The following is a 61,015-nucleotide window of genomic DNA, read 5'->3' as shown; positions in this document are numbered from 1 at the left end:
CAAGACTGTTTCAAACAGCTCCAGCTTTAGGATTTTTAATTATTAAAATCATGTCACTGAATCAAAAGAGGTCACTAAACCCAAGGTTCTGTATTCCGCTTCAGCTATAATTATGAAGCAGGAGGGCTGTAGAGGAAGCGTGTTTGATATGCTCAGTGTCAACTAACCTGGCACAGAGTCATTTAGAAATTATTACAGATTAAAAGTAAGTGGGTGATTCTTTAGCAGTTCTCTTTCCAGTCACTTCGTGCTCTATCTTCTCAGTCATATCTTGTTTTGACTTAAAAGAAAAGATCAGGGCATAGTTCCATTTATATGACTCATCAGGTGTTCTTCTGGGAGCTAGAAAGAAAAATAAATTTGATTACTATTATACAGTACTGCAGGCAACTTTCAGGCTGAATTATAATCAAATGCCATTTGGAAACGTATGGCTTAATATGAGATTGGCTTAACTCCATTATCTCAACATGAGAAACACAGCCCAAATATTGAAAGCCTTCATGAAGGCACCTACCTTTGGCCAATAATTCCTTTCAGAAGAGCCCAGTTACTTCTCCTGACACTGGATCCAAGTCTATATCATAGAAACAGGGTCTTGTAGGAAGTCCTGGCATAGTGCTCATCTGGACAACAAGAGACAAGATGTTAAAATGGAAGCAGCATAGGTTCATGCAGAAGATAGAACACTAAATCACTGCTGAAGACTACTGCTCAGTAGGCAGATCTTTGTTTTGTTTTGCTCGTTAGTGGTTTTGTTTTGTTACGATGAGGATTTAGTTTGGCTTCTGCCTCTGTCAGTGACCGAACCCAAGCTTTGGCAAAGTATTTAGATATCTAGCTGACCAGCTAACTGTTAGAGGAATGTTCATGGACTTTGCTGTGGTGAGACAACAATTACTTGTGGCAGTGTCCTGGTTATTAAAATGAGGATACATGTTTTAATACAGCTTTGCCAACTGTAAAGTCTCAATTGATTACCATTCTTTAAGAGTCTAGAACTAGAAGTGTTAAATAATTAGGAATAATTATTGTTGAGAAGAAAGTTTGAACAGTTTGTGGCTTTTTTTTTTTTTTAAAAACTGAGATAAAACTTAAATAGCAATGGAGAGGTCAGGTCTCCTGACTGGAACATTTCTGAGGCATTCACAGAATCACAGAATGTCAGGGATTCGAAGGGACCTCAAAAGCTCATCCAGTCCAATACTCTGCCAGAGCAGGAACACCCAGATAAGGTTATACAGGAATGTGTCCAGGCAGGTTCTGAACGTCTCCAGAGAAGGAGACTCCACAAGCTCCCTGGGCAGCCTGTTCCAGTGCTCTGTTATCCTCACTGAGAAGTTTCTTCTCATATTTAAGCGGACCCTCCTGTGTTCCAGTTTGGACTCACTGCCCCTTATCATTGGTTGTCACCGAGAAGAGCCTGGCTCCATCCCCGTGACACTCACCCTTTACATATTTATAAACATGAATGAGGTCACCCCACAGTCTCCTGTTCTCCAAGCTAAAGAGCTCCAGCTCCCTCAGCCTTTCCTCATAAGGGCGATGCTCCACTCCCTTCAGCATCTTCGTTGCTCTGCACTGGACTCTCTCCAGCAGTTCCCTGTCCTTCTGGAACTGAGGGGCCCAGAACTGGACACAATATTCCAGATGCGGCCTCACCAGGGCAGAGTAGAGCGGAAGGAGAACCTCTCTGACCTACTAACCACCCTCCTTCTAATACACCCCAGGTACCATGGGCCTTCCTGGCCACAAGGGCACAGTGCTGGCTCAGCAAGGGCGCAGTGCTTCAAGTCGGAAGGGCTGAGCAGTGGCAGAACTGAGGCCAGCGAAACAGCTGCCAGCGCCCCGCCTGCCTCAGGCCAGTCCTCTGCAGTTGTCCCACTGCTCAGTTCCCAGTTTCAGAGCTGCAGAACACAAGGCTGGCGGGTTCCACACTTGGCTTGATTTACTAATGCAGCTGACAGGATTTCCCCTTCCCTAACTCAGCGTTCAGCCCAGCAGCACGTGTAGGTTAAACACGGATGCCCTACAGACCGGGGCAACTCGTGACCACGCTTTGTTTGTGCCACTGGTCATTAACCCCTTTAATAAAAAAAATTCAAGGTCTCATTTTCTATCTGCATCATCTAGGCCCACTTTTCACAATCAAGTATTGTTATGTTTGTCTCCATTAGATTAAAGATCTCTTTGGCAACCCGTTGTTTTCCCTCCGAGCAAGTATTCTGCACACTAACCAAATTACCTCCCAATCTTCATTTTTGCTAATAAGCTAAGCAGCAAGGAGGCAAAGCTCTATGGGTTAGGTGCTTTCTGCACTTCTCAAAACTGTTCGGGGAGCTCCTGGAGTCCCAGCCCATTTTCCTGAGCCAATCCCATATGTATCATACCACTGCAGGTCTTGCATGGCTTATGTGGAGCTAAAAATCACTTCAAGTCTGCTCTTTGTAATGAATTCTTTGTCAGAGCTGCTGGTTTCTGAGACCAAGAATAGGGGGACTATAAAGAAGACCCTCATCCCTTGTCTTTGTGTTTAGCTGTATGAATATTTTGCTCTAAAGAGCCAAGGTATTAAGAGGGGTTTTCCTGTTCTCACCATAGTCCCAATCTCCAGTCATGGAGAGCAAGAAACCTCCTATTTATTTCTGTAACACTGAAGAATCACAGAGAATTACAGACCTCCACCTGCAGATTCAGATGGTCACAGCAGGAGCTGAGACAGTGACAATAGAGCAGAAGGTCCCAAACTGCCAAACACTGGCCTGACTTCACTATTTCTTGCACTTTCTCTTTTGAAATAAATGGTCAATCTTCCTCCTTTCCCATCCACATGGCAGCCCACAGTGGCCACTCTGCTATCCGTTATTTAAAGGCAGTCTGCTTAAACCTTCTATTTCTATGTAGTACAGGATAATTTCCAACCAGGCTACTAATTTTCTGTACAAGTGTCTACAATGCTTAATGCACTCAATTATTTTCAGAGCCGAAGAAATGAACTTTTCCTCCATTATCCTCCTCCCCTGCAATACCGCATGTGCTGAAAAAGAACACAGGGCAATTCACACTGTTTATTTGGATGAAAAAATTAGACCACATGGATATCATCAATCTAAGAAATCAAATCTAAGAAAACAAATACCAACTAAGAATGTATTATTTATTGCGCTTGTGGAACTTACAAAAATTGCCATCTAGGAATGAAAAATACAGAGCTGAATAAATAATTTATTTTCAATTCATCGGCAGCACTAGAAAATAAAACCAACCAATTTCAGCCCAATTATTCATTTCACGTCCATTATCTTCCATGCTCAAAGTTAAATCTAGATAATAATTGAAATGATATTTCCTTTAAAATCTCAAAGTATTCCATTGAAGTACAACAGCTTCAACTCTGAGCCAGAAAGGGAAAAAGCAAAAGCTCAGAAGCTGAGAAAAAAATCAAGTGTGTCATACCTCTGTGATTAACTTCAGATAATAACAATATGCATGCACTGGTGATTAATTTCACCTCCAATTTCTCATAAAAGCTTGTGCATAGAGCTACATATTTACTGCATTTTCAGCTCACAGTTCAACGGCTGCTGCCAAAAAATTATTCTGAGGCTAATACAGCTCCTGCTGAATGGGTTTAAAATAGTGATCTGATTCAAAATGCCCTGGATTGCTTCTCCAAAGGACATCCCTGCCCTGGCTGGGCAGACACCACAGAAGAGTGATCTTCATGTCTCTAAGCAAAACGGTTAATTCTGGCAGAACCAACATCATGATTTACTACATGTCCAAGAAACCATTAGGAATCCGGGAAGGGAGTGGAAAGAGCCCAACTCCACAGAAAATGAAGACATCAGAAAAAGAGCCAAAACGTTAGTTTTAATGTCTGAAAACATCCTTGTCTCGTGTAGCTCGTTAATGCTGTGTATCCTTTCCTTCTCCAGTGCTTATAAAAAAAGCCAAAACACATTGTTTGGACTAAAACTTGGCTTGCAAAAAAATGTCATTAATAACAGAAACAAGCATACTGTCTTTCAATTTACCCCAAAACATGCATTACTCTTTAAAAAGATGGATGAGCCAGACTGTGGTTACTTTATTTATGCTGGGTAATCTGGAAACCCTTACTTTAATTAAAAGAAAAAAAGATATCCAATATTTGGCTCTAGCTAGCATTTGAAAAAAGAAGGGACCCAACTCTTAAATCAGCAAATTTCGTCATTGGAGCCATGCACCCCTAATGCTTTTGAAGACTTATTGAAAGAAATATGTTGCCATGAAGACTTCAGAAAAAGGTTCCCATCCAAAACAAGAAGAAAAAGACAGAGATGCTTGCTCCAACTGCTCCATCCCTTTAAATAATCTAACGAGTTACTTGACAGAAGAGATCCCTCAGGTAAGATTTCCAGTGGAACCTTCCACCCTAACATTCTTGCTTTGGATGCAGACCTGAACATTAGTCTATTTTGCAGGTAGCTCCTCTTTCTGCCCGGCAATTTGTATCAAAGCTATTCCAGGATCCTGTTTGCATTGTAGCTTCTCTCTCGTTTCTCAGCTGACATTATGCCAATAATGTCAAAGAACAGAAACTAAAAACTCAAGGGCATAGTAAAATGAATTCTTGGAACGGACGTAGGCTGAACAGCAAACAGATGGTCAGCAAAACCACAAGAGCCAAACAGGAGGGGAGACTGACAAATGATTAACAGTACAGGTCAGCTTTACTTCAGAGGTATCTCATGAGAAGCTGTTGGCTTTGTAAGCTTTGGAGGAGTTGTCTGGTTCTACCCTGATCTGCAGGTGTACAGACGTCACCTGCAACCCCGCAAAGTGCTTTCATTGGGAATGCAAAGTCACAACGGTGATTAGGTGGGCCAAGGATTTCTCCCATCCTCTCCACCAGACCGCAGTGCCCAGAATTCGTTAGCTACAGAGCTCACCCTTTCCTCAAAATCCAGCAAGACAGAGATGTGGGACCCGAGGAGTATGCTGGGGGCTTGCTAAGTATTCCAATGGTCAGACGGTCTATTTTAGCTTCCCTCTTCCCCCTGAATAAAAACTATTAAGGGCATCTAACACACTAGGCTATTAAAACACCAACTGTAAACGACACGGACTCTCCTAATTTAAGGTACCTTGTAAGTGCTTACTAGAACGCACATGAAGCTTTTCCTCACCCTGCAGTAGAGGGTTTCATTCAATCACATACCGTTCCTACTAGTGGATACAGGAATCCAGCACCAACACTGGCCCGAATGTCTCGGATTGGCAGAATAAAACCCGTAGGTGCTCCTTTTTGTTCAGGGTCATGAGACAATGATAAGTGAGTTTTAGCCATGCAGATTGGCAGGTTTCCAAATCCCTGGGAAGGCAAAGAAAAGAGAGAAAGAGGAGAGAAATAAGTGCAAAACCAGTAACTTTTCCTGTATGCAAAAGTAATTGCTCTGCTCTGCTGTTCTCTGCAGCCATTTTCTCAGTGTGTTTTACTCCTCACCAACTACTCCATCCACAGCTTGTCACATCTGTTGACCATTCTGCATCCCCATTCCTTCTCTCTCAAACTCTCTCCTTGCTCCTTGCTAAATATCAAAGAACAAACCACCATGGACCCCAGCACATCCAACTGAGGGAAAAAATTAATGATATGGAAGTGTTAGATATACAACCTTGATAGCCCACTTACTTTTTACTCTCTCTTCACAAAACATTAATCTAAACAGCTCTGAACTAAAGTTCTTGTTCAGCTGAGGTCAGTTAATTAAAAATGTTGATCAATATCATTTCAGCTCATGAGGAAGTGACAGTTACAGGCCTACAGTATTTTGATAGACTTGTAGAGAAACATACAAGAAACAAGAAAGCAAGAAACTACATATGCTGTAGTAAATGGACTGTAAAAGCAAAATTATTTGAGCACACTATAGAAAGAATGGCTAGTTCTCCCATTGCTCTTCTCTTCAAAGCCCTCAACAGACCTTCATTAATACAGAAGCACAAGAGCACCATGCTAGAGAAAAGTAACACAACAACCAGAAAGCATCTAATTCAACAACCAGATGCCAGGTTCAAAACTTTTAAAATAGACTTTTTTTCCCCACAGGAAATACTGTGGAACTCTTTCCCCAACATAGCTGTGACTGACAAAAATCCATATGGGTTCAAAAACTGATTAGATAGCTCAATGGAACAACGTCTAAAAAAATCACCAGAGACTATTTAGCACCAGTCTGACCACTTGTAGTTCCCTAAGTCCCAAATATCTGAAGGACTGGAGAATACAGTAGAGAAGGATCACTGAATCCCCCTGCTCTTCTCTGCCCCCACACACACTGTTACAGACGTGCTACTGGGCCAGATGAGTTCTGTCTTCACTAGAAGCCAGGGCCCGTTTCTCCCTGCCCATATCACCTCCTCGTCCTCCTCTGCCACAGCAGCATCCAGCGAGTCCTGGACAAGGACACGATTTGCGTGACGATTCCCTTCACACACAACTTGAACACCACTGTTCAATACAGAAGTTTTCAATGAAAAGCACCACTGGCATCAGGCGATGTGGAAAACTCACCTGCTTAGTGTGCAAGGTGACTTTCTCCTGTGCTTCTGGAAGTAGCTCGATGTCACTTGCCCCGTAGACCTGCTGTGCAATAAGCCTGATCTTCTCTACAATAGGCAGCTAGAGAAAAAAGACAGGCAAGTCAGTGTGGTCAAACCACAAAGAGCCGTAACACCACAGCAGCCTCACAGTCCTTCATATGTGTTGTGCAATGTCCACCTGCAGATACCAGAGCTGTTTCCAATTGCTATAGCATAAAGCTAGATGGTAATGTGAGGGTTTTCAGAACAGGTTTCATTTATCTTTGTTGCGGTTGTTTCTCTTGGTAAGAGGGCAAAACTAGTTTACTACAGTCAGAAACAAAAATATACGCAATAGTATTTCTTAAAAGCTGTGCCTGCGTGTTAATTACCCTTGCTGCAAAAGAGATGTCTTTATTCTTTCTCAAGTCTAAGTCAAAAAGCAAGTAAAAATAATTTGAGGGAACACAAGTTAATAGTTAAATAAAAGTACAAATGAAACAGGTTAAAGAAGGAAACTGAAAGCATCTGTTAAAGAGCTAAAATGGATATAATGACGGAGCTCTGTACCTCATTAGGTTCTTGAATAGGTCCTTGCTAATAAAGGAGGATTCAGGCCATAACCTGGGAACTAACAGTGATGACTTCATTACCTTCAAGTCATCTGTCAAATTTGCTTAAGTACAAAGTAATTAGAAACACACACATACACACTCTCTTCCACCCTGACCTGTAGTGCGACTCCATAAGCCTTATTTGCAGAGAAAAAAAAAGTTAAAAAGGACAAATTCTGTGCCATAGCCTGTTGTATAGATTTCCACCATGAGCAAAAATTGCACCCAGAATCTCTGCAGGTAACAGGTTTGGTCAGGCCTGTTCCAGTCCATGCTCTGAGAGGAATGCACAGCTCAAGTTCAAAACAATAAGAACTGATCAACTAGGTCTTTGAGACCAGAGGAATAAATGTTATGTTCTAAAACCAAGTTTCTCCTCAGTTTCTCAGAGCAGCCTTTCAGACAGCATTTAGCAGCTTAAGCCAGTGAAACCAACCTCCTTGAAAACAAAGTACCCCATAGCACTGCAAATTCCTACCTCCACATTATAGAGGAACTTGAAGTTGCTGGGTGTCTGCGATGCTCTCTGAACAGCCTGGGCCAGCGCGAGTGCTCCTTTACCTCCCTCTGCCCAGTGCGTGCACTCCACAGCATCGAACGCTCCCGCTGCCTTTGCCTGTTGTACTACAAGGGCCAGTTCAGCCTTTGTGTCTGTTCTGTAAAGAGAAAAGTTTGCGCATTTGTACCAGAATGCAGATATGGTAACTTTAACCCTTTGTTCTAACCATTTTTCACTCTTTATTATTGCTGATTTAGAGGTGCCAAATCGTATGCACATAGCAAGCTAAAAAAACATAATTTCTCTAAATCAGCCAATATGCATTTACGTCAGACGAAGAATCCTTAGCTGGCTACTCCACTCCAACTGGCATCAGCTTTAATGCATCGGGTCAAAGCCTTCCTGCTTGCATAAAAAGACCACACAGAGATTGGATTTCCTGTGCAGTACAGCACGCAGAGCCCAAAATGGTTCTTAGCGGGGCATAATTACTGCATACAGCAGACCACGGAACACAGCGTGGTCCACAGCACATGCAACTCACCATCTATTATGAGCTTAGACTCCACATCATCACAGGCATCTTTTGTCCAGAGTAATTTGGCCACTCAAGGTGCAAGTGATGGCAGATAGTAGTCACAGATCATGAAATCCTAAGCTAATTTAAACTAAGGAATGCAATAGAAATGACTAAGCAGAGCTCCCTTATTTATTCACCATCTTCCAACAATGCAAAATGCTGCAAATAATACATCAACAGTACTGAAAAGAAGAATGTGTGTTAGACATAGCACATAAAGTGCCACAATTTTATCCCCATGCATCACTCCCATGTCCCAGCCCACTTACTTGAAAGCATTCACAGCCACTACTACTGGGACACCGAACATTCGTGCATTTTGGATTTGCTTGTTTAGGTTACTACAGCCCTTTGCCAACAGCTGAAGATTCTGTTAAGAAGACAGCAAGCAGGAAGCACATTTTATTTGGGGGAGTGAAACTTTTGTTCCAAAGCCACTATGTCTACAGCTATTGATAAAAATGTCAAAATGGGAATGAAACCACAAAGACAAATCCCCAGTGTTGCTTTCTGAACAGTCCAGACCAGTGCACGGGTTTGGATGGAAGATAGGAAAAAGAATGACTGCTTCTTATGATCACTGGTTTCAGCTGTCAAGGCAAGGTAAGATAAATCACTTTTTGCAGGATTTTTTTGTTATTCTTAGTAAGTTAATACCGTGCTCATTAACTTCCTACAGCAAAGCCTCTTTTTCCTCTCTGACACATTCCTCTTTATGTATTAAATATCATTAGCAGCGAATTTCATGACACTTGTTTGAAGTCTGTGGCAACAGCTTTCGGTTTACACATATTTACATTTTGCAACATCAGAGACTATTCACGGAAATCCAGACATTTCATCCCCTTCTAAGCAAAGAATAATCCATACAGAAGCTCCACAAGTGAAAAAGCTGTCGCACTGTATAGAGAGCCAGACCAATTATCCAAGTGTACACAACCATTCCAAGCACAAGGACAGAAGCTGAGACTTCAGTTCACATTCTGCTTGCAAAGGAAGGGGGGAAATGAAAACAGAAACCGCTGCTGCTGCTAAGAAGAGAATAATTAGAGAGGCACTCTGATTTTCAAAGACAATATTTCAGCAAGAAATTACTCTATACTGAGAGGGTCAGGAGACACAGAGTAGAAATTACTATGAAAAACTGAGCACACAGACAACTGCATGAGCTCAGGAGAAACGAAAAGGCTCTGAATAATGGCAAGGTCACGTACAATAAATGCTTGAAAGAGCAGCGCCAAAATAACATCATTAAAAATAATAATAAAAAAAGAACAACATTACAGCTTCTATGAGGAAGCATTTCCTTGGCAGCTAAAGGAATGACACACACTAGCTATCCAGGCATGCACTGCATGAAAATATCATGTCATGACCACAGTTAGTTGGTCAAGTGTCACAACAGCTATAGAAAGTTACCTCTTCCATGTACTCCTTTGGTAAAGGTACCCCAGCAGTGACCTGGGAAAAAAAGGAAAAAGATAGAACCCCATAAGATTTTTATCCACAACAGCAAATCGTGTTTGACACTTATTAAATGGCATCAAGATACAACAATCTACTGCAGACTGATATTTTTTCTAAGAAAAAAATAAAAGGAAAAATAAAAAGACTGCAAGATGGGCTCACAATACAACAAATGACTGACTACACTAATATCACAAGTGCCCCGGCACACAAGCACTTCCTTAGGGCAATAAAACAAGCAAGTACGTCCCTGTAACACACTTACAATGAGGTAGCTTAGGAGCAACAAGGACATATGGATTCCCTTTACAACTGCAAATCTCAAGGCCAATGACAAGCAGATCAAATCCTACAGGGCTTTAAGTGACTGGATCAGAAGAACTGTAACAGCCCCTCAGGCTTAAAGAAAACCTTGCCTAGTACTTACTGCAGGTCCTCCTCCGTGCATTTTCAGAGCTCGGATAGTAGCAACCAACACCACCACATGAGGTCGGAGACCGGAGTAGCGGCACTTAATATTGAAGAACTTCTCCATGCCTATGTCTGCACCAAATCCTGCTTCTGTAACTAGAATAGGAATTAAGAGAAAATAAGCTTGCGAGAGGCTGCTGGGTGGAGAACTCATGCTCTGATAATATAAATCAGAAGCTGCTTCTTAGACAAAAACAAATGAAGACGGTCACAATAAAAGAAAAAAAAATAGGTAGATCCCCCCCTGCACAACAAGCAAAAAAACCACCTCACACACTTACCAACAAATCCCTCTTTACCCACGAGCTTCAGTGCTATTTTGTCTGCCAACACTGAAGAATTCCCATGTGCAATATTGGCAAAAGGTCCAGCATGAACAAACACTGGTGTTCCCTAGAAAATAAGAGGTGTGGGAGAGAGAAAGAGAAAAGCAGAGGGTAAAATTTAGCAAATCTGCACACATTTCAGGAGTTAAGAACTACTGTACGTGAAGGTACAGAATTACACTTTAAGAAGACAGATCTTAAAACCCTCTGATCAAACCCTTGTTATCAGTAATAAGAACTACATGGCAAACCAGATTATAACAATCTGCACAAGTGGAGATATTAATCCGCTTAGGAAAAGGATGGCTAAACACCAGCAACTCCTGCACTCACACCATTTAGATTCCCAAAACACTTCCTAGTATTAAAGACAACCCAACAGAGACATAGCAAAGTTTAGTGCATTTCCTTGGGGTCATCCCACATGCCATGGCAGACCTAGAAAGCTCTACTCTTGCCCTCGAGCCCCAAACCCTGGGTAGGAAACCCCAAGAAGTCTCCAACTCTAAGCTGATTAAGCCCACGCTGATTGTGATGAATCCACTAGACCGGTGGTTTCTTGGCTGTGAAAACGCACGTGTGAGAACGCATCTGTGCTCACCTCTAGTGTCTGCATAAGGTTTGGCTTAATAGCATCTTTCATCAAGACAGCCAGAGCACCGCTCACTCCCTGAAAGAAAAAAGAGCAAAAAGACCTTGAGACGGTTCCTATGCAGTGTCACCGCTCTGCTTTTGTCCCTGGGAGCTTTCAGGACCAGAAGCAGCAGTTGCTCCAGTGATGACCCATGTTAGTGAGGCACAAGAGGACCCTGACATCCTTGTAAGAGGATCTGCTACTTCTGCTGGGTGCAGCCTCTTGGTTGGGGCCTTGCTTGGCCATCACTTTGTCATGAAGGCATGAAGAACAATTGCTGTTTCAATGCTATAGTTATGTTAGTAAAAAACAGCAGTGAGAGAGAAACTCTTAGGTACATATGGGTTACTGTAGCCCATTCACTGGCACAAAGCAGGGAGTTTTTCAGGACACTTGTTACACATGTTGAAATACTGGACCACTCTCACCACCTCGATACCTCAACTGTAGCATTACTGTCTTTCTTTTGCAGTATCTAAACACGCTAAGGACTTTAAAGTTACAGACATGTCAGTGTACTTGGGTTTTGCAGGCAGATTTGTCTTGGACTTTTTGCCTTCCTCATTTGAGCAGCTGCGCTCTACACACTGGCCTTAAAAATGTCATAACAAGCTGCTACATCCTGGCCAAGTCTCTTGTGAAGAAATAACTTTTAAAGTGAACTTTTGTGCTCGTGGACAAGACCAGGCCAAGGTCACAAAAGGCAGACACTGAAGTCCATGGTTCCTCTGAGGTACAGGAATATACCCTGCTGCAATGCTGCTCCCTGCAAAGTGAAAGCTTGTAATTTCATCCACATCTGCTTTGGGAAGAGAAAATGAGGGTTCAGTCATTCTTGTGACTGACACAGTCCGGTAGAAACTAAACCGGCTGTTACCCAGCGCTTGCAAAAGTAACTAGAATTGCTCTCCCTGGGTACTGAGCCAAATGTTCACAGCAGTTATGAAAACCTTGAATCATTATTTCTTTTTCTTCCCTTTTAATTTCAATCGGATTGCAGCACTCAATTATATGAAAGATTTTTTTTTAAGACATTCACTGCTTGGTTTCATTAGTTTCAATCTTGCCACATGAAAGCTTATTTAACATTTAATGGATAAGCTTTAAACTTCTGTCATCTCCAGAATAATGAAAGCTACAGAGCAAGATTTCCATGACGACATTTCAGGCCTGTGTCGCTCAGTGCCACTTCAATACATCCCATCTCTAGAAACCTGCTGTCAGTTTTTGATTCCACATTTTTTTCCCAGCTTCTTTGTGCTTTCTGGTGGCCCACCCAAGACACTGGTAATGTCACAGCAGAAGGACCCAGACTGCTATTGTGCCAGTCTGGTCTCTGCAATCACCACGTTTCTGCCTGCACGAGGAGTAGGTAACACAGACCTAGCAGTGCAAGCCAATGATTGCCATCAGCACAAACATATAAGGTTCAAGAGAAGCTGTTGGACGTGCCTGATACCATCCTCCATTCTGCAGTTGCAATGGAAAAAATTAAATATGATTAGATTAAGAAAAAAGTAAAAAAAGTCTTGAGATGAAAGACTTCTGTCACTTGGACTGTGCATCAAACTCAAAGCAAATCCCTACCAAAGCACCATCTGCTTCTACTGCTGATGGGCAGCAGGAGAGACTCCTGTTTTCCAGAATAAGGGTTAACTCAGGTGCTTAAGGTTAAACTGGCAGCATTCATTGCTAGCAGTAGGAATTTAAGTCTCAAAGCTTTGGCACGTGCCCTCTCCTCAATCCCAATAAATGTCTTGCATAAGGACATGTACAGATAAATGATTCCCAGTCTAGCCCTTTTCCTGCAAGGCAAGAGTCAGGCCACATTGCTAACCTACTGTTTCTTAGGTTTATCCCAGGAGGCAACAAAACAAAACAAACAAAAAAACCCCACCCAAAGCACAAGAAAATAAACAAAAATAAAACCCCAACACAGCATGACAGCAATAGCTGGGTAAGCCCTAGTGCTGTGTCCTGCCTTCCTGGAAACACAGGTCACGATACCCACCCTGTGCATTCTTCTATCCCATCTAAAAGGTTCATTCAGAAAATGCAAGACAAACCTCATTAACATGACATCATGTGAATTTCTAATACTCCTGTCTTTTGCAAAGCAAGCTGTGAAAAACCCACTATACAGAACGGCAGTAAGCACCCCTATCATTTCTGTCAACTAATGCAATGGTTCTGAGCCTGTTCTCTGTTTTGAGGCCAAGTGGCAGGGCACAGTTCACACACAGGGCACAGTACACATACAGGACTCAATCCCCCTTTCCTCCTCCAAACAAGGCTGCCATCTTCAAAGCATTTATTGGAAGAACTGTCTGGGGTACAGACTATTCCCCTGAAACCCCGATGAGGCATCATTTGGAAGAGTGCTGTTTGACGTGTTCCACCAACATGCCAAGAACTGCACTAATTGTACGGACAGCCACAAGACACTAATGCAGCTTGCAACTGCTGCTTAGCACTGCTTTACATACTGGTAATAGACATCACCAGTGCTACTACATGCAGTGGAAATAAAGGATTTGTGTCCCCCACCAAAGGCTGGTTATGGAAACCTTGCACTTGTTGCAAAGGGTTTGGCTTTTACAGCATTCACAGTCTCCCAGAATAAGATATTTCATCCTCTGTAATTAAATTTGCACAAGGCTTTGTTCCTGCTCAATGTTTTCTTCACTCCAGGGAGCCTGAGAAACAGGATAGCCAGCAGGATGCATTTTGAGTTCTTCTGAGTTGTAAATATACTTTTTATCTAGAAGCCACCATGTATTTCCCCATTAATCCCCAGGGGAATACATGTGCTGGCTTCAGCCTGACACACACATCACCACACAGGACCCCCTGTCCTTGCCCAGGTCACACGCACACACACAGTCTCTGGGTAAGAAGCCAGCCACACTGAAGTCAATAACCTTCATTAACCCCAGGGGCTAAGATTTCATCTTTAATCTTCTATATGCTAAGGTCTCCTCTGTACAGAAATGTCTCTGTGCTTTTCAATCCAAGGACTTTCAGAAGTAATAGGAAAGAGTTGGCATTTAAGAACTGAGGGACACTCTTACAAGGTCATCTGTTGTAACTGGTTCTCCTTTCTTGCTGGAGGCTACGACCATCCTGCCCAGTCGCTCTTTCATATCATCCAACCCATCAGAGAGCGCTAGAACTGCCATGATTTCGCTGCTCACCGTGATGTCAAACTGAGCCTGCAAGAGATGAGTAAAGAACATGAACTCGTCAAGATTCCCCAGCAGCAATCCTTACCTCCGTTAAATTATTGAAACAAGGACAATCACCACCATCATCATCATAATTAAAAAAATACAGATATACAAATATAAAAGAAACTCAAAGCATTACTCTCAGAACATACAACAGCCATTTTAAACTAGATTTTTTTCCCTGAAAAATTAAGTAAAAGCTACTTATTCCATCGCTATTACATGACTCTCTCCTAGTACATACATTAGTGATTCATGTAAGAACACTTAACACTAACAAATTATATTTTTGAAGACTGAGCTTACTAACTCATCTGACTACCACTAAACAGTACAGTAAATGACAGAAAAAAGAAATATCAGATTCTATAGGAAATGAAGGGTAGAATTCATCTGACATAACAGACACCTCCATGGAAGCTAAGCACCCTAGGGACATTTCAAGTCAATAGAAAGAGGCTTTTCTGAGCACGATTCATCTGAAGTATCAATTTGACAGTTACTTAAGGGATGAGAGGAGTCAGAGCCTATTTTACTGTATTGATGATATAATTAATGTAGACAACAAGCTCAGACATCATGTCTAGTTTTGGTCAGATACATCCCACCCGAAGTATGTGCAGTGGTGAAGATCAGCCATTGCCATGCATCGTATTTACAGAGGGCATTTGTGGACCACTGTTTGTATGCCACAGTTATCTCAGTTCGGGAAGCCAACATTCAGGAAAGAACAGCGAAGGAGGGAACAGACAACAAAACTAAACACTGCACTGGCAGTAAATTTAACTGCTTGGCTGAAGGGACTTTGTGCTTCCTCTTTAACAAGGTACTGCTAAAAGATGGGAATATCAGGAGCAACGGAAAGTTGCTCTTGAGAAGAGCCAAGCACGTTTCTGCACTTTCTCTATGCCCATCTCTTCTACCAGCAGGGGAAGAAATGCTGACACACAAAAGTCTTGTGAAGCTTAGCATACTAAAGAGGAAAAAAAATTCTAAACACCAAATTAAAGAGGTCAGTGAAGTCAGCCCATTTCCACATTCTCTTTGCAAAGAGTGGGCAATAAAATACAATCTTCTGTATTTTCTCAGCACAGAGATGTTAGCTGGCCTTTCACATTTAATTTGTAGTGCTCTTTACGTAGGGAAAGTGCTCTTTATCTGTAATGGACACCTTTAAGCTGTCATCCCTAGGTTCAAAAAAGATGTGCTACTTCAACTAGTAGGTTCTCCAAATACTCCACATTCTCCAAATGCTCTGGCTCTTTATGTCTTACAAGGAACTGGAAACACAACAGTTAATGTTTTCTCAAAATTATATCTTTCCCTTATGGGATCTAATAGATCATTTAAGACCACATTTTCAAAGTACTTTTTAAAACATGCAAGAAAAGGGAACAATTACCGTTCGTGAGAAGCCTTTTTCTGTCACAGACTGTCCAATAGTGATTTTCCTGAGGAACCTGTCATTTGTATCCAGTACTGCAAGGAATGCAGAGAGAATGATGAGAAGTCACATTGCAAGTCATAATTATGTCACATCTATGTTCTATTAGAGACACTCAGCTGGATCACCTATGAAGACAGGATGGCAGTTTGAGATACCATCCTCTCTTAAAGGATAAGAAGTGCTACTCCACATGATCTCCCCAAAACCAAACTGTGACAAAGTGAAGATGCCCACTGTCCCATGCAGACCCCACACCGAGTCTACTTCCCTTTGTGTGCACTAACTCCAAGTTCCAAAGCCTCTCTGAAGAGCAGAGCTGCTGGTATAATTCTGATCGCTGCTTCCCCCATCATTAGTCAATTTGAAATCAGGAAATTAGTATACCCACAGAGAAAAAAAAATACCATTTTATAAGTTAAGTGATAAAATGGTCAGATTTTGCCATTTAGTGAGAATAATTTCACGCAGTCCCATTAACTCAAATTACCTTGGAAACACAAACTATCAAATACTGGCTTAAATTTGCTGTTTCTTACTACCTGCTTGAAAAATTCTAAGTATTTTATAAAATATTTCCCATGAGGCAGACCACTTTAGCCCCATTACAGTTTATGAAGCAAATTTTGGAGAATACAATTCACACTGTGTTTTAATAAAAAGAAGAAAAAGCAATACTCTTGGGCTCTAATTCAGATAAAATGTCTTTATTTGAAATTTCTTCTGCTATTGAAACACTCTATCTGCCAGACTCAAGATTTATCTTACCTTCTGGTATCTTAAAAAATGTTTAAAAAAATCTGGCTTTTATTTGCTGTCAGTCCCCAACAGAGCCAGCGAGCAGATTAAAACTAAGCTTTATCCCAGAGCAGAACGTTCTCCTTGCTCACAGTGCCTTCTCACTCAGGTAAAAAGGCTGTTTGGCTCCAGCTGCCAAACTCAACTCTCTCAGTGCCTGACAAATCCAAAACCACAGACTTGTACCGATTAGTGAAGTTTGCTCTGCATTTGAAAGATTAAGATTGAAGCTCCTGTGTCAGACCCTCTAGAAATGGTATGCCGGCTGCAGGCTTCTATCCCACCAAACACTCGGGAGAAGGCAGCTCTGCGCTCTTTGCCATTTTCCCAGGAAGCAGAGTTCCTGCTGCACTTGTAAACCTCTCTTTTGACACATACTTTGTTTCTTGATAATTCTTTCCTTTAAATGCTCTTGTACCTCTTTGCCATGTTATGGTGTCTGGGTCAATGTCCAATCTCACAAATAAGTTTATTTCTTCCTTTGTCAAAGCTGTAGGGTCAGTTTTATTAATGCCCAGTTTCTATGGGAGGAAAGGAAAAGAAAAGGTTTAATGAAAAGATTCAGTGAAATCAACCTTTCACTAGAGCAATTAGCCTCCAGCAGCAGCACCTGCATATTCAAAAATAAGGAGGGGCTGCCTTTTTGGTGCCCCTTCTCCTAGACCCCACCACACCATAAGATGATCCATTCTCAGCTGGCCAGCTCGGAAAGGGCAAGGCAGACAACAGAGCTCGTTAGGGCAGGTAGTCACCACACTTTGTGCAGAGCATCTACAGAAAGAGAGAGAAAGCTCTGCAGTTCCTTGTTCTAATCATTAGTCTCCCATGCTTACATCCATTTCTCCTGAGTCTGCCCAGGGTCACTGCACACAGCCATCTGTATTTAGAGATGCCGCTTTCAGCAGCAGCACAAAGGAGGAAGAATTAAAGAATTCAGTCACAAGGCCGTCAGCATCCCAGAAAGCTGGTCTTGAACATACTGAGAGGATGGGCAGTTTGCCAAGTTGCTTAATTGAGAGAAGAATTATCTTGAGAAGCCTGATACAAGCACAAGCTGAGGAATGGGGAGAACGATTGAGTTGATTTATGAACGAGCAAGCTTTTTTTAATTAACTAGACAGCTAAATTGTATTTTTCTCCAGAAGAACAGCAGGGAAGCAGAAAATCTGTTCTCTTCCCTTTCAAGCACATAATTTTGAAAAAATAAATAAGTAAATAAATAATAAAAATAAAGAAAATCCACTTTCTGGAACATTAGCATGCTATTAACATCTCGACATTTAATTACTAGAGGAACGGTTACGGTAGAGTTCCCTCAGCAGTCCATGAGGAACATCAAGCAATATGACATAGCTGCTTCGCTCAGCAGTGGAAGTAAACCACACACTCTCTAATGCTTGAGACATTATAGCCAATTAATAAATCAGAGTTTTAGCTTCCTAAGTAGTCTGATTATTGTTCCTGACCTCCAAATGGGCGACTGATCCAGCCCGAATATTGTATAAACATGTTTGTACTTTGAATGAACTTAGCAGGCCCTGAGCTGTCCTCCTAGTCAGAACGCCCCAGCCCAGTGCAAAACTATTCCTCTGTTAATCCTCATTTTTGTAGAAGTCAGGGACACATGCTGGTTCACAGTAATTTCTATACATCAGGAGCTGTGGTCTGTTCAGGGACTGCCACTCAACGACACGGCTACTCATCTAATTGGAAATTCATTTTTAGGGAGAGGAAGAGTGGGCAATGTAGGGGACAGGTATTTTTTCAATTTTCCCCTGTTTTCTCAATAAAAAACTCTCTGTGTTCTCTTTTTGCTCAATTTTATAAATTGCCTTTTTTTTTGGCGCTGCATTATCTATACAGCTGTCACATGGGAACTATTAATCTGTCTGTAATTGGGTGTAAGGCACAGAGACTGATTCTGGTCCTTTCTTAAACTGCATTAAGGACCCTGAATTGATGTTATTAATAAAGGGCACTAATCCCTTTGCCTCTTCCCACTGTATTACTCATACAGCATAGGATAAAGACAGTTACTTCAACGCTTCTTCCCCTTGGGGCTGCATCTCTGTTTTCTGGACTGTAAGAAGGGCTACCACACTTCCACACACTTTATGTAAAAAATAAATGCAAGGAGAATAACCTACAGGACAACACGAGGGTTTCTGTAACCTGGCACTGCCTACATAGATGATGAGTAAGTGGAACAGAACCGGAAGCCAATGTGAAACCCGTCAACTTACCTGTAGTCTTCGGATCTGAATGTTTGAGAATTTCCGGATACCATTGACAGAAGGGACCAGACGGCTGTAGAGAGCCTTGCAGAATGGAACAGGTACGGAGTTAGCACTGCTGGCACACCCAACACATCTTGGCAAAGTGGGCTGTGCCCAAATACATCAGAAGAAAGGATCATACCTGGTCAGTCTGAGTTAGCTCATGGAATATACGCGCATCGACAGCAGCAGCGACGAGGTTGTTGGCTGCAGTGATAGCATGGATGTCACCGGTGAGGTGAAGGTTAAACTAGAGGACATAAAACATACAAGTTACCTCATCCTGCTGCAATTTTCATTTATTTCAATTCATTGTAGACAGATGGAAAGAGAATTATTAATAGCAATGTTAAAGTGGGTGAGGGTGGAGAGGGAGAGATTGCTCAGTGCAGTATGTGGAAGAGAGGAAAGAAAAATGCCTCCCCCACATTTATGTCATTTTACAAACTTCCAGAACGCAGTTTCCAAATAAAAAGCTTCGGTTTTTTTCCCCATGAGAACAGTTTTCACAAGCTCCTTGACACCTGAGAAGATCATGGTGTGGCACATCTGCCTTGCTCCTTCACCTTCCTTCTGACCCACTCTCATCACTTGCACAAGAGGTTTCACACATCCATTAGCTGAAGCTGCTGCTGCTCCCACAAATATATCTGAGCTAAATTGAAACTAACAGCCTTGTGCAGTGCACGCAGTAGAGCTGCAGTTGCACCAAGCTCTGCACAAGCTAACTGCTCAAACACACCATATCGTAGGCAGAACTTGTAGACCACGTACTACACAGTGACAGTGCTCGTAGTTTTCTTGGTTCTGCCTCATTAAAAGGTAGTTTGAGTGGGTTTGTCTGCGTGAGTTATCTGGCTGCACTGTAGCTATACTGACAAATTGCTTGGGATATATAGCTTACATGACAAACTTGCATTATGGCAGGGGAGTAAAAGGTGTGGTTAAAACAATCCCTTTCCTCTGTAGCAGCAAAGGAGGAAGATGTAAAGGGGATATTATACAAGGTGACATGGCAGAAGACTTTCCAATACCATTTTGCTGAAGCCATTCTACTGTGGTCTTAAAAACCAGATAGCTAAAAGCAGAATACAGCTAGTCACACACTGACTATAAATCCTTATCAGTAAATGGTAATTGTTGTCTCCTTCTACCACCATGCAAAAAGAAGCAATTATTGCCACCTTGGTTCTGCAATATGAACTCGAAAGTTTTTCACTTGCTAATCATTTCCTAGGATGAAAGCTGCACACAAAAACATCCAATGATGTATCAAGGTCATTACTGCAATCAGTGACTCCAGATACATTGATTTTATGAGATATGCATCAATTAAAACACTCCCACAAAATGACATGTATTTATACTATGTGGGTCATACTTCAAGGGAGTCCTTTGATCCAGTCTGGTTCCAAAAATGTGGCTGTTTCCCACTGCTGCACACAGTCAAGGATTTTGGCTCATCTTATTAACACTCCCAAATGGGAGGAGATTATTTTTCCTGTCACATCCATCATTCACATGTTCTTAGCACCTGACTAAATCAATATTCTGCCTCCTTAACATTTTTATCTTTTACGGACTTGCTGTATCAATTGGAATGAACAGCCCTTTTGATAATTTCTTCTTTTCTTCCTAAAAATCACCCCGTATCAATCTATAGCGCACAAGACAAAGGTAGAATTACACAGGCAATTACTTTGAGAGTTGAGAGAAGCACAAAAGCACGTGCTACACGTGCCTTTCAATTCCCTGCCACCAGACACAGGATTTCACTTGTTGCCAAGTCACGGCAGAAATAGACTGCGGTGCCAGAGCCCCACAGGCTGAGGTCTTGGCATTTACTGATTCCCAACTTCCCTTTTCCCATTTCATGTCAGTAATCTAAAACATAAGTACACCAAAATAGAAAAAGTTGGTGACCACCACTGCTGACAGAACTACTTAATATGCTTCCAAAACTTATTAAATCATTATCATCCTCATTTCAGTGCTGGGAAAAAGAGGTACAGGATGTACTTTGCTCAAGGGCATGCAGCAATTCAAGGCAGAGAACGGGAGGGAACAGAGGAACTGGGAATTTCCAGTTCGCTGACCATGCAGGCACTTTCAAAACAACCAAAGATTTGTTTTATTTGTTTTTTAAAGCTTTGCTGAAATCAAGTATCCAGTTCCTGGGAGTGCCACATCAGGTCATAAACAAAAAAGATTTTATAAGTTGTCTGACTGGAGTATCTCTTCAAGGTCTATGAGCTTATATGTGCAATGAGACTTTGCATAAAGAATTACCTCTTCCATGGGGATAACTTGACAATAGCCACCACCTGCAGCTCCACCTACAGAGAGAAAACAGACAAATTATGCAAACAAAGGTCCCTCTAGCCCAGAGTGGTATTACATGTGTATGCTTAATGGCTTTAAGAACACCGCTACTGCCGAGCAGCTTAGTTTAAATCCCAGCACAGCACTTGAAGACAACACTTAAGAAAGAAAAACCTTGTGTAAGTTCTTCAAAGAAATGCAATAGTAAGTGGGAATTATTTAAAGCTACAATGAAGCAGAGTAAAATCTCTGAATGCCATCTTTCCCCATTTAGTCCAACTGCAAGCAACAAACCAGCTCATACCTTTTATACCAAAGGTTGGCCCCTGAGAAGGCTGCCGAACACAGGCAAAGGCATTCTGGTGAAGGTGTGCTCCTAAGGCCTGAACAAGACCAACAGTGGTGGTGCTTTTCCCCTCTCCCAGGGGAGTAGGAGTTATCCTGCAGTGAAAAAGCAGAACAGACATGATTAAATCCTTGTAGTGGGTGAGACTCAAAACACTTTCAGGGATAAACCAGTCACCCAGTGAGTGCAGTTAATGCCAACTCAAATTCTGGATTGGCTCAGACTTCAGCTAATCTTCATCAGTTTGGAACTGGAATGAGAGTGGCAAATTATCACATAACTGCCAAAGACTTTCCTCTGAAACAACTTACTAGTTACTGTTGAAGGAAGGCTGCTAGGCAAGGAGAATTTTGACTGTGATCCTATCTGCCCTTCCTAACCCTGACCTGCAGACCAAACCAATTCATCTCCAGAAGAGAAATGTGAAACTACTTTCCCACTATTTTCCACAAGAGATAAATCTGTTTCCCAAACCACTGGATTTTCACAGTGTGATTTACTAAAAACCAGAACACCCCAACACAGTCACCTTACTGGAAGGCAATACAATGACAAGCCATGCTAATAAAATTTCTTTTCACCTTGAGATCATGTAAGTGATGCCTCAGTTAAAGAAGTACCTACCCCGTAACAACAACGTATTTGCCATCTGGCTGGTTCTTCAGCCGTTTCAGAGCAGAAAGAAGAACCTTGGCTTTAGTTTGGCCATAGAGCTCCACCTCATCAGGGAGTAGCCCAATTTCTCTTGCAACTTGATCAATGGGCTTGGGTATGCACGACTGCGATATTTCAATATCACTTAAAGAAAGAGAGCAAAGTCAATTCATAAGTCAAAGACTTCTCACAAATTCCCCATTTTTGGACAGCATAAACTACAAACACCTAATCTATATTTTAAAAGGGAAGCTTTAACTCCTCCCAGTTAAATGAATCAATCCCACTGATATTGGCTGCATTAGAATAGACACATTCTCAGAGTTGCCTTTTTAAAAACACCCCAAACCAAACAAACACTCCCACCAATCTTCCCCTCTCCCCACCCACCCCATGAATGCCTTTTTGTAAGCAATAGGTTATGTTTATAGTAATTTGTATATTTTCAACTGCTCCTTGGGGACTTGACACTAACTGCTCCTACTTCAAGATGGCAGATTATTGCCATGTCAGACTGAAAATTTCGCAAAATACAAGTGTCTTGCTATTTGCTAAATCAGCAACTATCTACCTGCTCTAAAAAGTCTGTGGAAATCCATGTTTACATCTCAATATTATCAGGATGACCCAAGCCTACTCTTCAACCTATGTCCCAGCACCACTGCAGGTCAGCTCTGCTCCCTTAGGAAGGCCTCACGGTGCTTTCTCTCTGCTTCTCTCCAAATTTCAATGCCAACTACAGTCTACATACACGTACACCCTGTATTACGCAAAGCTTGGAAATAAAAGTGCCGCATTAATACTGCCAGTGGCTTCATTTGAAAGCATTACCTTGGAACAGGCATCTTTAGGGTAAGCTGGTTATATTGGATGTTCCATTTTCCAGGCTGGAACTTCTCCAGAAAGCGCTGTGCACTCTCCACTGTGCTCTAAAATGAGCATGAGAAAAGCATTACAGCAACGATCACTGTATGAACCATGCTGGATAACAAAGAGACTCAGAAAGGTTTTCCCCTCCCATCTGTCTCAGTTTGGGATTGACACAAAGTGCTTTGATTAAAGCATTCACTAACAATCCAGAATGGAATTCTGCTCATAGTTTTCTTAAAATAAAATACATCCACCATGTCTAGCTATCCATCTACCTCTCTATCTTCCAGTGTGCTGGAGTTTTTGGGGTGTTCTGTGCCAGCAAGGTTTCTTAAGCAAAGCAGGAAGCAGAGGGAGCTGTCTTATACTCTTACTCTCCTCTTTTTTATCTGATCACCCTACATATAATTTTAGAATGACAGACAGAGAATTGCAAGACAAGCCTGTTTATCACTGTTTTGAGAGACCACACTCAAAAAACACTCAATCAAAAAAACTCTGTCCTAACATTTCCTTAAGGTTCATCTTCTTCCTCAGTTATCTGAATCCAAATTGTTTGGACTGGAGGTTGGAAATCCTAACCTGATCACTGTAAGAGCAAGAAGGAAGCACCAGTTGCTTTGGTAGGTTGCTGATGGTCAGCAGCAACATACCCTGACGGCAAACGTAGCAACCTCTCAATGTGTCCACGTACCTGCATTAACATGGCCACAGTCATGGGCCCAACACCACCAGGAACTGGGGTGATGTAGGAAGCTTTTTCCTTTGCTGTACTGTACTCCACATCTCCTACAACTCTTTTTCCACTGGCCTTTGTGCTGTCTGGGGATTTAAGGAAAATTAAGTTAGGCGTCACATTTCACCAAAACAACAGAGGAGGCAGCACTGACTGAAGCTGAAGTCTTTTCCCCTGTCGGAGGAAACAAAACAAAAGCTGAGCACCCAGGAAGCTGTAAATAAAGATAAAAAGTTAAAATAACATCACAAGATAAGATGTTATCATCATACTTCGCTCAGAGAGCATCAACAGCTCATGCAACATATCTTCCCATTAAGTGTGATTTATCCTTAGCCAGATCGATCTCCCCTTCCTTGAGGATCCAACGATTTCCATGGTGGCACGTGGCCCACAGGGCAGTCTGAGGTTGACTCCAAAACAAAGGCAGGGGGACCAAAGCACACACCAAGTCTTGTATCTGCACTAGTAAAACACTAATGGGACATTCAATAGAGATGTCACCTGAACCATCTCTCACAGCTCAAGCTGTATTGCTCTGAAGGATTAGCAGAGTTTCCAATTTGGAGGAGAAATAAGCCAATGGTCTAGAAGAAGTGAGAGAAGAAACATAGTTGACTTGTTTAAAAAAACAAAGGCTTTACATTTGCTCTGTTCCATTTTGGAGGAAATCTAGACCTTACTATTAAATAAAATCACCTGCCTTTACAGAAACTGCAGACAGAAAGTGCTGAGCTTTTCAATTACTCATTGCCATTCTAATGATGGACAAGCAAATACTGCAGTTCCCAGAGATCAGAGTCTTGTCAAAACAAACCTCACAGGTGCTTAAGAGAGCTCCAGCAGAATAATCACCCATCTCTCTGGCCAAAAAAAATTGCTATATCCTGCTGCACGTGACCTGACAATTCAGAAGCAGATATAGCCCTTTTTTCCAGTGGTGACTTTTAAGTTTAGTCGTAAAGAGACAAAATGCATCAGTAAACTAGCACAGTCACCTAAGGAATTCGCTGATTATAGAGATAACATATATATATAAAAAAAAGTAAATTTAAGTTTCCTTGGAGTAGCAGATCCTTGTTTCAGATATGAAGACTCCAGGGAACTTTTAAGCAGTGGAAAAACCTGAAGATAGATTTTAATGTTCCTACATTGAAATATATAAGCACATGTGTGAACAGAATACAATCAATAACTAACATACATTTGGTAAGGGGGAGGAGTGGAAGAGAAATCAAACTCCCGAACAGCTGATTGTATAAAAACCAAAGAGGGAACAAAAGCAGCTTCTGCCAACATTAATTTTTAGTTGCATTGTTACTGACAATTAGCAGCTTGGATGTTTTGCTGTGTTTGTATTTTAAGCAACACTTCTTTTTGCTAGAGTTCAAAGCTTGAATAACACCACAGCTGTTAAACGATGTTTCTACAGCCTCTGTCAGCTTTGCTGCCTGAACTGCAGACCAGTCTGGCCTTCCAGGCTGGAGACCAGTTTAATTAAGTTTGCAAAAGGCAAATAACATAATCATATTTTCTTCCAAGGATGCCAAACAGGCTTATCAGCCACCCTGGCCAGAGAGACTCCAAGCCCCAGAATGATGAAAACAAGCACTGAATTAGACGATCCAAAGACAAACAGCCTAATCTGTTAGACAGACACAGCGATGAGCAGGAGCCAAACAAACCCCCGTTCCTGCCTCTGCATTCGCCCCTCATGCCAAGCAGCGCTGAGCACAACCTGAGAGCTATTCAGTTACCTTTAAAATATTCTTTAGAAAGAAAGCTCACACACAACACTTTCCGCCTCTCCCCATCTTTTCGCCTTCTCAATATTCATCATCCCACTCTTAAAAAATATCTATATAGTAGTTACAAAGAGGATCAGAGACACTATAACCATTCCTAGTGCCTGTGTCTTCTTTGGTTCAGTGGGTTCTCTAGCCAGCTGGAACACATCAGGGAGAGCATCCAAGGACTTTGAGATCAAAGAAGCAAAGGACATGCCTACACATACGGAACGAACAGGTACAATTTCCATCTATCTCCAGAGACAGCTGCCTGACAGACAACCCAAGTGCAGCTTCTGGAGCACAGCTAATTCAGTCCTACTCTCGCCAGACAAGGGCTGGGATTATCCCCATGACTTCCAAGCAAACTTGTGATAATGTACATGTAACTGTAACACGTTCCGGTTGATATCTAACTGCAAACACACAAGACCATACATGACCCTCATCTATCTCCTTGCAGTCTGCTTCTTTTTCCAGGCACCACTGGGAAAGGTGTTTTGAGAGGGATCCAACACAATCTGATCTTATAGGCCTGTGATGCCAGCTTGATTTCCAGATATAAACACAGCATCAAGTCAAGGCTCTCTATACCTTCCCAGTTCCTCTGGTGTTTGAAGAGCACGGCACCAAGATCCGCAGAGGCTGATCCTCCTTTTCCACTCTCATAAACCACTGTTCAAGGTTCCCTGCTGGCTAGAGCTGCAAAACCGCCCAGCAGAGGAGGACTTGGTACAGGGTCCTTCCCTCCACCAGGACTCAGGGAAGCTCCAGAGACCACATAATCTCCGGGAATATCCCCTGCCCACACTGCTCTCGCTGCCTGCAGCAAGGCAACTTCTACAGGCCTGGAATAAGGCATTCGGAATATTTGCTGGACTAGCCCTCCAGCTGCAGAAAAAGACAAATGCACCCTGACTTGCAAAGTACAAGCACATCCAGAGGCTGCCATGTCCTCCGACTGTAGCTCACATCTCCACCTAGGAGCCACCCAGCTGGATGCACTTACGGCTATGGCAAGATGTACAACAACTGTGCTATGTCTCCCCTGCTACATTCAAAGCATCGTAACAGCTACCAACAATATTATATCTGTACAGCGATGTATCCAGAGAAGCTGGCAAACTAGCTGCCGTTCTTTCTGCAGTTCCCACAATTCTGGCACTGATTTCCCAGAAGATTCACCTGAAAACTTTTTTGCAACCTATCAGAAAGGAAGAGGCAGGAAAACTCAGCAGCTCCAGAAAAATCACAGAAAAGCCTGTGGCATCCATCATTTTGAAATCTGACAATTTCCATGGTCCTCTGTCAAGCCCTTACTACCAAGTCCTACAACGCCATTAAATGTATTGCCACGCAAAACTGGGTGTACGAGAAGCTCAGATCTCAGTGCACTGCCCCAGGTGGACTGATTGCAAAGAAACAGGGATGTGTCCTCAGAGATGCAGTTCACATCAAGCCTGAAAAATGGTCATACCATCATACAGCAGAAACATAATGGTAGTTTTGCTTGCAACATGTAAGTAGGGGAGACTTCAAGCCATTGTGCTTCACGGAAATCGGCAGTGACCCTGTGGGTTTTGGCAAACTGCCTAAGTTTGGGTAGCTCAGCACAAATACATCAAGCAACAAAGAGCAACAGCAGATGAGTTTTTAATTTTAATTAGAGGACTAACTTTTTTAAATGCAACTCAGGGTCATCTTTGAGGAACAAGACTGACTGCTGAACAGAAATTTCTTTACATTCCATTAAATAATGGCAACAAAACGACTGATTAATTATGAAAACTACCTTTTAAAAGCCTTGTGGATGTAGCACAGAGATAGTTAGATGGTGACTAATTTTCCATATCATTCAATATCTGTAATTTGGATTTAAAATGAGATGAAAACAGAAATTGCCAGACTGTCTGTTCCTCCTTTATAAGGAAGAAGCAGCTAAGTGAAAGCTTATCCTAAAATCCATTATGTTCAAGCACTTTATTCTATGCCAGAGCCATTGTCACCAATATTCTTGCAGAAGCTGCTTTGTTTCAAGACAACAGCCATTCAAGAGAAGTACTTGAAGAGACTGCTTGCCATCTATGTATTTCAAACAGAACAGCTTAATCAGATGTAACTGCAAAGTAATGACAGCAAAGCTGCACGCTCACAAGTGACAACAGCAGCAAGACCTCACTATGTAGTTGTGGCAAATTACATGGATATTCTGTTGTAATATTTTCTAAGTCTCCTCTTTACTGATCATCAGCCTCACTGAAGGCAAAAATAGAACTGCCACTGATCTGCCTTAGGACAGCACTTCAGATCAAACTTTTTTTTCATTCTGGCATCTTCAGAGGTTGCCATCATTACCCAAGACAGACTTAGAAGAGATAGAAGCCTGCATTGAGTAGAAACACCAAGGAAACAGTATCCATGTGCTTACTTAGCAACTGTATTTATATACAAATAAACATATCCCCACTCTATACATTACCCACGCACCTGGCACATGGTTAATTCCGCAGTCTATTACGATTGCACCAGGTTTGATCCATTCACCTTTTACCATTTCAGCTTTACCAGCTGCAACCACCAGGATATCAGCTTTACCAACCTATAAAAAAAAAGCCAATTAAAAAATTCTGTATCACACCAGCACTGGAAAACACACAGAGCTGCTTCAGCAGCAACTCAGATCAGCTTCAGTGGCAGCGAAACTGTGTGCTCACCCATTGCCATGGGAGGGATGGAAGGGCGTTAGCAGCAGTTGAAGGTAACTAGCAGTTCCTTCGAACACACTGATTCCTGCAGCCAGAAATTATGGCCTATTTTCACACTCCTACCCTGAACTGTTGCTAGTCAACACTTCACAACCTCCTTTGAACTCCTCCGTGATTCCCAAGTGGATCACACAGACTACTTTTAGATTAAATTAAAGCCTTCTGCATATTCTTATCTTCCTCCCTTCGAATATCCCTGCATATTCAGCTGCTCTTTTCAACGCTAGAAATACACCCAGCACCCATCGGACAGCAGCCAAGAACAACCTCTGCGCAGAACTCAAAGCAGCACCTCGCTTGTGGGAGTGCTGCCTTGTGGTTTTTAAGTCCAGGACTGCACGCGGCTCCAGGGAAAGCTGATTACAATTCAACACTAATATTCGTTCAGCCAGTACTTGGTAAATGTCACAGGGCCGGTCACAAAGCTGGTGCTAGAGACTCCAACTAAAGCTCACTGTCACTTCTTGCACTGCTTCATTCATGTTTGTTAAAGAAGCTGCTATCTCTTGAAATCTTTTCTTTTAATTTTCAAGGGAGATAAACTATTTTTAATATTTCATTAAGAATTAGCACTTAAATTGTTAATCAACCTAATGACAGTCTTATTGAACAGCAACTTAATGGCACGAAGCACTGCAATGTGTTTGATCTTCCTTGTGAGCTATATTCAAATACACCTACCCTCTCTTCAGCTGTAATACTTTCCTACAGAGCCTGGCAGTGTTGATTGCTCTACGAAATCCAAGTAGGTGGCAGCACAGTAACACACTATTTCTGTCACTCTCAGTGCTAAAGAGGAAAATGGTACCAACTCCCAGTGATAGAAAATAGGCTGAAAAAAGAAAAACCAACCCAATCAACCTGGAGAAAACATTTGATCTAGCATTTCCCAGCCATTAAAGCAGAAGACTACTTGGTCTTTTTGGGAAAAAACCAAAAATATATGCTGTCTTGCAGGCCACTACTTGGAGATAGGAAGGGGAGATTAAATTGTCAGCACATGCTTAAAGAAAACAAAAATGGTAATTTTGTTGTTATAATTAAAAGCCTCTAATTAAGGGTCAAAAATAATCAGGATCTTTTTCCAGCAGAAGTATTTACAAAACCATTCAATCAGCAGGACTTGAAACCATTTCAAATTAAAGACAACCCAGACCTAATGACTTAGAGTAGCAATACACTGAGTAGCAACATGCAGCAGGCAGCACTGTCTTACAGCAGATAACGATGGCCTCATGCATCTACCCTGTCCTCACCTCCTCAGCCAGCGTCGAGGTCTTTGAATGGCAAGTGGTTACTGTTGCGTGATTCCAGAGCAGCAGGTCGTGCATGGGAGCACCAACGATCTTACTGCGACCAACCACGACAGCTCTTTTCCCTGCAACCTGGATGCCTGCACCACAGAAAGTTAGGAGAAAGTTAAAACAGGTCATCTGGAGTCTTTTGGTCAGTTTAAGTCTGGCCCTAGTCCTTCAGGACACTATTTTTCTTCTGGGTTGTGTGTGATGGGGAACCAGATTTGGGAGGGAGGAAGGAAAGACCGCTTTAAAACCAGCCCTTGTCCCACCTGGAAAGGCAGGGATGAAATGTGGCATCTCAACAGAAGTTTCAACATGAAACATAGCCTTGCAAGGTGCATAATTTCTCCTCTTATAGAAGACTACTGCACTCATGAATAACGGATGGAAACCTCCTTACCTGTCTGCCTGATAAGTTCCATGCATCCTTTTGGTGTACAGGGAATAAAGCAGTCTCCAAGGTCCCCTCTAGAGAGTTTCCCAGCATTGATGCTACTTAAACTGTATTTTGAAAGAACAAAGGCCAAGTAAGATTCCCAGCCTCATGATCACCATTCAAAAGAAAAAGAAGTTTCTTTCTGGAGAAGCTGTCATGCTCTCCAGAGCTGAGGTCAGTTTACCCATCTACATCCTTCTCAGGTGCAACAGCATTGGTTATTTTTTCTGTATTGATGGGTTTATCAGAGTCAAGAGGCAGCTGCACTATAAAGCCATGAACAGCCGGGTCTCCATTCAAAGCATCAATGTGCTTGAGGACCTACAACAAATAAAGACCGAAAACCTAATGGCTGATAAACCAAAATATAAGTGATGCAAAGCAAAAAGCACCACCCTCTCTGGATTAACAGACACTCACAATATGTTTAGTTTTTCCACCCAAGAGTATAAACAACTCACATTTTTTATTTTCAGAAAAATACCTGTTAAAGTCTCTAAATTTTATATTGTAGTATTCTAGCTTTTTTTAAAAGTAAAAACAAAAAGTCTCAGCAGGTTTCAGTTCTTTTTTCATTCGTTAATATCTATGGGCAAGCAGTCTTTTTTAACAAAATGAGAGGGCAAATATAAATTAATCTCTTGAGCTCAAAACCAAAATTATGTATTTTTTCCTTATTGGCTGCATTACTTACGTCAGCTTCTGTTGCTGTGTTGGGCAGTTTTATGTGATTGGCACTGATCCCAATCTGGAAATGAGAATACCAACAAATTATCTAATTTCTGAATTGACATCAGAGATTGATCTGGCTATTCTCTCAGTCCACCCCAGCCATATCTACACTCTGTCATATTTCCTTGCTTGTCTCCTGTTGCTACAGTCCTGTTATTTGGAAGTATCATAAATGAAAGAGGGTGCTTTGCATACTTACACTGGCCCATACTTCAACTGTCCTATTCACCTTTTGACTTGAACAATAACAGGAAAGCCAGAACAGCAGCACTTCAGACACAGGTAATCTACGAGATGATGACACAAAAAGTGGCACCAACCACGCTGTGTTACCTTGGTACCCCACTTGGCTATGTGTCAGGTTATACACCTGTACTGTTTCCTTACAACAAAGAATTCAGGCCAACGTTGGTTTCTCCAATATGGGCAAAGCTTAGACAGACCTACTCAATTTGCATCTGTTTCTTCATATTCAGATTTAACCTACTGTAGGAGGGTAAAAAGAAATATATAGAGTTTGGGCATCACCTCAGCAGCAGTTTTCAGCTTCACTTTAATGTAGAGGTTCGAATCATCCCGATTTCCAACCTAAGGATGAAGAGACAGAATAGAGATCCAGTCACAGGCTGAGATGGGTTTAACCCTTAGTTTCCTTGGCACTACACCAAGGAGACAGTAGTATTTTAAAACACACTGACAGAGGCTATAAGTAGCTGGAGCTACCAGGAAAGTGTTCTTTCAAGAAGACAAGTTGTCTGATCTGCTGCATAAGCACTATTTACACCTGTTGAAAACCTTAGCAACACAGTGCTCTCCAAAGCAGAAAACACTGCCTGCCATCTCATCTGAGGAAGTTAAATCTCTAGCTAATTACCATGATCAGCAGGTGCTGATAACATTCAATTATCTGATTAAGGCTTTCAGAAAAGTTGGGCCTCTGATACTCAGGAATCTTAATTTTAAGCACATATTTGTGCCTTGATGGAGAGATTTCTTCCAGTGCTGTTTTGAACCCTGAGAATTTTTCTGCCAAACAAAAACCAGCTAAACAAGAACAATGTGATGCACAGAGAGCAGCAAGTGGAACAGTGTTGGGTGCTTACAGTACAACTGCATTTCAGAAGGCTGCTTACATCATCCAGAATGTTTTGTTAAAGGTAATATTCCTAGTAACCATAACAAAATGAGAGACAAACAAGAAAAAGCTGATAAGTAAACTCTTGAAACCCTGTTCCCTCATATTTGGGAGCTACCTCTGGTTCCCACACAGATGAAAAGCTGCAGGCATGACAGTGTTACCTATCACCCAACACACACTGATTCTTCTTCTCTAGGGTTAGACAAAGGCACTGTCTCCCCTTTAAAGTCTGCTGGGTTTAGGATAATATATGTCTCATACAGGGCAGGAAAGAAAGAAGAGAGTGGGCATCAGGAGATGTCGGCAAACAGACCATATATATTGTGCAGAAGAGAATATTCCTGACTACAGGACAAAAAATAAGGATTAAATGTTGTATTCTTTGAGCTCAGAATACACCAGATACCTCCCAAGAAAACAGCACCTGTTGTGTGGGGTGCTACATATCAGAAACAGCTAATTGTCCTGACTTAAATGAAAAACAGACAGCTGAGAATATCAGTATTGGGAGATGAGCTCCAAGCCCAGACTGTTCGGTAGCTCACCAAAGCATCAGAGAGCCAAAGAGCAAGGAGGTTGTAAGGACTCTAAGGCAACCCAAGACTGAAAACAGGCCAACCAAGAAAAAACTCCAGTCACGCTACAAGGCAGCAATTTTTGAAGACATTTTACAAGGTCAGCAGTTCAGCAACTTCCATCAAAGCATCCCTTACTAAATTTAAATAAAAGACCTTCGTCCTCCCTTCTAAACGCCCAAAGACAAGTCTTCTGTAGAGATGATCTTTTTAAAGCTAATGGAAAAGAAAACTAGGCAAAAAAACCCCAACCCAAACCACAAATAAATTTGTTCATGGCATTGAAGAGGAATGTGGCCTTTGTGTACTATAGTGGTCTCAGAACTGGAATATAGAGACAGGCATCAAGAGCTCTTCAGGAGCCCAAAACATAGAATCCACTTCTCTAAGCAGCTGCCTACAGTCCCTCAACCCTTTGTGGCCACACTGTTCCTTCCCATTACATGACACTTGCTACTGATGGTCACCTTCTAATCTCAGCACAAAGAGTTTCCATTTTTCACAGCTGCAAGGAAAAAAAAAATCACCTTAATTCTGCCAAACACAGGCCAAACCCCTGTACTGATGAGAGCTTTTTTTTCCTTCACAAATGTTTCTGTGTAGACTCCAGCACTTAGACTTCTGCCAGACATCAAATTCAGCCATGGGATTTTGTTCCATCCCCTCCACTCACAGTCTTCTTGGCAAAAGGTGGTTTTGCTTGGTTTCCCCCCTTTCCTGTCCTGCATCTCTCTCCATGTTCTGTGTAATAAACACCTCATTCCAAAGACTTCTGGTACAAACACATCTCCAAAAGCTGATAGAATTTGGGGCTCACATAAACGCAGAGACTTTGACTAGAGTCTACAAGCACTGGCTTCCTCTTAAAAGGCAAGAAGCCTGCTTTCACATGATGTTCAAACAGACAACTGCAAGGGTCTGATGAAATGAAACAAACAAACAAAAAACCCAAACAAGCCAACAAATCCAACCAACCCCAAAATGTTTCTGTGCCCCAGTACTTGGGAAAAGACATCACAGAACTGTGTTACTACCCCACATTGGGCTCTGCTCTTCTGTCCCTTATAAAAAGCTACCATCAGCTGTGCTTACCATTGCAAAGCAACACAGATTTTTCTCTAGTTGTCATTAAAGAAAACAATACCTGCAAAATCGCGAGTCCTGGTGTAAAGCCTGGAAATTTCTGTTTCATCTCAACTACTTGCTGCTTTAGTCTCTCTCTCACTTGCCTGAAAAGGGGGAAAAAAAAAAAAGTAGAAGTTAACAAGGAGCTGAATTCTCACACACTGATAACTCAGGAGTTGAAAAGATGACAAATGTGCAGACTGGCAAACACATGCTTATGCCTTGAGTACGCAAGTCTCAGCAATCTCCAGATAAGATTAATATCTCTAAAACACTAAGACACTTTGAAAGTTTCATTCACACTTTTTTTCTCTTTTTTTAAAGTCCACATTGTGCTTCTTCACCCTCCTCTCCACGGTCTCAGTAAAGCAATGGTACAAAACTCAGGTCAAGTCTTCAGTGAAGACAAGTTTAAGGATATAATTACTAAAATATAATTTTGAAAAGGGAGCACGAGAGGATTTACTGATTAGTTAATCTAGCTCAGATGTCAACTCATATCCAGTTTACTATGCGATGTTTTAGAGATAACAGGTACCCATCACTGATAAATACAGCTCAAAGGCCACTGTCACCGCCCTCCCCAGCCTTGCACTCCTCTCCAATTTCTCAGCCACTGTCTGGCCCCATGTACATGATCTTTCATCAGGGAAGGTGGTGGGGAAGAGGTCCTTGTGACAGGCCCAGTGTGCTCTTTTGAATTTGAAGCTCTGCTGGGTGCAGACCCAGCACCAATTGCTCTGTCTCCCTGCCAGAGGCAGTCGGGACTCAGAGAGAAGAACTGATCAGTTGTGCTCATCTCATGGGCTCATGATGCTGGAAGGACACTGTGGCTCTTCACTGTAAATGTAAGAGATACTCAGAGGCAAAAGCCAGGAAAGCAAAACTTGCAGGACAGTAGAGGCTTGACAGGTCTGTCCTCCTCCACATGATTTCCAGCCCGCATCCTACCTGCTATTCTCAAAGAGAAGACAAGGTGCTACCATCATGCTTCGCAAATTTGCCCTGCTCCAAACACCCTGTAATTTAAAACACAGATGTTCTCCTTGTGCTCATTTACCCTCAAATCAATGTCACAAGGTCTGCTTCTTCTCAGGTGGAAACAGACTTCCCAAACTGGAGAAGATGTTGTTGGTGCCAGTTCATCAAAAACACAAACAGCAAGGGTATGGGGACAGAGCAGGAAGCTGATGCCAGCTGGGAGGCTGCAATTCCTTCCATACAGGGAAATTCCAGCATGACAGTGAAGCCAACTCTGCCCTGCGACTATGAGCTCCAAATCAGAAACGCCAGAGGCAAGAAGGGAACGTGGCTCTGCTGCAACCCAGCAGCACTGATCCCAGGGGACACTGCAACTGGCCCAGCCAGAAGCAGCCCTGAGGCTGTCCCAAGTCCCATCTCGGGGGAATGACACAGACTCCTGCTTCATCCCAAATCCTGCATCTCTCCTGCTATATCCCGAACCATGTGGTCAGATAAATTCTGCACCTGAAGAGCAGGTTGAGAGTATTTAGAGGTGTTTGTGTCTGGCCAAGCTGTTCAAAGTCTCTGAACAAGCTTTGCTAAAAGAGGTTGTTTCCACCCTTACTTAAAAAGCAGCAGTTCCTAGGCTTCCTTCGGCTATCACCTCTGTAAAAGCCTTGACACTAAGACTGGCTGAGGAGTTCAGAAAACAGTGTCACAGCAAGCCTTGTCCTAGCAATTCCTCATGCTCAAGTGACAAGTTCATCTGCCATGTAGCAAAATCACCAACTGCATCTCCTTACGCTCCAGCTGTAAGCCCCAAGGGAAGGCACCAAATGTGCAGCTGCAGACACAACAGGGCCTGAGCTCACAAGCAGCTTGTAACAACAGCACAGCAATCTCAGAGAGGGTCAGAAACCCGCTGTACGTGGCCTGAGCCGGTGCTGCAAGCCAGATCTGCGAGGGACCTACTTCTGAGATCAGCCTCCTCAGTTCCATTAAGGAAGGCACAGCACTGGTATGTGGCCTGCAAACAAAAGACATGCAAGCAAATGTGAAATGTATCATAGGTTATGACCTAGAAAACCCTTCATAAGGGACAATCAACTGGAACAGGTCTCATGTCTGGGTTTTACTTATAATCCAGTCTTCTCAGCAGAGGAGAAAACAGCCCAGCCAAGGGTCCAGCTTCCCTCTGTCCTCTGCAAGGCAGGGCTGTGGCACTTTCACCCCCAGCATCCGTGATTGTTCACACATTATGTTGCTGTCATTTTCTGTAATTAGGCACTAGCTCACTTCCCCTTCAGCTACAGAAGAAAGGTAACACGCACAAAGTGGTGCTGCTGCCAGCGCTGATTTGCTTTAGAGACTTGAATCAAGAAATCACTTGTTAGACAGCCACCTAGTGTTAAGTACCACTGCTTTCTAGCTACCAGAAAAGCCACAGTTTGAGAGAAAACTTAAGGAAAAAAAAACAGTTAAACGCTTGCTTTAACCCTTCAGTCTTACATATACATTACTCAATAAACTTTGCAAGCCAGCAACTATTTAGCAACAGTTTGCAAACTTCTATTGTGGACTTTAGTTCTCCACAGTGACAAAAGTTCATATTGATAAACCAACACCACTTTTTATTAGCTGTATGCCTTCAAATGTAAATTTGCAATTGCACATGGCTGTTCCTGCAAAAGCCTTCCCTCTGACGCTAAGACCCCTCCTGAGACCACATTGTTCCACAAATTCACACTGCAAACAGAAGCGCAGGGTCCATACAGGTCAAGGACAGCACATGGCTCTAAGCACACAGTCCAAAAGCCAGCTATAAAGATTATTAAGAAAATCTGTTAGCCTTTCTTTCTCTAGGCTGCAACAGTGAGCTAAATTTAAATTTATTAAGTTAATTTCCCAGAACAGCAAAGGACAAACCACACTCCTTCAGCTCTGCTGTGAAAGGAAAGGGAAGCATGGCTCCCACGGCAGTGTCACACCTATGGGATTCTGAACATGCAATGGCTCAGGTGGACAGAGGACACATCGCCATACTGAATCATAGAATGGGCTGGGCTGGAAGAGACCCTCAAAGCTCACCCAGTCCAACCTCCTGCCATGATCAGGTTGCTCAGAGCCCCCTCCAGCCTGGCCTTGAGTGTTTCCAGGGATGGGGCATCGACCACCTCTTTGGGCAACCTGGGCCAGTGTTTCACTACCCTCATTGCAAAAAACATCTTCCTCAGGTCTAATTTGAATCTCTTCTAGTTTAAAACCATTACTCCTTGTCCTATCATAACAGGCCCTTCTAAAATCTCTGTCTCCATCTTCCTTATGGGCCCCTTTGAAGCACTGAAAGGCTGCAATAAGGTCTTCCCAGAGCCTTCTCTTCTCCAGGCTGAACACCCCAACTCTCTCAGCCTGTCTTCACAGCAGAGCTGTTCCAGCCTCTGATGGTTTCTGTGGCCCCTCTGGCCCCTCTCCAACAGGTCCATGTCTGTCCTGTGCTGAGGGCTCCAGAGCTGGATGCAGGACTCCAGGCGGGGTCTCAAATGAAGATGACCCCAAGCTGTGTTTCTGTCCCTTCTGTGAGTAACAGAGCTCAGGGTGCACATAAATATTGCTAAATGTATGACCTGGTAAATACATCCTTCAGTGACAAGGATGCTCTAGAAGAGGCCTGTCTCCAAGGGTTCAGTGTCACTGCCTGGATCACAAATTTCCCCATGGTCTCAGGAACATGCATCAGAAATGCTCTTGCTGCAGCTCTACAGAAATGGCCATACAAGGCTGATTATCTTCCCCAGGTCCTGCACTACCTTGGTCAGAGCTGTTGTCCTTACAGCCATTCCTCCTGGCAGCCTGCTGTTGTCCCTATGACAAACAGCTGCGGTGTGGAGAGACAAGCTTCTCCTTCTCCAAACCACCATGGCACCATGTCTGTGGTAGCAGACTGCGAAGAAGCTGCAAACATGCCACAAAACATTCTCCTGGCGCCCCAAAGAAGAGACAGAAAGGGATCTCTCCAGGTGGGAGTCATGGCTTGGCTGTCCCAGTGGAGTGTCCCTGGCATGGGAAATGATTTGGGAATGTCTGCCTGGATGCTGCTGGACATTCAATCAATGGTTCCAGTTGAGGGAAGACACTGTTTAGAGAACAGTGCTGGAATCTGTTCATGAGCCTCCTGCCCTATCACTGCATGATCCTGACACACCACCATTGCCTCATGGTGGAACTGCCTGTTTCCTTCTATCACTTCCACACTCCCATGGTTTTTAACCACTCTTTTGGTTGGTTCAGCTCAAATACTCATGTGAGCACTCTTCAGGACAGATAGATGCTTTTGTTTTGTTTTGGTTTTGTTTTATAAGCTTCTTCGTCATGTCCAGAACACTAGTCCAATAAGGGCCACAGAACAGCTGAGCTGAAGAAGCAGTCATCCATAGGGGACAGGACAGGCAGCATTTTAGGAACTTCTCAAATGTGGCTGGCTGCCAACAGAAAAACAGAGCTTAAGTTTCACACAAAGCTGAGTCTTCAAAACTTCCATAGGAGAATTTGCCCCAAATATGAGTTACAATACCACAAACTGTCACAACCGGCTTCCCATGCTGCAACAACAATCACACCAACCAGGTCTGCATCTCAAAATAGATACCACACCCAGCTATCAGGAGATTTAATCAGAGGACAACACAAGAGAAATAGATAAGGACTTGATCCATGTTTGTGGGGCACTCCAGACAATACTCTAGTCCATCTCTGTGACGGTCTGTCTTCACAAAGAGTGATATCAAGATTCCTTCTTTCCACAAAGGCAGTCCCCTACACATTCTTTCCCTTTGGACCCCCCATTTCCATGTTACCTAGTGCTGATATGCACAGATCACAGCAATGTGGCCCTGTTGTCCATCAGACATTTTCTCCTAGCTTGTAACCTCTTTGGAGCAGGGTTCCATTTTCAAATTCTGTGTCTGTATAGCACCTGACACAGGGGGTTCTTGCTTATATTTGGGGCTGCTCGGTGGCACTGAGCTGTACTGGACCACACAGAACACTTTAACTTTGCATAGCTGCAGTGTGGTACCTTCAGTGTCTGCCTGAAACATTCTGGGTAGCGCCCCGGAAATGACATCTCATGGACCAGGGAATTTTTTAAGTTCAGTTTCCATAGGAACTCCAAAAAACTTTTGAAGCCCAGTCTGAAAAAGTGTAAGAGTTGTCTTTACTGCACTGTTGACTCCAGTTCTAAGTTTAGCCCCATCATCACTATATCCAGTACTTCAGAGGTAATTTAAACTCAAAGCACTACCTGGCCCATCCCTAGGGGTGGCAGGGGTGTTGAGTCCTCCCTGCCATCACAACTCATCAGCCAACTCATCCAGACCAGGAATGATGGTCCATTCCTGGTGCTAACAACCAATCCAAACCAAGCCAAGGGTTTCCAAACCTGAGCCACTTCAAGTGATAACACTCTGGTCACTGCAGCAGACATAAGCTGTAAAGAAGAGCCACTAAGAAGTTTTGCCCCAAGTATCTATTTCAGATACAGAAACAGAGTATTTTTATTTTAAGGGAATAATAGTGACAAAAAAAGGGCTGAGAATACTGTATTTTGATTCCCCCCCAACCCTCCATATTCTGCATACATAAACCGCTATTTCTGTGCCTCTTATTAGTCATTTATTGTACCATTACACAATAACTCACCTTTCGCAACTCATTTGCCAATAAGGGAAATTTAATTTGCAGCAAGATCTAAGGCTGAATTACTAAACCACCACTCAGAGAAGCAGAGGAAAGGCACTCGGAGATAACCAGACAGCTCAGGGTGATGCATAACCCACCCAACAGTATCTTTCACAGATTGTCCAGGTATAACAGGTCATTTCTACAGAAAGAAGCAGCCTTAGCGAGAGAAGCATTAACACAAAAATCCAACATGCATCATGATCCCTGCTGCCCTGTATATTCTCCTTCCCATCCACGACATAACAGCATTTCTATCCTCACAGGTAATATTCAAAGCCACTAAAAATGTCTATTTTCCTTCATACCTTTCTGAGCCTTCCAAGACCTTCTAGGTGTGAACTAGCTTTATCTCCTCAAGTTTATTTATAGAGACAAGGAAGCTCTCTCCTCTCTCTGAAAATATTTATTCTTTTTACACATTTCACAAAAATAAGAATGCCACTGTCTACCTGATTTTTGTTTAAGTAACTGGCACAGCTCTGAATTAAGTATTTTTTTCATCTCTCTTTGGGGAAGAGGTGCTTGGTGGCAGGAGAATAAAGTTCACAATACTGAGGAGTTCTGGTTTAAAACACACACAGAAGCCCAGAATTATGTAGTTGGAACGATACTTGATTGATTCACCTCATTTGTTAATATTTGACTGACTTAAAAACACTTCTCTCATTTAAAGGATAAAGTCTCAAAAAATGCCCTCTACAGGATAGTAACTGAAAACATTTTGCAGTTGATGTAAAGTCAGAAACACTCCCTTTCTACAACAGGCAATTCAGTTGAAAATTCCTAGAAAAACCACATGCCTATCACTTCTGGGGCTGCTACCAGACTCTTGGCCTCGAGATGAACTCTGGACAATGAGAATTCTCTGGACCAGCACTTCTCTAGAGGGTCTGGAAGGAAGGGATGGGTATCTGCAGGGTGGATACCCCATTTTCTCATGCCTCCTTCAAGTATTCCACTAGGAAAAAGCAGAATTACTTAAGGCTCATTCTTGTGGAGCACACAATGGTTTTGTTATACCGGACATTAATACAGCAGAAATAAAGGAACTGAAGGAGCACAGCTGTACAGCTGCAATTATATTTCCATTTTGTGCTGTCTTCACATCAACACCTGATGCCTTTAGAAGACAGGCTTCAGCCAAACACCTCAGAGCTGTGCTGGAAATGAAGCAATTCTTTCTCCTGTGTGTGCCTTTGAAAAGCTTATGTCTCTTCACAGGCATTTGCACATCATGATGGTCCTCATCTCTGAAAATCACGGCTACTATAACAGAGAAAACAAACAGAAATTTTTTAAAAATCACTACTGTATCTATAAATTTATAGAAAGTGAGTAACGCAATATGCACTGCCAGGGTAGCTGGAAGTTTTAAGGTGAATGCTCACAATGCCTCCAAAACACACTCACTGTAGACAAGCTAGCATCTTTCCGGATTTTTAGTCACTCTAAAATTGCAATAATGTGTAGCTTGATAGGAACTCCTACACTTGAGGGGCACTTTTTATACCAGAAAAAAGGAAACCTGCAAGAGGCAAATCATGTAAATACCACCAGCACCACACACAGGCATTGAGGAGCATGCCGGCTTCAAGACTCCCAAAAGCAGAAGGTGTAAGGAAGCACACAAGACTGAGAGACTGCAATACGCAAGTGGTACTGGTGCAAAAATTACCAGGTAAAAAACATGCAAGCAGCCTTTCATCATGACTATTCAGATTCAAGACGCATTAGGCCTGCGTTTTAAAACTGCTCCACTGATAAACAGATGTACATATGTCGTATATGAATTCAAACTTAGACTTGCTGTCCAAATTCCCTGGTTGTAGAGAGGAGGTACCCAACAGACATACCTAAGCAAACCTTGTTTGCACTGAATAGAACAGAAATGTTACTCTTTGCTAAACACTGCATTTTTCTAAGGTTAGTGACATTCATTTAGCTTTCTTCCGGTTATGTATATATAGCAGCAGCAGGAAAAATCAGCAAACTGAAAGACACAACGCAGGGTCACCTACACTCAGAGCTTGCCGGATACATAAAAGCTGAAAAGCACAGGAAAGTCTTTTCCTTTAAGGCCTGCCAAATCTTTCAAATACCTTCAGCCGGACACCTGTCATCATTCATCTTGACAATACCCAGCACATGTGTTAATTTATCTTGTTTTAAAAAGGAATGACCAATGCCTGTACAGCATGAACACACAGACCATACCTAAAGCACAGGTTCCCAACTCCTGCTCGTAAAGCATCCCCAGAGCACGGCACAAATACACCAAAACTCTAAGCCAGGCAGTCTCTTCACACCTGCCTTGGCACTTCGCACAGCGACGCTGAAGGATCCCAAACCACTCTATGGGGCAGATGCTGGATGCGCACACACTGCGTGGGCTGCTGGGGAGCGATGCAGCCATGACAGCACTTTTTCTGGAGGTCTTTAATACTACCTCTAATAACTACCTTGAATAACTCCCACAGTTTCCAGCCAGGAGGGGGTGAACTTCGAACTCAACGCAGTGAAAAAGCTTTAGGCTGCCTTCAAATCACTTCATAAAGGCGACCGAACCAGAGCAAACGCCACCACAGCCCCATGCCCCGGCCAGGACGGGGTCCCGCGGGGCACCCCCCAGCCGCACCGGGTTCCCTCCCGATCGCGTCCGCCCCGCGGCTGCCCACAGCCTTTCCCCGCCCGAGGAAAGCCCCGCCGGGAAGGCCGGCCCTGGGGTACGTACTCAGAGACTATCTTGCCGCTGAGGATCTCGGCGGGGGCCATGGCGAGGGCGGGCAGGCAGCGGAGCACAGCGGGGCTGCCTGCGCGTCTGCGGGACGGACTGACCCCCAGCTGCCCCTCTCCGCAACACACGTGGCCCCAAACTTTCGGCGGGCGCCGGCCCCACCGCGCAAGCGCTGCCCCCGCCCCGGAGGAGGGAGGAGAGGGGCACAGAGGGGCGGGCAGGGGCTCCCCTCACTGCAGCGGCTTGGTAACGGCTGCACGGCGTCTCCTCCCCTGTCCTTCCCGCCGGCCTGAGGCGCCCGCCTGCTGAGGGGAACGCGGCGGAAGGGCGAAATGGCGCCGAAACGCTTCATAGGCTGCAGCCCCGGGCTTTCCTGGCGCGCCGCTCTGCGGAGGAGGGGGCTGGGCGGGCTGCAGGCGGAGGGAGGGGAGGGCGAAAGTCGCCTGCGGAGCTGGGGGTGCTGGCCGCCGGTGCGGGGGGCTGGCGGTGCCCGGCCGCTGGTGCTGGGGCACTTACCAGCCGTGTCTTTGTGAAAATCGCAAATCAGTGTAAGAATAATTTGTGTGTTTTGTGTCCTGGGGTAGCACTGCAGTGCCATTGAGAGATTAATTCTTCCACGTTTCAACACATTTGTCCAATATAAAGTCACCCAACCACTGGCTAGTCAGTATAGAATGAGGGCAGTGAAGGAGAGGGTGGGATTGTGGCTTGAAGTCCATAGGAGTTGTCAGGAGTGAGAAACAGGTTCCTAACAGTCACCTGGGAGGGATCTACTAGAAGCAGGTAATCCAGTTAGGGCTTACTCTTCTCTTTAGTGACCAATGACAGAACCTGAGAGAATGGCAGCAAGATGTGCAGGGGAGGTTTAGGTTGGACATTAAGAAAAGGCTTTTCACCCAGAGGGTGCTGGACACTGGAACAGTCTCCTCAGGGAGGTGTTGTGGCCTCAAACCTGACAGTGTTCTGGAAGAGACTGGGCAACACCTTCAGACACATGGTGTGAACTGTGGGGTTGTCCCGTGCAGGGACAGGAGTTGGACTCAATGATCCTTGTGGTTCCCTCCCGACTGAGGACATTCTATGATGAAGTGTGGATTCCTGTCAGGAAGCTGCTCAGGTCAACTCAGTCCTCCATATGTCCCATTTTTTTTTCATAACCAAGGCTTTTCCTTACTCTGCAGGCTAACACAGACATTTTAGGACCTTGCTTAGAGAGTCAGCATTCATTGGTTTTCTCACAGATCCAGCAAAGTAGTGATTAGGGTCCAGCCAGAGCTGGAGAAAAGCTGTTAAATGTCACTGAGACAGACTTGCTCAGGCAAGATAGTGCCACGACCCAGCGAAGTTAAGGAACTCGTCAGTGTTACCTGTTATCCAGCACATGGCTAGAGAACGGGTCCATGATTCAAGAAACCGATGATACAAAGATCAGGGACAGGGAACTGGGAAACTGATGATGGGGTGGACCTGCAGCATCAGGTTGTTATTGGGGAGTAGCAGCACGTTCTTGTGCCTGTAATAAATCATTACTTACTTTTCTGGGATGTACAGCAAAGAAACAGGATAACGCCACGGCAGATCTACAAGCAATGGAGAACAGTAGCTGGGTGCTACCACAGCAGTGCTCTCACTGAGAATTTGAGACTTAAAAGGCCTGTGCGAAGTGCTTTCATGTAGATTTTTGCTTGACGTAGAATGCAAAGGTTTGGAAGTGCTTGTTCCAAAGAGTTTGCTAAGAAAGAATTCAATCCTTCTCCTCCATAATGTAATCAGTTCACAAAGGGATTTGGGGAACTGTCAGATTTTGAGAAGGGACAAGTGTCGGCCTCGCAGCTTCTGCTGAGGGCACGAACTGTGAGGACAGAAATATATGGGCCCTTCTGTTTCAGAAGCTCAGAAGCCTTAGGGTTGCTTCTTCAGCATTCTAGGAGGGCAGTATATATTATAACCAGTTCAAAACTTCTCTGAGGATAATGCTTTTCTTTGTGTTTCCTTTCATAGCTTAACAAGGGATGTCTTTTCTGCTTTCTTTTCTGTTCAGAGGAAAGCTTCTTACCTCAAGTAGTTAAACCATTTTAAGTTAACAACATGTAATTGTAGGATTAAAGGTCAGAAATTTATCTTTAAAACTGCCTTGGAAAAGAGGGAAAACTTTGCATTGTGAGATTTTTATATGCTAAATTTTAAAAAGCTAGAAATAACTACTTTTTCATTGTGTATTCCTTGTATTTCCTGGAACATTCCAACAGGCAGTTGCAGTTTTACACAATCAAAACTGAGATTATTCAATTAAATGAGAGAAGGGATTTTTCTAGGCTGCTTAAAATTCTGTGCCTTGCTTGTTTCCTCTCTTGCCTTTATCTGAGGCTTGAATGAACTCTTGGGGGAAAAAAACAACACAAAAAATGTGTTTTTTAAAAAAATGCAAAAGATGGACTCCTTCAGTGAAGGACAGGGTAAACTCCTAGAAAGAGTGTTTCCCAAAAAAGCTGTGGGTTCCTACCCAGAGTTGGTAACTTGCATGATTTGTATGTGTGATTAATATCAAGTGCTACTTTTCATAATGCCCCAGCTCCTAAATAAATTATGTCTCATGATTGCAGGTAAAACTCTGAAAATTACCTGAGTTTGTTGTAGAGTCTAAAAAATAGGAAAGGAAGTAAAAATAATGCCCAAGAGCTTCATCTATTATTTCATTATTTTTGAGCCAGATTCTCATTTTTGTGAAGGGACAGACTCATGAATTTTAAATGCTTATGCCATAAAATCAGACTAGCTAACCTCCTTTTATCCTAGCAGGAAGTTCTTTAGTATTTCTGACTTGTCTCATGTGGCGGTCAAGTACTAAAGCTGAGATTGTTACTCAGAAGTTGTGTGTGTTACGCCTTTGTGTAAGAATGTGTTCTTTAACATATTTATTCTTAATTGTCACCCTGAGGTTGAAATACTGGAAAGGGGCTGGGAAAGAAACAGGAAAGGGATTATGATGTGATGAGAAATGGCTGAACAGACCCTTCTGCTCAGTTCATATCAGAATAAATCCAGCAATAAAAAAGTTAAAGCTTCTATTCGTGTATAGGAAATCTCAGAGAAGAAACACAGTGGCAAAGGAGACAAACACTGTGAAAATGTTTACAAAGTTGACAGCAGTTATCAATGTTTTACGCTTTCAGTACAATTCTTCTGACCCAATTGATGCAAAAGGAGAGAAAAGCTCATGCTATGATAACAGTTAGCTCTGAGCATAGTCTGTTTTGTACCAAAGCGGCCTTTTTTTTTCTTGAAGAGGATAAAAGCAGTTATTTCAGGACAGGCTGAAGCCACAGAGGAAGAGGGACCTCTGTGTCCCGAGTATTGCTGCAGACAGTTGTTCTGCCCTGCTCACCTCCCTGCCAGGCATCCCTGCGTTTGATTTGGCAACTCCCACAGCTTGATTGTTTACCTTTGCATCCACCCCCTCTTACCCAACGTGTCAGAAGTCATGGAGCTTGTTCTTTAAAAGAGCCACAAAGGCTGCAAAGTGCGTACAAGAAAGACTTTCGGTGTTATTGGTGAGCTAACAGCCGTGCCTCTAATGGCACAGGGCCCCAGAAGCTGCAATTTGTTATGAGAAACTGACCCCAAATCAGCAGACTAATGAAAAACATTAGGCTTTGCATCATCCATTAAGTGGGCCAGTTAGGATAGGACATTGTCTCCAGGAAATGAGGAGGAACAGAAAACTTGGATTAGCATCATAAACCTTGGTCAGAAAAGAGATTTTTAGAAAGCCTGTCTCCTCAAGGTTCCTGTTCCGATGGCTGAACTAGCAGAACAGGGACTTGGAGTGTTCCTCATCCCCTTCAGTGCAAAGGCAGATGGAATAGTCAAATCACTTCCAAGAGCGATTTTGACTGCAAGTAAGTTATTTTCTATGAAGCAAGTGAAGGGTACTTTTCATCATAGGTTTTTCTGGCAGGGAGGTAAAGCTGGTTCTGTCCAACAGAGTGACAGTAAAAACAGGCCTCTGAAGTGCTTTTCTGACCCCTGTCTCAAGCTTGCCATTCACTTACCTACCATGCAGGAGTTTTTTGGCCATAGTTTAGTTGATAGGACAAGAAGAAATGGCCTCAAGTTGCATCAGGGAAGGTTCAGATCAGATATTAGGGAAATTTTCTCCATCAAAAGGGTTGTCAGGCATTTGAACAGGCTGCTCAGGGAAGTGGTGGAATCACCATCCCTGGAGGGGTTTAAAAGGTGTTTAGACGAGGTTCTTAGGGACATGGTTTAGTGTTAGAGTTAGGTTGTGGTTGGATGCGATGATCTTGAGGGTCTCTTCCAACTGAAATGATTCAATGATTCTATTCTGTGATTCTGTCTGTCACTCTAAGACAGGAACAGCCAGGTTGGACTGTCTCTGAACTTCCAGTTGCGTCACTATGCCAGTAACACAGATTTGTACATACTTGAGTGCATTTTCCATTGGCTGCATTTCTTGTTGCTCTTTTAGCTGACTTCCTTTAGAAACGCCACCTTATCTTCACACAGAAATCTTCCAGCACTTCTCATTGACCTCTTAGGCATCCTGCAGAAGCAAGATGTCTTGTTAACACTTTGAAGAATTTTGTGTCACACTGGATTCCATTGAGAACAGTACCAGTGTTGAAAAATATAGGCCCTGGGTTGTCCTGACTCTTTGATATTAAGAGATAATTCAGAGCAAATAAACCATTTTCTAAGTAGTCCTCTCTCACACATAATAACCATTCCTAATACTTTTACAGCATGTCGTGGTACTCCCTGTAATAAACAATGGCCTGATTCACTATCCCAGTCCGCTCGTGAGTAACGTATTACCACATTTTCCAGATAAGGTAACTGAGAAAGAAAGATTGCCTGAAGCAAAATATAAACATAAGCAATGGAGCTGTGATAACCAGCTTGTCATTTCCAACTCCTCCTTATTCTCTCGGGTTAATAATTTTTAGTTAATGGCTTGTGGCTACATAGGACTTTCCCACTTTTTTCCCAACTGTTAAATTTCACTAGAAGATTATGAAAAATAAATTTCCAATATTTTCTATAGAAATACTCATTATACCAGTTCTACCTTCAATGTACTTTTACTTCTAGCATTCCTGATTCCCATACATGTCCTTCTTTCTGTGGGATTGTCTCTAGATCACAGGACTTTGTATGAGGTCAGACAAAAGGTTGTCCCACTCAGGGTCATGGCTCTGATGGTGCCTATCTGCAAACATGTAAGGAAGACTATAAGAACAGGGCAAACATGATATTCCTGGTCTCCAACCATTTACAGCTGAAAGAATTTGTAAGACAAACAGGATAATGGAAGTGGGGGAGAAAACAGGGTATAGTTAGCGACAGACAGAACAGTTTGAAGTCCCACACCTCCTGTCCTATGTTGTTCATGAGACACACAGATAACTCCCTTATGGTATATAATATATAGAATGCCTCAATTTTTTCTTAACACACGGGATCTTTGTGTGCTTCCCTTTTTGAATAACACTTCTTGACTGTGTGTGTCTGCTAGTTAGTTAGTTTTAGTGGAAACAGGATTTATAAGGTACTTACGCTTGCTGTAGTGAATTATTTTTTCTGTATTTGACATATACATATTTTTTTTCTATCTCTGAAGTATGGATATATTTACCCACTGTGCTTCATTATATCCCTGTTGGGGTTGTTCGTAATTAGACTTTAACTTCTTAGCATTAGAAATAAAAATACATAAAAATACATATTTCTCCCCCATTACTTGTGTTTGATGACTGCTGTTTGTAATTAGAAAGGAGCAGCAAACTGAAGAAGGAAGAGACCTGATTTACCTGCCCTGGAAAAGCAGACCTTTGTGTGATGTGCTGTTTAAACAAGCACGTGCACACACATATATGAAACAAAAAGGTTTTCCTTTTCTTGGAGGTCTCTTAGGTATTTGGAACTGAGTTTCAGCTTCTTGTGAACAGAGCTTCAAAGGACTTAAAAAGTGTTGAGCGCACAAGCTATTCAAGTATCTCATTCTTTTTCCCTCTGTGTGAACATAAGCAAGCTTGCTGTAAGCTTGTTCCACACTCATTTGTGTACAAGCCTATATTTGTGGGCATGTATCTCTCCCAGTTTATGTGCCGTATACTACAAACCTTTGTGTCCCAAAACTTGGTCAGCTTCTAGTCAGAGCTATCACATTTCTGCCCTTTCCTTTGTGATTTTTCTGGTATTTAAAGCAAAAAATGTTCCATTTATAAGTGAGGCAGAGCCTGACAGAGGCACTGGATTCAGAGACACGTTGCTGGTGTTTGCGCTGAAGCTGCGAAGTGTGTCTGTTCCCTCATGCTCAGTGACATCAGAGAAGAAAAGCAGTAAATTAACCTCGCAAGTCTGCAGAGCTCCATCATCTGTCCTGTGCATCTCTGGGAGAAAGATTTCTCGAAAGAACAGCAAAGCTTGCTCTTGTCTGCAACTGTGAGCTCTCTCTGAGCTTTCCTAGTCATAAAGCAGATTGAGATCTGATTAGGAAGTCTGTGCCGTGAGATGGCCCATCCTTTGCTGCTGTCTGTGGCAGCTTTAAATAATCCAGCAGGGCAGTGTAATGTTATGTCCTATGGCCTGTGTCAGCTGTAGCTGGCAAAAAGCACATCAAGGGCCCTTCTGGTCCCTTCCAACCATCATTTTGAAGCAAAGCATTTTGACATCTCCAGCCTGTGCACCCTGGTGCAGTTGCTGTAGTTGCATGTGGAGCAGTTCTGCTTTGGAGCCCTGCTGCTTTGCAGAGCAAACTCTGAGCTTAGAAACTGCGACTAGGGAAGAGACGGTGATTGATGCTTGCCCGGGACATAGGAAGGTTAAGAGCCTGTAGAATTGATGTGGAACAGGAATATGGTGAGATCAGTAGAAGGAAGTCTGCTTGGCCTGTGGTTCCTTTTTATGGCCTAGGAACCTGGAGAAGAAGATGAATAATCCTTCCAAGAGGAGCTGTGCTGAGCTATGATGTTATTTATGTCTCTTGTGCCCATCTTAGCAGCACAGGATTGGCAGGTGGGTTCTGAAGGAGACTGAGTCCCTGTATGAGTCATCCATAGAATCATTTCAATTGGAAGAGACCCTCAAGATCATCGAGTCCAACCATAATCTAAATCTACCACTAAACCATACCTAAGAGCCTCATCTATATATCCTTTAAACCCCTCCAGGGATGGTGACTCAACCACTTCCCTGGGCAGCCTGTTCCAATGCTTCACAACCCTTTCTGTGAAGAATTTTTTCCTAATATCCAATCTGAACCTTCCCTGGTGCAGCTTGAGGCCATACAGGATCAACAAAGAATATACTGTAGCAATGAGTCAATGAGACAGGGAGCAGATTTAGCCCTAAGGCCTTTCCTGATACAACATTGATACGAGTGTAGGCATTGACCCTATGGATGTACATGGTGAGATGTCTGTATAGGACAAGATCATCAATATGGTCTGAGCTGCTGCCACAGGAACACTTTTTGGGCTTGAGTCTTCCTGCTCTTTTTCTTTGAGGATTCAGTGGCATTCCTGGAGCTTGTGAAAGGATCTGGTGAATGGGTCAAAGAATTTTTCCCCTTTGTGAACATTTTTTTATTCCCAGTCCCTCTTGTTTCCTGTAATATTTACAAGTTACAGGATGATGGAGCTTTTGCACGACAGGCAGCCTGTGTGGCTTTCAGAGAGATGGTGAGAAGCTGCTTTCCCCAGCTGTCCTGGGATCTGAAAAGGGGTGCCTTGACATTTTAAGCAGGAACATTTTCACACAGGGCTCCATGGCAATTTGAATTTTTTCTTTAAACAAGTCAGATTTTGGTGCAGCAAACGTGATGTCCTTCACTCAGGAAGGTGCCCTTCACTCAGGCACAGTGCTCCTGACAGAGAAGTGTTATGGCTTCACATGAGGGGTGATTTCTAAAGCCTGAAGAGTTGTCTTAAATTGTATTCACTGCTGGGGAAATAGCATGACAAGTAGGCAAGTAAATAAGTGAATTTATTTTTCAAAGAGAAGAGCGTGACAGTTTTATAGCATTTATATTGATCAGTATCCAACCGTGTTTGCCTGTTCCAGGGAGAAGAGAAGTTCAGATATCACCTTCTTGCACACAGGTGGAGAGGAGGAGCAATGGTTTGCTGGGGTTCCCCACCTTGCATTATGATTTTGGTCTGTTACCTGGTGGTGTTGATCAAAAGACTCTGAACTCCGTGTACCACACATATACGTATCAATGGCAGCATGTGTACACGTGGACTTGCTCCTGGAACTAGGAGAATCCTGAGTATCAAGGAAATAGTCCATGGAAAATCAATAAGTGTCAATTCTTGGTATACTTTCAGGTTACACTGTGCCTTTTAAAGCAGATGTAAAATGGAGCGCTTTGATGACAAATAGGCATGAATCTGTTCCCAAATATTCTTATTAACACTTTTTTTTTTTTTTTTTTTAATGAGAGGACATTTCCTGGTTGAAATATTCAGTTAAATGGCAAGTTAATGACAGTTTAATTTGAAATGTGCTTTCTAGGTAGTGTTTCTGTACAGCTGGGAATGCACAAATCATGCTGAGCCTTAGGGCTCTGAAGATCCTTTGTTTTCTTCAGCTCAGCTTTGGGAAAAGTTAACATACCAGAGAGCTGCATACAGCCTGCATCCACAGTGATGGTGAGTGCCCACAAATGGCACATAAATGGCAAAATTCAAAGAATCAGGCCTTGAGGATGGCGAGAAAGAGAGAAGCCTTTGCTGCTTAGTCCCTCTGTTGCCTGTGACCCTGTCATGGGGTCGTCTGTGCCCCCATTTCTCCATCCCAGGTGTGGCTGCAGTTCTATCACATCTCCTGCTTGCCGTGGAGGTACACAACTCTGCAGGAGGAAGAGGAGCGTCCCAGAACATGTCGGGTGGGACAGGGGTGATTGTGTTTTTATTATTTGTGTAGGAATACTTTTCTGGTTTGGGGAAGCACTGTTTAATATGTTTTTGGCCCAAACTGCTTTCAAGCAATTCTTACTTTGCTGGATCCAAGTGCTGTTGATAGCAGTGAGGCATTTTCTGTGTCTCTTGGTTCAGAAACTTTTGTGTGTTGGGAATGTTTACATCCTTTTGCCAGTGAATTTGTCTTCAGGTCTGATGTTGTTCACCATTACCAATGTTAGCAACATTAATGGCATTATTAAGAGTAAAAAGGGTAAACATTTGTTGTCCTATAAAGAGAAACCACCATTCTCATCTAGGCCAAGACTTTAGATTTTGTAAAAAATGATGCTGTCAATGACCTTATTAATAGAAATATTTTAACTGATTTTCTATGAATAACTTTTTATTGGCAAGAACAAAGAGTTAAGCTTTTTAAACTCAGCATATGTGACTGTGCTATTGCTGTACATCAGGCCTGGATTACCTGGAGTAGGGGAAAGGATTAGTCAGAGCAGGGGGTGGCATCAGTATCTCCCACAGCCACAGCAAAAGAACGATAAATTCAAACCTAAAGTGACTCTATGCTGGAACAGAATTGACTAATCTGTCACTAATTTAAGACGCTAATAACACAGGAAAGGATATATATTGGGTGCTTTCAAATTCTGCACTTCTTGCATCCTTTTCAGTCGATGTTAGGTAGGTGCCAAGGGATGCCTTGTTGGAGCTTTCCCCTTTACTTCCAGGTGACATTTTATAAGCGGTCTCTTCTTTGCCTGCAGGAGAACACCCTGACAGAAGCACTCGTGATCCAGTTGTACAAGCCAGGGCTTTCTTTAGTTTAACAACAATATCTCTCCACAGACAGACCTTACAGGAAAACTGAAATGAAGTGAGACACACGGTTTCTGTAAGTGAAACAGTGGGGTCTGGCAAGGCGGACAAGCAGGTGTCATGGCCACTGCTGAGAGGAAGGGACAAACGGAGGGATCTGAGGGCAGCTCTTGGTGTGACTGACAAAATGAAACCACCATGTGGTAGGTAATATAGATTCTCCTGGTGCACATGGCAAAGCTGTAGGGTGGAACGGGGTGTGAATCCTGAGAGGTTACAGCTCTGTGTGGTTGTAGGCATGAGTCTGGGCATGGGGAGCTGCATGTGTATCTGCTTTGCCCTTGGCTTGGATTTCAGCAGCAATTCCTTCCCCACCTTACTGCATCCTGTGTGAAGCATTTCACAATTACCTTTTAAATGTAACATCTGATGCTGGTAGCTCTTAGTATAATGTTTATGATATCTCATTTAAGTGGGATTGTTACAAGAGGAAGAACATTCATGTTATTAGTTAAAATTGCTTACAAGCACAAACATACACTCACACTTTGCTTTAGTCTCTGTGATTTGCCATTTCCAATTGCTTCAGCACTGCTCAGTGAACAGGAAAAGCAGTTGGGATATGGAGCTTTACTTTAGTCCTGGCTGTTTCCCACCAGTACCCTTCTTACAGATTATGCAGGCTTAGACTAGGAAGATTTATATCGTGTTATAACAGAGAACTTCTGCGGAGTAGCCTGGCCAATTTGCCTGCTTGCTGTTGGCCATGGAACATCCCTTGGAGGCCCTGGGAAGGAGAGGATGAAGCCTGGTGGGTGGCTGGTGTCCTGCCAAGCCACACTGCAGCGTAGATGTGGCAGAGCCTGTGCTGAGCGTCTGGATGAGCTCAGGCTTTCCCTCTAACTGTCCCAAATCCCACCATGACATAAAAATGTGCTTCGGAGCTTGGACTTGTAAGCAGACAGCTTGACTGCAGGACGAATGAGGGCTTTGAATGGGCCAATTTAGAGTGAGTCAACAGCAGGACACAAGTGCATCCCAAGCCTCCCAGCTTGTGGTCTCTTTTGCTCATCACTGCAGATATAGCACATGCAGACAGAGAAAATGTACCTCGTGTTACTCTGTCCATTATTGTGCTCATGGCAGCAAGATTTCCAGGATTTTATGTTTGGGTGATGGGATGCAGTCAAATATATGCATGCAATCTCAAATTGCTGACATCCTGGTGGGTGAATCAGTATCCCCAATGGGCAGAACCAGTGTTAGAGCCATGGGTTTAAGGGATTAGGGTGAAGACCCCACCTTCCTATCCATGAACATAGTCACTTCTGTCTAGTTTATTTCAGCTCTCCACTGCTTGAGTTCCAAGTAGTTTTGTAAAACTGGCATAACAAATGCATTTAAAGTTTCTTTATTGTAATTTTCATATCAGAAGAACACAAAGGCTGAGTGCAAATGGCCACTCTTGTGTCCAAGCTTTGTTGCATCTTTGCAGCCAAGGAAGTTATGATGGGGGAAGAAAAATAAAATTCATACAAGGTGGAAGACATTTATAGAAAGCACTTTGTGAAGTGACACTTTAAAATGGAACCAAAGGGAAAAGGGGAAAAAAAAGGAAAAGGTACTTTTCCTCAGCTTTTGGGTTGCATAATGCTAGTTCTTGCAAAAGGTGACAGTGATGAGGAGGACGCGTTCTTCCATTGACTCAGTGATGAGTATATTCTGGGTTAATAGAAGATGTGAACACAATTTGCTCTAATAACTGCCACCTTTGGCATTGGTCTTTCTTTGATCTAAAATTTAAGGTGTTCAAAGCGTTGTTATCTGGAGTACTTCCCAGGTTTTTATGGGAACAGATCTTCCAGCTGTCTTCTGCATGCCCCTTCCTTAATCAGTCAGAATACTCCAGGGTGGAAGGACAAGCATACAAACACGAACCAGTATCTCTGATGGGAGGAAGAGGGATTTCCCTGAAGAAATAGGCATAAAACACTACTCCTTAGAGTGCTGAAGTCACAAAATTATGTCCCATACACCAGAATTGGTAGACCTCAAAAACTTCTTTACAGCAGGATTAAGAAGCGAACAAATAGAGTTGAGTGATATGAAGAGTGCCCATACTAAAATCCATACTTGGGCAGACCCATTCAAACTGGATCTGCCCAAGATAATGGGCTAAAAAGTCCCTTGTTTGTGCAGTGCTGTTCCTGCTGTGCTGCTGCCATGGTCCACATTGCAATCCCAGCCCACCAAAGTCAGTGGGAATCTTGCCACTGGTTCCTTGACAACGTCAGACCTCTGTTATCACAGGTGATGCAATACCTGTGGTACAATGATACAAACGTCACAATGTCGGCCTTGTGGCAAAAAAGGCAAACAAACAGTAACAGTAGCAGCCAGCCAATGCAAATAAAGAACTGGCGGATGATGAGTTGCTCTTGTGGGTTTTTTTTTAACTTTTACAAAGTGTTCTGGATACACACAAAATTTCTGTTCTTGTTGTTCATTAGCTCTGAAGAAGAATTAGTCAACATTTCTTATGCAGTGAGAAACATTGTGGCTATAGCAGAAGTTTAAAGTAAGTTCTCCTCACACAGCAAGAGTAGAAATCAGTTCTTCTTTCCTCAGTGCTGTAGAAATATGATTTCACAAAGAACTTTAATATTACCTTGTGAGGTCTAGAATAGGTTATCTGTCAGCTATGTCCTTAGACATGCTGCTCCCTGTGGGCTGAGCCCTCTGAAAGCCAAGGGGCCAACCAAAAGCGATCACTTCATATATGTTTTTAGGCTTTCTTCTGGATACGACCCTTACTCTGTACCAGCTATGGCAGCTACTGCATCCTATGTCGGTGGAGGAGAGGACAAGATGAAACGCTGCACAGAGCAGAAGGGACATTTTAAGCTGCACAAAACCCCAAGAGCTGTGTTCAAATAATCCTGAAGGACTCGATATGAACTGAACATTTCCCCCACCCTCTCCTGATGAGCAGCAGTGACAGCACACGCTGAACCCATTCAGAGGGTGGCAATGTCCCCAGGGAAGCACATGTTCCCCTGAGCTTCAGGAGCAGAGCTGGCTGGGCCAGGCAGCATTTCGACCGAGGCCTTTCCATGCTCCCAGTTCTAGTTGGAGGGAGCCAGTTATTTGTAGAAAAGCAATGTGAGTTCTCCTAGATCAGTCTCTTCCCTGGAAACCACCACCTTTTCAATAAATGTATAGACAGTGCCATGTCTGCAAGTGGTGATATAGCCAGAAGTCTCTCTTGGAAAAGCTCAGATATGCTACGGCTTTGTTGGAGAGTCCTCTGAACTCAACAGCCTATGAATTAGGCACAGACTGACCACTCAGGTCTGTTTTGTGAATATTCACAGTTATCATCAACTTGAACGAGAACTTGGCAGATTTAATTGTGTATACTGCCATTTTTCCTAGTACCTAAGCCATTCCTGGAATAAATCTGCTAAAATAGAAAATACTAAAAGACGAAGCAGTTTCGTAGCACCTGGTGTGGGATTGGTAGGGTGAGAACAGATAGTAGAGTGTTTTTCCTTGCTAAAAGTGACCTGCCCCTGGTTTTCCCCTCGGAACTCCTCCTGGAATAGGTTACACACATTTCCAGCTGAATATTTTGGTACTGCATTTTCATTCCAATATGTAATAAATACGCTCCACTGTACACTGAGTTCAGTGACCATATGGCTCTTGGGTTCCAGAATCTGGAAGACCGGACTCAACATAGAGCGCAAATACATTGTGCAGCTGAAGCTGTAATTCACAAATTTGACACTAAGCGGAGCGCTTGTAACAGAGAAGAGAAACTTGCCGAGCATGTGTTATGGACGCTAAACAGGAAAAGATGATGTAAGGCTGCTTGTAGCGTTGAGCTCTTTTTATGCAGGCAGCTACAGCTCATACAGCCAGTGAAATAATTGCATGTGCCGCTGTGTTACTGAGCTCCTGCTTGTCTGGCTGAAGACAAAAGCTTTCCTTTTGCCTTTCTAGTCTTTTAGGTTTCAGCCACAGTTCTACTGGCTACAAATCAGTTCATTCCATATGACCCCTTGATTTGTGCCTAGTATAAAAACAGCTATATGCTTTATCTGAAAGCAAGATCTTCTGTTGTAAGATGATCTCATATGTATTGCGCCTGATATTTTAATAGAATAGGTTGGGTTGGAAGGAACCTTCAAAGCTCATTGAGTCCAACCCTGCCATGAGCAGAGACATCTTCACCCAGATCAGGTTGCTCAGAGCCCCGTCCAGCCTGGCCTGGGGTGTCTCCAGGGACGGGGCATCCACCACCTCTCTGGCCAACCTGGGACAGTGTTTCACCGCCCTCATTGTAAAAAATTTCTTCCTCATGTTTAACCTGAATCTCTGCTCCTTTAGTTTAAAACCATCACCCCTTGTCCTGTCATAACACACCCTTCTAAAAAGTCTGTTCTATTATTAACAAAGGAAACAAAATACTATTATTTTATTAATCCTTTTCTGTTTTCTTCTGGGCAGGATAAAGGCAAAGGAAATTAAGACTAAGCATAAATTTTGGGAGGGTTGCAAAATAATTGCCAGGGAGCCGCAAGGGCTGGTGGCTCCCTAAGGGAGGATGAGCCAAGAGCTGAGAGTGACCCCAGCTTGGGCAGTGCCCTCACCGACGGATGGCTGTGACCCATCTGAACATGGTGGCCAGAGCTGGATGGTGGTAACAGGGGCTATCAACAGTTCCAGACCAGACAAGTGATGAACCAGATCCAGGGTCCAAACAGGGAGTCAGAAGCAAATGGAGACAGGACCATAGACAGGGCTACTACATGGGTCCAAAGTCCATCCAGGAGACAGGGACAAAGACAGGCTGGAGACATGCTACGATGTACATCCACTGGGTCCATCCAGGAGACCAGCAACCCAAGGCAGGGCCTGAGGCAGGACTGGAGACAGGTTTGTATACAACACAGCTGAGGCAGGAGCTGAAGTATTTGATGGTCGGGGCTGTTAAGGCTTTAGTGCACTGACAGCAGCTTCCCCATGGGGACAGGGTCCTGCGTTCACTGCAGAAAAGCCACTAACACAGCATGAAATGAACAGTCAGCCCTGCAGGTGAAAACATACTGCCTTCATACTGAGATATATAAAATAAATATTGTTATGCTGCATTGTGGATTATAGATTGTTCAGAGACATGATGAAGTAGATGAAAAGAATATCAGTTGGAACTTCTGTAAGTGAAAACTCTGATTATTAATCATGGCTCATCTGGATTTTTGTCATGGCATAACAAGGGTTTTTAAAGCTCTACAACCTGCATTGCAGCCTTTCCCTGGCTGCAGCAGGGATGGCAAGAATTGTTTCCTCATTTACACCCAAAAGATAGTTTGTTTAATACTTCCCATTTGCTTTTAACCTGAACATATCACAATTAAGGAGAAACAAACTCATATACTTTCTGAAAGAGGAGCACTTAGTTCTTTTACAGAAGGCAGTTTATTTTATTTATGATACCTTTGCACTGTCCAGCATCTGGAGAAGTTTGTCTGAGCAAGATATTATCTGTTTTACCTCTTGATATGACAGATCATTTGTTGGTTGCTCCTGTGCTATACATTTGCATCATGAACTGGCTTGAGCTTGAGAAAAAACAAGCAACCAAACAAAACAGCCCCCAAACAAACTCAAACAACAACAAACCAAAAATCCCAACAACTTTTCTTGTTCTGCATTTTCTGTCCAAATCTTATAATCATCCCAGTTTCAATTTTGGCTGTGAACTTACACAATTGCTGTTATCTTCTATGTTACAGTGCTCCAGTTTGCCCAGTGGTACTTCTTTGACTGTCCAGGTTGTTTAGGAAGATGCTGCTCAGTATAAGGGTGTCACCATCTTTGGGGTCACCAAAGAGTTTTGTCTGTGAAAGACAAGTCTAGAGCCTGTAATCAACAAGACATGATGGTTTCTTGTTTGGTTAGAACTGTCTTCATCACAGCTGTGTCACTGACATTTTCCTGTGGATCTGACAATCCTCACAATTTGTCAGGTCCAATTGCGTGATCTGGCAGGTATTGTGGTAGCAGGTAGGGAGACAGTGGTATCTGCATTAAAACCTGGTTAGTTCTTTTGGCAAATAAGGATTCTACATTTGAATAAAGTTGTTTGTGTCCTCTCTGTTTTAGATCTCCTGCATTTCTAGTAACACACCTCTTATTTCTGACGTTAAGCCATGATTGTTTGTTCCTGTTACATGTATTGCACCTGTCTACTAAGTCAGATGCTTCGTTTCACCTTATGATTTTGGCTGTTCTGCAATCTAATCATGCTCTTGAGAGGTACATAGATACATTAAGGTCAGATGGACAACCTAAAATCCCCGGTCTCCCAGATGAAATCTGTATATCATTGCTTAGGTCAGAATGTCACTGATTTTCTTTCTGGCTAGTTGGTTGGCTCTTCTGTCAGATCAGTTTATTTTTTGAAACTAAGAGCTTTTGTAAGCTGAGAGACCCATGTTGCTTTCTAGACAAAAAAGATCATGGATCATCTGCAGCTGCTCTTCTTTCCACTGGCAAGTGCTTCCTGAAGGATGTTACCAGGCTGGTGCAACTCAGCCAGACCTGATACAAAAATAGTAATAACTTTTGAATACTTAGGAAATGATGAAAGCCACTCTGTTGTGGTACAACACTGGTCAACTTTATTAGAAAAAGCAGCCGGGAAATAACTGGGAGTGACTGATTGGATTTTGGATTCAGCAATGTGCTAAAATAGATTAACATTTCAAAACAATTGCAGTAGTGCTAGCAGATTCATACTACATTAGTTGTAAAATAGATATGATAAGAACTGGTACTTTGTTACCAGGAGACTGCACCAGGCACCACAAATGTGCACAGATTGGAACTCGTTAACTCTCACTCCAATGACTGCACCAAGAGAACGGCAAATAATTGATGGTAGGGAAACATCTATCAAAGATCATATTTAAAAAAAAAAAAGAAGGGGGACACTCATGCCTAATCACGGTTTCTCAAAGGACTTTTAAAAATGAAACTGTGATTAGTTTAAAGTACCTACTTCTGACACCTGTTTCCATGAGAACAGGAACAGCAGCTAGAAATCACGTCATCGGAGTTCTTGTTCATTGTAGAGATGCAGGAACCTGCAGATATCACATTTACAAGCATTAGGACCAGTCAGCATAGTGTTGTCAGAAGAGGAAGGTTTTATGGTGTTTTAAAATCCCTTAATATACTTTTGGGAACTCCTTACAGCTAGTATTACTGTTGTTATTTAACAAAAAGGCTATTTTCAATATAAAGCTAAAATGATTAGTAAGAAGTAAATTTTGCTTTGAAAAACTGCACCTCTTAAGCAGCTAATAACATGAGGCTTGAAAAAGCGAAACTAAGTGTAACCACATGAATGTATTATTCTGTGCCTGCAAAGCTGTCTGATAAGCACTTATTTGCCTTTTATCACATCCTTTCCTCAATGGCATGCCATTACATCTAATTTTAATATGTGCTAGCAAAATGTCTTTATATGTGTTGCTGAATCACATATTTATTTGGAGTGAGTTACAAAGAACAGTCTTAGTTTTCCATGTGATTTGCCTAAATATTTCCTTGGACCAGAATTGTTTTGCAATGAAAAATTCAGGCATGAATTACTGCTTAGTTGGGCAATACTGTAAAAAATCTGTAAAGGAACATAACAAGCATGATGGAGTCTTATACTTCTGGGGAAGCTGTTGTTCAGATGTCTTTCGTGTAGAATGGAGGTGTGACCATTTGTGCAGTCATTTAAAAAAAATCTATTATTTTAGTCATGGGCAGAAAAAGCCATAAACCTAAGAGGCAGGCGAAACCTCAGTGACTACAGCTATGGGTACTGCATCAAACCATTAAACTCACCTGATTTTAACTTCAATTATAAACTGCAAAATCTCAAAATATTTGCAAAAATGTAACTGTGAGCAGCCCTGGACCTAGTATGACAGCTTCCTGCTTCTTGCACAAATTGACTTTCTCTCTGAAGAAATGCAGACCATTCCTTCACTCAAAAAGTGTATTAAAAAACATAAATGATGATTAGTAACACCTATTTATTGATATATAGTTTAGAAAAAAGTTCTACTTAGAACAATATCTCGTTTCTGATACTCAGTAATTATGTCTAGGGAAAAGTATAAGGTAAGGCTCATGTATGGAGTGATCCTTCTTTGATATGACTACTGGCAATCAGTAATCTAAGTGTGAAGCTATAAAACCCTTTTTCTTGTATCTGGATACAGGTATTTAATTGTGCAATGTTTTCTTAAGCTCTTTCTTCAATAAGCTGTTGCGTTCCATGTTCAACAGTATTTAGTTAACTCTGCTGAGCATACTAAAGGCACCTTTTTTTTTCCCCCCAAAGGAAAAACCCATAAGAAAACAAGGAACAATGCCTGGAGGCTGCGGGTAACTCATGTGCACGTTGCTTTTGCAGGCAGAGGTTGGACAGCTTGTAATTGATGCAATTTCTTGCAATAATAAAATGTTCCTGACCTTCTGTTGATCACAAAGCAAATGCACTTTTAGTATGTCAAGTAAAATGAAATATCACTCCTATTTTTCTCCTACTGGTTCTCAAGGATGGTGTCATACACTAGGCTGCTTAATAAGAAATTCGAAATAAGTAGATTAGTACAGAATGAGATCTTTGAAGACCTTAATGGCCACCAAACAGTTACCTGAATTTTCCTATTTCAGTATTTTTCATCTTTACAAGCAATTAGAACATGTACGTATGTGTGTGAGAGCAAGGGACCTGTCAGCACAACATTGAAGAACATAATGTTTTAATGTAGGGAGATTTTTGCAAACTAAGGACATAGGAAATGGTTCACAGATAATTCCTTATGTTAACTGCCAGGCATATCCCACAACGAACACTAAGTATCCTGTTAAGAAATGATAACATAATTGCAAGAATTAAGTACTTTATTCTGCTTATTTGCACCTGGGGATTCCAGTTAAGCAAAGCATGGCTTTGCAAGATATAACCTTAAGGACCAAGTCCTCAGTTTCAGTAGAAGAGAGCTCGGCAAGGGGCAGAGGTCAGAGGAGAGAGGAGGAAGAAAGACACAGTGCCTCA

General features: G+C 42.7%; 1 protein-coding gene across 1 annotated transcript; it reads right to left on the bottom strand.

Annotated features, from left to right (window-relative positions):
• Positions 1 to 301: 301 nt before the first annotated feature.
• On the bottom strand, positions 302 to 42,252 carry MTHFD1 (methylenetetrahydrofolate dehydrogenase, cyclohydrolase and formyltetrahydrofolate synthetase 1). Its single transcript, XM_080346159.1, has 28 exons — positions 42,122 to 42,252; positions 33,707 to 33,791; positions 31,378 to 31,437; positions 30,812 to 30,865; positions 30,302 to 30,438; positions 30,082 to 30,182; positions 29,640 to 29,776; positions 28,106 to 28,217; positions 23,790 to 23,917; positions 23,057 to 23,154; positions 22,196 to 22,369; positions 21,530 to 21,666; positions 21,193 to 21,239; positions 19,046 to 19,153; positions 18,871 to 18,945; positions 17,046 to 17,148; positions 15,788 to 15,864; positions 14,230 to 14,370; positions 11,126 to 11,194; positions 10,480 to 10,591; positions 10,155 to 10,294; positions 9,680 to 9,721; positions 8,530 to 8,630; positions 7,660 to 7,837; positions 6,560 to 6,667; positions 5,204 to 5,356; positions 518 to 626; positions 302 to 342 (listed from the first exon to the last, which is right to left on the bottom strand). The coding sequence occupies exons 1-27, from the start codon at positions 42,160 to 42,162 to the stop codon at positions 537 to 539; spliced, it is 2,808 nt and encodes a 935-aa protein (XP_080202285.1). The 5' UTR covers positions 42,163 to 42,252; the 3' UTR covers positions 302 to 342; positions 518 to 536.
• Positions 42,253 to 61,015: the final 18,763 nt, after the last annotated feature.

The sequence above is a fragment of the Nesoenas mayeri genome, assembly GCF_963082525.1.
Source record: "Nesoenas mayeri genome assembly, chromosome: 5".
Classification (NCBI taxonomy): Eukaryota; Metazoa; Chordata; class Aves; order Columbiformes; family Columbidae; genus Nesoenas; species Nesoenas mayeri.
This window is presented reverse-complemented; position numbering and strand designations above follow the sequence as displayed.

Coding starts and splice junctions, on each gene's coding strand:
- MTHFD1 (XM_080346159.1), bottom strand. CDS start 42,162: ATGGCCCCCGCCGAGATCCTCAGCGGCAAGATAGTCTCTGA. Junction 21,667..22,195: donor AAATACGTTGTTGTTACGGG/GTAGGTACTTCT, acceptor TTTTCACTGCAG/GATAACTCCTACTCCCCTGG. Junction 11,195..14,229: donor CAGTTACAACAGATGACCTT/GTAAGAGTGTCC, acceptor TTTTTCTTTCAG/GGAGTGAGCGGTGCTCTGGC.